This window comes from Rhinichthys klamathensis, unplaced genomic scaffold (genome assembly GCF_029890125.1).
Source record: "Rhinichthys klamathensis goyatoka isolate OS25496 unplaced genomic scaffold, OSU_Roscu_1.1 h1tg000578l_1, whole genome shotgun sequence".
NCBI classification, from domain to species: domain Eukaryota; kingdom Metazoa; phylum Chordata; class Actinopteri; order Cypriniformes; family Leuciscidae; genus Rhinichthys; species Rhinichthys klamathensis.
Window position 1 is genome coordinate 1,673,399 of NW_026607042.1, and position 72,089 is coordinate 1,745,487.

The following is a 72,089-nucleotide window of genomic DNA, read 5'->3' on the forward strand; positions in this document are numbered from 1 at the left end:
CTTCACCTGGAACAGAAGCAACTTGTCCACCACTTAAAGCCTTATGGTTTAGCCTGATAACTGAAGAGCCACATTAGAAAGAATGGCATCTGGCTAGCATGCTAACCAATTAGTATGCTAAGCTAACTAAGATAAGGCAACAAACACAGGCTAGATCAACTGCAGAGAGGAAGATCTTTGGTATGGGGGCTACTATCAAAAACCTGTTCATCATTTCTGTGCAGCTCGGTCCAAAGATCATCTGATCACACGTTGGACTACTCACTACAAGTGTTTCATAATCAATTAATTTCATAATACACAATTTTAAAGTTGTCCCACACGGGACTCGAACCCACTATCTATGGGTTAGATGCCTGTCACTCATCTCGTTGAGCCACTTGCCAGACATGCATCCACACAGCTGCCGAAATTCAATATTTTCAAGAGAGAATCAAGTCAAAATTAAGAATTTTGAAGTAAATGGAGAACATTTTGTATTTAAAAAGTTTAGATTAAATCATCCAAAATTGGTCAGATTACTACTCATTACCATCACTACAAGTGTGCCAATTTTCTAACTTGTGGTTCATAGGGCTGCCATTGACTACCCTTCTGGAAGAAGAACAACAATGAATTGGACGTAAAAGCACTGCATGTTGTGTGTGGCAGCTTCAGATGAGATCATTCTTATGCACAATGCCTGGAACAGATGCAACTTCTGCATCTTTTCCTGCCACAGTACCTCATGCGGTCTGGGCACATGTCACACTGAGTGGCGAACCCACGACGCTGAACATCGGGATCCGTGGTGTAACACGTTGAGCTAATCACTCATGCACGTTCACCAGCCTGCTGAGTAGAGGTTTCAGTGTGAGAATGAGTTCACAAAAAGTTCCATGACATGTTAACCAGATAAGCATGCTAAGCTAGCTTAATGCTAATTTAGCTTATAACGTGGTACATCCAATCCTGGCAAAATAGATATCGTCGGATTCGACATGATGCAAGGAATCGATAGACACCAATTTTATGATTTTGTGACAAACTGTTCACAAGTTACAGCCTCTTAGCCAATTTTGGGTTGACCTTGTTAAATTTGTGACATCATAACTTTTTTATTACAGTATAGCAAAAAAATCGGGAACAGTACTTTTATGCGGCTCGGTCCGAAGATCATTTGAGCAAATTTTGGAAAATTTTGGACAAATTTTGAAGGAGGAGTAGCGAAAAAACTGTTTTACATTCGCTCCAATATGGCGGCCAGTCACATTGTTGGAAAATGACAAATGAGATATCGTCTAAATCGGCATAAACCAAGGAACATAATGTCATAAAGAACTCAAAATTTGAACAATATTTTCAAATGTTATAAGCGTTTTTTCAAAAAACAATGATATATCTGGAACACTAGGTGGCGCTGTGATCAAACTTCTCATGTCGCTTTAGGACATGGTGTCGGTCATCCCTACCAAATTGTGTGCTGATATGTCAAATAGTTTAAAAGATATTGCAATTTATGACAAAATTCAAAATGGCGGACACGTGGTACATCCCATCATGGCAAAATCGATATCCACGGATTCGGCATGACGCAAGGAATCCATAGATACCACAATTATGATTTTCTGACAAACTGTTCAAAAGTTATTGGCCAAAATAGCAATTTGTCATATCTCATGACCCGTAGGTGGCGCTATTCCCAACTTTGGCATGGGACCTCAGAACATGCTTCCGATGAAGTGTACCAATTTTCGTTTCGATTGATCAAACTTTGGCCGAGATACAGCCTCTTAGCCAATTTTGGGTGGACCTCGTTAAGTTTGCGACATTATAACTTTTTTTTTCCAGTATAACAAAAAAATCGGGAACAGTACTTTTATGCGGCTCAGTCTGAAGATCATTTGAGTGCATGTTTGGAGAAAATTGGACAAAATTTGAAGGAGGAGTAGCGAAATAACTGAATACTGTACATTTCAAAATGGCCACTACTGTAATGGGCGGGGTCTTAATGTAAGGTATTGGTTGTGATCAGCATGATGAGTGCAATCAGGTGTACTAAGTTTCATGTCTCTAGATCAAAGGGTTCAAAAGTTATAACCATTTCAATGTTGAATTTTTGAACTGGTGGTGGCGCTATAGAGTTGGTCCTAGAGGGTCAAAAATTGGTCCAATTACTATTCATTAGCATCACTACAAGTGTGCCAAATTTCATCATTTTCCTACTTACGGTTCATAGGGCTGCCATAGACTCCCATTCACGGAATAATAATAATAATAATAATAATAAGAAAACCAACAGATACAATAGGTGCCTCTGCACCTTCGGTGCTTGGCCCCTAAAAACCAACAGATACAATAGGTGCCTCTGCACCTTCGGTGCTTGGCCCCTAATTAAAGCTGCAAGCAGCCTTACGGGGCCAAGCCTTCAATGGTTCCATGGGTTCAAAAAGTACTTAAAAATACTTTGCTTTCAAAACTTTAAAAGAAACTTTAATAACCAAAGTATTCTTACTCATTAACTTCTTACCTCACAAAAGAAATGAGATCATCCAGCTGCCGAGGTTCAGTAGTAAAAAAGAGAATGAACTCAAAATAAAGACTTTGCATATAAATGAAACACACGTTGTATTTAATAGGAAGAAAGAATAGTACAATGCGTTTCAGGATGATAAAGAAATTGAAATGACACAACTTTATAAAGTTGTAAGACAAAGGACTTGAACCCACAATCTCTGGGTCATATGCCTGTCACTCATTGAGCCCCTGGAAAGTCATGTGTTTCCATAGATGTAGAAGTTCCATAGTTCAAATGAGAATCAACTCAAAATGAAGATTTAGTATTTAAATGGACAGCATGTTACGTTTAATGAGTTTAGTTGATATTATTGTGATTCACTGTTAGGTGGTTGTCCTGCACCTTTAACAAATAAAGTTAGTCCAAGATGCAGTATATAGATCGATAAAATATTATTTTACAACATTAAGATTAACAGGTTCTTGTAAGAATCTTACAATTCTGGACTTTTGGTACTACTAAGAATATTGAACTGCACTAAAGGAGAGAATGTTTTGTTTTTGCATGTGGGTCCTAAAGTCTGGAGCAGGTTTCCTGATAATATTCACTATTCTGTCAAACATTCCTAGTTTAATTGTAGATTAAACACTTCTCTTTAAACAAGAATTCACGCAATGCATTTTATAATCTTGTAATTTTGTTATATTAGATCTAATACATATTTTTATGTTCTATTTTCAGTTTCTAAATTGTCATGGGCATATTAGATATTAGGTCATTAAGTTAATATTCAGAAAAAATACAAGTACTCCACAGCGACTCTAGGGGTCACTGTTTGACAAATGGAAATTTTGCATGGTGTGTCTTTGATGTAATACAACACTATTAACTAAAGCTTAAAACAATTATTGAACCTGGTCTTTAAACTGTAGAAGTTTGTCAGTTTATAAATCCATTAACACCATATACCTAGCCTCCCTTTGTTCTACTAATGGTCACAATTGTGACCTGACGAATAATCAAGTTTTTTGTATGGATTTTGATATATATTTTTGACGTAATTGTTAAAGATTGTTTAATATCCTTATGTATTCATACATGTTATCTCAGGGAAAAAGAAATTGGAATTACATGGGTTAACTGCCATATGCAACTGTAACCTATATTTTTGCTACAAGTACATTACTTTGACAGTCATCTTTGATAATGTCTTGTACAATTAAGTTTTTTTTTTTATGCTGCCTAGAAACAATATTGTGAGAGGTGATAAAAATGTGAATTAAAAATAACGATTATTTTTAGTTTAAATACCATTTAGCACATTGGATAAAGTAAGCAAATTAGAGGGGGCCTTTGAAGTGATTTTAAAGCACCATTGTTGCATATTTAAATCTTTACAGAAAATAATACCAACCGTTTATTTAGTTATTCACAATGACACTTATGGTTACACTACTTGCTTTTCCCAGTATGGTTTGTGAAACTAAACTTAGTGCCTAGTTAAGAATGGCTAGAAGAATGCACGCAACTTTCCAAATGTAAGATAAGCCCATGCAATAAAGGTCACATATTCCAAGAATTGACACACATTTGTTTTAATAAAATAAAAAAATACATTAAACAACATTTAACAAAGCTTTGCCATAAAAATGAAATAAAAATCAATCAGTAGCATTTCAGAACATAATGGACAAAATTAACCTAATTTCAATAGAAAACATGACTTAAATCAATATTTGCCATTCATTAAAAAAACACAAAAAAAAAAAACACCAATACCATCATTTCAATATATATACACACACACACAACCATCTTAGTTGTGCATTTCAATACAAAGTCATTTTTGTATTATTTTTACAGCACTCTTCTTAGTCAAAGGTTTTTTAGCTGGTGTAATAGGAGGCGTTGTTGGCTCAGATGGTCTTTTAACTGGAGACTTGGGTTCTGGAGTGCTTTGTGTCTCTGTGACACAGAGGACAGGGTTGATTTCATCGATATTAACTTCAAATAAATCCTCATCACTGGGATGAGCGGATGAAGCGTTTTCAATATTGGTGACTTCCAAACAGTTATTATATGTTAAAGTCAGTTCATCGGAGGATAGAAAGAGTTCTTCTATATCTTGTGAATCACAAGTTGACAGTTCAAGTTCTGGTGCTATGAATTTTGACAAAGTTGAGTTCGAAACCGTAAGAGAAGTTATTTGACTGTCTTGATTTATCTCAATTATTCCATTGCATTTTGTTATATAGCTTTTTGTGTTCCGTAGAATTTTGCAAGTCGGGCAACGGTGAAATTGCTGTTTGATGTTGAATTGTTCTTGTGATTTGTGGCATTTTGGACATTGTTTTTTAATGTTTATTTGCACCCCTATTGGCTTTTGTTTCACCACTGTATTAGGTAGAGAGGGTTCTTTACTGATTTTAGGGCCTTGACCAGGTGGGAAAACTTGGTCCTGTGCAATAGGTTCCATGGTTGTTTTCAGGGTTGTTGTGAGGCTCTTAAGGCTGTTGTACAGTCTAGTTTTAAGATTGGTAAAGGTGTAGGAGTTACCTAGTTGCAGTTTTGAAACTTGGTTTTCCCAAAGAGTAAGTTGAATTTCTCCAGATGGATCTTGCAAGGAACATTCTTGGATCTCACAGTCTGTACCCCAGGCCTTTACAGTAGTTGCGTTGTTTAGCTTGCATACTGTTGCAGATATTTTAGTGATCTGAAAATTTAAAGAAAATCGTACATGTACAATCAAAAATATACATCAATAAACATGATTACAAGGGAAATGTATACAACTGCTGTTGTGGTCATAAGAAGAGGAAATAGCCAAACTTTTCCACACATTAACCAATTTGAAACGCATTAATCATGTTTGTAAAGCATCTAGCAAAGATAACTGAGAAGCAGAGTAATCTTTGCCTGTGCATCTGAAAAATCTTTCACATTTTAGCATTTTTTTGAACGTCAGGCTACTTTAAAATGTTTTTCTCCCCATAAAAACGATTTTGCACAATCTACAGAGGGCTAATATATGTGATTGTACTACTCTCCAGAGCATTACTACAACAAGTAAACAACCCTGTAGGCTATTTACACAGTGAGAAGGTTGAAAAAAAACAGCTTACCAATTGTCGTGATCCCAGAGTTTTTGCTTCTTCTACAGTGAGTTTTTCTATCTCTTTTGGTGGTTTGTGGGGAAATGTAGACGTTGCGACTTCCACAGCAGTACTCCGATCACACTGAATGAAATATTCAGAATTATTGAGGCCTAAAGAATGAAAAAAGTGAGAATTGATATGGGCTTGTTTGTACAATGAATTTGAAAGGAATACGATTACTGAAAGTTTATCAGATAGAAAACAGGATTAAATAGCTAGACTACCACTTACTTGGCTTTTTTGTTATGTTTGACAGTTTAACCGCTGTCCGATTTAATGCTAATGTTGTCCAAGTTTGATGTTTTTCGTGCGCAAAGATGACAGCTTGGTGATATTCACTGCGACCTGTTTGCAAAGTTGCATTAAAAAACTTTGAGTTTGTTCTAGACAGTTGCACTCTGGAAACTGCATGAATGTAAACATAAATGCAGTTGTCAGATTCACTGGTCTCTGGTCTATTTAAATATTTGTTCATTTTTGCTGTTGCATGAAAAAAGAGGTTTGCAAGTGGTGTGATTTATAGTAGATTAGGCCTACTAGAACAGAAATTGACAATGCTTGGTATGCAATTAACAAACGATTCAATTAGGGTGATTGCAGGAATTAGTAATACATTCATCAAATTGCTGAGTTAATCATTTTAGAATTGGGAAGCTTGGTTTAGTGGAGGCAAGAAATGGATCTGAAAGTCTGCTGGAAATAATTGAAAGGTAAATTTACTTGTATAATGCCTTTTAGGGATGGAGAAATGAAGCCTCTTGAACTTAATTAAGCTTTACTCTGATTGTTTTGGGAAAATATTCAAAGCATCAGGAGCAGCAATAAACCTGGAGTGCAGCTCTGTGTATAATGATAGTGTATTGTTTGATGTGTAATGATATTTTGTTGCTTATTTGAGAATAAATAATTGTATACATTATGTAAATTCTTTAGGTTAGCTTTTACTAGTCTTTTTGGCAATATACCTCAACTAATTGATGTTGATCCAAATAATGTACTGTTAGAATAGTAACTATTTGTAATTTAACATTCATGTAGTAACTAATTAACTTCTATTTACAATTACAATTTATTTTTTAAAACAATTCTTAATGTTAGATAATACAAAAATGTTCATGTATTTTAATGTGATTTTATGGTTTACTATTATGATAAAATTACTTTTATTTATTGTCCACATGACGAGAAGGAAAAACTGATATTCAAGTCACTAAGTAAGTCTAATGTTTATGGGACTTAAAATAATTAAAAGATATGCATATGTACACATTCAAATGTTTAATGTCAGATCAGTTAATATTGTGGAGTTGGTCAAACCATTTCTTGTATGGAATTGAAAGTATTCTTTACTATATACTTTGCAATAAAATGTTGCCAGTGGTTGATCAATTGAATAGGCATTTGTGTTCTGTTTGAAGCTTTATGTATTTAACTTGAAATGTAAAAAAGGCAGCACAATTAAAAAAAATAGAGGTTTACCTAGACCACCACAAACATCTTATCATACCCTTCTGCTCTCCAGTTCACTACTTTACACACAATGCACAAACACATATATGAAGTTGAGAATTAACACATGGAGGCAAAAAAAAAAGAGGATACGACTATACATAGGAAGAAAACAACCAATTTATGTAACTGCTTACAATGCAATTAGAATAGTTGAAAGTCAATGACTGCTCATTTGTTCACAAACCTTTCTGGATATTTAAGACTTCAGGTAAGAATCAACATAGAATGAACAAAAACACATTTCTAATCCCAAAAGAAAGATTACAACAATGCTTATCTGGATAATAAAGGAATTGAAATGACAACTTAACACATTTTTTTTTTAAATTAAAGTTGTCCCACATGGGGCTTGAACCCACTATCTCTGGGTCAGATATCTGTCACTCATCTCATTGCACCACTTGGAAGTTGTGTTTTGGCCAAGATGCAGAAGATCCATAGTTCAAGTGAGAAGCAACTCAAAATGAAGAATTTTTAAATAAATTATCTGTGTGTTCTATTCTACTAGCTCCTTCACCTGGAACAGAAGCAACTTGTCCACCACTTAAAGCCTTATGGTTTAGCCTGATAACTGAAGAGCCACATTAGAAAGAATGGCATCTGGCTAGCATGCTAACCAATTAGTATGCTAAGCTAACTAAGATAAGGCAACAAACACAGGCTAGATCAACTGCAGAGAGGAAGATCTTTGGTATGGGGGCTACTATCAAAAACCTGTTCATCATTTCTGTGCAGCTCGGTCCAAAGATCATCTGATCACACGTTGGACTACTCACTACAAGTGTTTCATAATCAATTAATTTCATAATACACAATTTTAAAGTTGTCCCACACGGGACTCGAACCCACTATCTATGGGTTAGATGCCTGTCACTCATCTCGTTGAGCCACTTGCCAGACATGCATCCACACAGCTGCCGAAATTCAATATTTTCAAGAGAGAATCAAGTCAAAATTAAGAATTTTGAAGTAAATGGAGAACATTTTGTATTTAAAAAGTTTAGATTAAATCATCCAAAATTGGTCAGATTACTACTCATTACCATCACTACAAGTGTGCCAATTTTCTAACTTGTGGTTCATACGGCTGCCATTGACTACCCTTCTGGAAGAAGAACAACAATGAATTGGACGTAAAAGCACTGCATGTTGTGTGTGGCAGCTTCAGATGAGATCATTCTTATGCACAATGCCTGGAACAGATGCAACTTCTGCATCTTTTCCTGCCACAGTACCTCATGCGGTCTGGGCACATGTCACACTGAGTGGCGAACCCACGACGCTGAACATCGGGATCCGTGGTGTAACACGTTGAGCTAATCACTCATGCACGTTCACCAGCCTGCTGAGTAGAGGTTTCAGTGTGAGAATGAGTTCACAAAAAGTTCCATGACATGTTAACCAGATAAGCATGCTAAGCTAGCTTAATGCTAATTTAGCTTATAACGTGGTACATCCAATCCTGGCAAAATAGATATCGTCGGATTTGACATGATGCAAGGAATCGATAGACACCAATTTTATGATTTTTTGACAAACTGTTCACAAGTTACAGCCTCTGAACCAATGTTGGGTCGACCTTGTTAAATTTGCGACATCATAACTTTTTTTATTACAGTATAGCAAAAAAATCGGGAACAGTACTTCTGTGCGGCTCGGTCCGAAGATCATTTGAGCAAATTTTGGACAATTTTGGACAAATTTTGAAGGAGGAGTAGCGAAAAAACTGTTTTACATTCGCTCCAATATGGCGGCCAGTCACATTGTTGGAAAATGACAAATGAGATATCGTCTAAATCGGCATAAACCAAGGAACATAATGTCATAAAGAACTCAAAATTTGAACAATGTTTTCAAATGTTATAAGCGTTTTTTCAAAAAACAATGATATATCTGGAACACTAGGTGGCGCTGTGATCAAACTTCTCATGTCGCTTTAGGACATGGTGTCGGTCATCCCTACCAAATTGTGTGCTGATATGTCAAATAGTTTAAAAGATATTGCAATTTATGACAAAATTCAAAATGGCGGACACGTGGTACATCCCATCATGGCAAAATCGATATCCACGGATTCGGCATGATGCAAGGAATCCATAGATACCACAATTATGATTTTCTGACAAACTGTTCAAAAGTTATTGGCCAAAATAGCAATTTGTCATATCTCATGACCCGTAGGTGGCGCTATTCCCAACTTTGGCATGGGACCTCAGAACATGCTTCCGATGAAGTGTACCAATTTTCGTTTCGATTGATCAAACTTTGGCCGAGATACAGCCTCTTAGCCAATTTTGGGTGGACCTCGTTAAGTTTGCGACATTATAACTTTTTTTTTCCAGTATAACAAAAAAATCGGGAACAGTACTTTTATGCGGCTCAGTCTGAAGATCATTTGAGTGCATGTTTGGAGAAAATTGGACAAAATTTGAAGGAGGAGTAGCGAAATAACTGAATACTGTACATTTCAAAATGGCCACTACTGTAATGGGCGGGGTCTTAATGTAAGGTATTGGTTGTGATCAGCATGATGAGTGGAATCAGGTGTACTAAGTTTCATGTCTCTAGATCAAAGGGTTCAAAAGTTATAACCATTTCAATGTTGAATTTTTGAACTGGTGGTGGCGCTATAGAGATGGTCCTAGAGGGTCAAAAATTGGTCCAATTACTATTCATTAGCATCACTACAAGTGTGCCAAATTTCATCATTTTCCTATGTACGGTTCATAGGGCTGCCATAGACTTCCATTTGCGGAAGAAGAAGAAGAATAATAATAATTAAAGCTGCAAGCAGCCTTACGGGGCCAAGCCTTCAATGGTTCCATGGGTTCAAAAAGTACTTAAAAATACTTTGCTTTCAAAACTTTAAAAGAAACTTTAATAACCAAAGTATTCTTACTCATTAACTTCTTACCTCACAAAAGAAATGAGATCATCCAGCTGCCGAGGTTCAGTAGTAAAAAAGAGAATGAACTCAAAATAAAGACTTTGCATATAAATGAAACACACGTTGTATTTAATAGGAAGAAAGAATAGTACAATGCTTTTCAGTATGATAAAGAAATTGAAATGACACAACTTTATAAAGTTGTAAGACAAAGGACTTGAACCCACAATCTCTGGGTCATATGCCTGTCACTCATTGAGCCCCTGGGAAGTCATGTGTTTCCATAGATGTAGAAGTTCCATAGTTCAAATGAGAAATAACTCAAAATGAAGATTTAGTATTTAAATGGACAGCATGTTACGTTTAATGAGTTTAGTTGATATTATTGTGATTCACTGTTAGGTGGTTGTCCTGCACCTTTAACAAATAAAGTTAGTCCAAGATGCAGTATATAGATCAATAAAATATTATTTTACAACATTAAGATTAACAGGTTCTTGTAAGAATCTTACAATTCTGGACTTTTGGTACTACTTAGGATATTGAACTGCACTAAAGGAGAGAATGTTTTGTTTTTGCATGTGGGTCCTAAAGTCTGGAGCAGGTTTCCTGATAATATTCACTATTCTGTCAAACATTCCTAGTTTAATTGTAGATTAAACACTTCTCTTTAAACAAGAATTCACGCAATGCATTTTATAATCTTGTAATTTTGTTATATTAGATCTAATACATATATTTTTATGTTCTATTTTCAGTTTCTAAATTGTCATGGGCATATTAGATATTAGGTCATTAAGTTAATATTCAGAAAAAATACAAGTACTCCACAGCGACTCTAGGGGTCACTGTTTGACAAATGGAAATTTTGCATGGTGTGTCTTGATGTAATACAACACTATTAACTAAAGCTTAAAACAATTATTGAACCTGGTCTTTAAACTGTAGAAGTTTGTCAGTTTATAAATCCATTAACACCATATACCTAGCCTCCCTTTGTTCTACTAATGGTCACAATTGTGACCTGACGAATAATCAAGTTTTTTGTATGGATTTTGATATATATTTTTGACGTAATTGTTAAAGATTGTTTAATATCCTTATGTATTCATACATGTTATCTCAGGGAAAAGAAATTGGAATTACATGGGTTAACTGCCATATGCAACTGTAACCTATATTTTTGCTACAAGTACATTACTTTGACAGTCATCTTTGATAATGTCTTGTACAATTAAGTTTTTTTTTTTTATGCTGCCTAGAAACAATATTGTGAGAGGTGATAAAAATGTGAATTAAAAATAACGATTATTTTTAGTTTAAATACCATTTAGCACATTGGATAAAGTAAGCAAATTAGAGGGGGCCTTTGAAGTGATTTTAAAGCACCATTGTTGCATATTTAAATCTTTACAGAACAGAATACCAACCGTTTCTTTAGTTATTCACAATGACACTTATGGTTACACTACTTGCTTTTCCCAGTATGGTTTGTGAAACTAAACTTAGTGCCTAGTTAAGAATGGCTAGAAGAATGCACGCAACTTTCCAAATGTAAGATAAGCCCATGCAATAAAGGTCACATATTCCAAGAATTGACACACATTTGTTTTAATAAAAAAAAAAAATACATTAAACAACATTTAACAAAGCTTTGCCATAAAAATGAAATAAATCAATCAGTAGCATTTCAGAACATAATGGACAAAATTAACCTAATTTCAATAGAAAACATGACTTAAATCAATATTTGCCATTCATTAAAAAAAAAATAAAAAAAAAACACCAATACCATCATTTCAATATATATACACACACACACAACCATCTTAGTTGTGCATTGCAATACAAAGTCATTTTTGTATTATTTTTACAGCACTCTTCTTAGTCAAAGGTTTTTTAGCTGGTGTAATAGGAGGCGTTGTTGGCTCAGATGGTCTTTTAACTGGAGACTTGGGTTCTGGAGTGCTTTGTGTCTCTGTGACACAGAGGACAGGGTTGATTTCATCGATATTAACTTCAAATAAATCCTCATCACTGGGATGAGCGGATGAAGCGTTTTCAATATTGGTGACTTCCAAACAGTTATTATATGTTAAAGTCAGTTCATCGGAGGATAGAAAGAGTTCTTCTATATCTTGTGAATCACAAGTTGACAGTTCAAGTTCTGGTGCTATGAATTTTGACAAAGTTGAGTTCGAAACCGTAAGAGAAGTTATTTGACTGTCTTGATTTATCTCAATTATTCCATTGCATTTTGTTATATAGCTTTTTGTGTTCCGTAGAATTTTGCAAGTCGGGCAACGGTGAAATTGCTGTTTGATGTTGAATTGTTCTTGTGATTTGTGGCATTTTGGACATTGTTTTTTAATGTTTATTTGCACCCCTATTGGCTTTTGTTTCACCACTGTATTAGGTAGAGAGGGTTCTTTACTGATTTTAGGGCCTTGACCAGGTGGGAAAACTTGGTCCTGTGCAATAGGTTCCATGGTTGTTTTCAGGGTTGTTGTGAGGCTCTTAAGGCTGTTGTACAGTCTAGTTTTAAGATTGGTAAAGGTGTAGGAGTTACCTAGTTGCAGTTTTGAAACTTGGTTTTCCCAAAGAGTAAGTTGAATTTCTCCAGATGGATCTTGCAAGGAACATTCTTGGATCTCACAGTCTGCACCCCAGGCCTTTACAGTAGTTGCGTTGTTTAGCTTGCATACTGTTGCAGATATTTTAGTGATCTGAAAATTTAAAGAAAATCGTACATGTACAATCAAAAATATACATCAATAAACATGATTACAAGGGAAATGTATACAACTGCTGTTGTGGTCATAAGAAGAGGAAATAGCCAAACTTTTCCACACATTAACCAATTTGAAACGCATTAATCATGTTTGTAAAGCATCTAGCAAAGATAACTGAGAAGCAGAGTAATCTTTGCCTGTGCATCTGAAAAATCTTTCACATTTTAGCATTTTTTTGAACGTCAGGCTACTTTAAAATGTTTTTCTCCCCATAAAAACGATTTTGCACAATCAACAGAGGGCTAATATATGTGATTGTACTACTCTCCAGAGCATTACTACAACAAGTAAACAACCCTGTAGGCTATTTACACAGTGAGAAGGTTGAAAAAAAAACAGCTTACCAATTGTCGTGATCCCAGAGTTTTTGCTTCTTCTACAGTGAGTTTTTCTATCTCTTTTGGTGGTTTGTGGGGAAATGTAGATGTTGCGACTTCCACAGCAGTACTCCGATCACACTGAATGAAATATTCAGAATTATTGAGGCCTAAAGAATGAAAAAAGTGAGAATTGATATGTGCTTGTTTGTACAATGAATTTGAAAGGAATACGATTACTGAAAGTTTATCAGATAGAAAACAGGATTAAATAGCTAGACTACCACTTACTTGGCTTTTTTGTTATGTTTGACAGTTTAACCGCTGTCCGATTTAATGCTAATGTTGTCCAAGTTTGATGTTTTTCGTGCGCAAAGATGACAGCTTGGTGATATTCACTGCGACCTGTTTGCAAAGTTGCATTAAAAAACTTTGAGTTTGTTCTAGACAGTTGCACTCTGGAAACTGCATGAATGTAAACATAAATGCAGTTGTCAGATTCACTGGTCTCTGGTCTATTTAAATATTTGTTCATTTTTGCTGTTGCATGAAAAAAGAGGTTTGCAAGTGGTGTGATTTATAGTAGATTAGGCCTACTAGAACAGAAATTGACAATGCTTGGTATGCAATTAACAAACGATTCAATTAGGGTGATTGCAGGAATTAGTAATACATTCATCAAATTGCTGAGTTAATCATTTTAGAATTGGGAAGCTTGGTTTAGTGGAGGCAAGAAATGGATCTGAAAGTCTGCTGGAAATAATTGAAAGGTAAATTTACTTGTATAATGCCTTTTAGGGATGGAGAAATGAAGCCTCTTGAACTTAATTAAGCTTTACTCTGATTGTTTTGGGAAAATATTCAAAGCATCAGGAGCAGCAATAAACCTGGAGTGCAGCTCTGTGTATAATGATAGTGTATTGTTTGATGTGTAATGATATTTTGTTGCTTATTTGAGAATAAATAATTGTATACATTATGTAAATTCTTTAGGTTAGCTTTTACTAGTCTTTTTGGCAATATACCTCAACTAATTGATGTTGATCCAAATAATGTACTGTTAGAATAGTAACTATTTGTAATTTAACATTCATGTAGTAACTAATTAACTTCTATTTACAATTACAATTTATTTTTTAAAACAATTCTTAATGTTAGATAATACAAAAATGTTCATGTATTTTAATGTGATTTTATGGTTTACTATTATGATAAAATTACTTTTATTTATTGTCCACATGACGAGAAGGAAAAACTGATATTCAAGTCACTAAGTAAGTCTAATGTTTATGGGACTTAAAATAATTAAAAGATATGCATATGTACACATTCAAATGTTTAATGTCAGATCAGTTAATATTGTGGAGTTGGTCAAACCATTTCTTGTATGGAATTGAAAGTATTCTTTACTATATACTTTGCAATAAAATGTTGCCAGTGGTTGATCAATTGAATAGGCATTTGTGTTCTGTTTGAAGCTTTATGTATTTAACTTGAAATGTAAAAAAGGCAGCACAATTTAAAAAAATAGAGGTTTACCTAGACCACCACAAACATCTTATCATACCCTTCTGCTCTCCAGTTCACTACTTTACACACAATGCACAAACACATATATGAAGTTGAGAATTAACACATGGAGGCAAAAAAAAAAAAGAGGATACGACTATACATAGGAAGAAAACAACCAATTTATGTAACTGCTTACAATGCAATTAGAATAGTTGAAAGTCAATGACTGCTCATTTGTTCACAAACCTTTCTGGATATTTAAGACTTCAGGTAAGAATCAACATAGAATGAACAAAAACACATTTCTAATCCCAAAAGAAAGATTACAACAATGCTTATCTGGATAATAAAGGAATTGAAATGACAACTTAACACATTTTTTTTTTAAATTAAAGTTGTCCCACATGGGGCTTGAACCCACTATCTCTGGGTCAGATATCTGTCACTCATCTCATTGCACCACTTGGAAGTTGTGTTTTGGCCAAGATGCAGAAGATCCATAGTTCAAGTGAGAAGCAACTCAAAATGAAGAATTTTTAAATAAATTATCTGTGTGTTCTATTCTACTAGCTCCTTCACCTGGAACAGAAGCAACTTGTCCACCACTTAAAGCCTTATGGTTTAGCCTGATAACTGAAGAGCCACATTAGAAAGAATGGCATCTGGCTAGCATGCTAACCAATTAGTATGCTAAGCTAACTAAGATAAGGCAACAAACACAGGCTAGATCAACTGCAGAGAGGAAGATCTTTGGTATGGGGGCTACTATCAAAAACCTGTTCATCATTTCTGTGCAGCTCGGTCCAAAGATCATCTGATCACACGTTGGACTACTCACTACAAGTGTTTCATAATCAATTAATTTCATAATACACAATTTTAAAGTTGTCCCACACGGGACTCGAACCCACTATCTATGGGTTAGATGCCTGTCACTCATCTCGTTGAGCCACTTGCCAGACATGCATCCACACAGCTGCCGAAATTCAATATTTTCAAGAGAGAATCAAGTCAAAATTAAGAATTTTGAAGTAAATGGAGAACATTTTGTATTTAAAAAGTTTAGATTAAATCATCCAAAATTGGTCAGATTACTACTCATTACCATCACTACAAGTGTGCCAATTTTCTAACTTGTGGTTCATAGGGCTGCCATTGACTACCCTTCTGGAAGAAGAACAACAATGAATTGGACGTAAAAGCACTGCATGTTGTGTGTGGCAGCTTCAGATGAGATCATTCTTATGCACAATGCCTGGAACAGATGCAACTTCTGCATCTTTTCCTGCCACAGTACCTCATGCGGTCTGGGCACATGTCACACTGAGTGGCGAACCCACGACGCTGAACATCGGGATCCGTGGTGTAACACGTTGAGCTAATCACTCATGCACGTTCACCAGCCTGCTGAGTAGAGGTTTCAGTGTGAGAATGAGTTCACAAAAAGTTCCATGACATGTTAACCAGATAAGCATGCTAAGCTAGCTTAATGCTAATTTAGCTTATAACGTGGTACATCCAATCCTGGCAAAATAGATATCGTCGGATTTGACATGATGCAAGGAATCGATAGACACCAATTTTATGATTTTGTGACAAACTGTTCACAAGTTACAGCCTCTGAACCAATGTTGGGTCGACCTTGTTAAATTTGCGACATCATAACTTTTTTTTTTCCAGTATAGCAAAAAAATCGGGAACAGTACTTCTGTGCGGCTCGGTCCGAAGATCATTTGAGCAAATTTTGGACAATTTTGGACAAATTTTGAAGGAGAAGTAGCGAAAAAACTGTTTTACATTTGCTCCAATATGGCGGCCAGTCACATTGTTGGAAAATAGCATATGAGATATCGTTGAAATCGGCATAAGCCAAGGAATATATTGACATAAAGAAATCAAATTTCAAGCAATGATAGCAAAAGTTATAAGCGTTTTTTTAAAAAAACAATGATATATCTGGAACACTAGGTGGCGCTGTGATCAAACTTCTCAGGTACCTCCGGGCCATGCTAATGGTGATCCATACCAAATTTGGTGAAGAAATTTCAAATAGTTTAAAAGATATTGCAAATTATGACAAAATTCAAAATGGCGGACACGGGGTACATCCCATCATGGCAAAATCGATATCCATGGATTCGGCATGATGCAAGGAATCCATAGATACCACAATTATGATTTTCTGACAAAGTGTTCAAAAGTTATTGGCCAAAATAGCATTTTTCCATATCTCATGACCCGTAGGTGGCGCTGTTCCTGACTTTGGCAGGGTCCCTCAGATCATGCTTACGATTAAGCGTACCAATTTTCGTATCGATTGATCAAACTTTGGCCAAGATACAGCCTCTTAGCCAATTTTGGGTGGACCTCGTTAAGTTTGCGACAGTACAACTTTTTTTTTCCAGTATAACAAAAAAATCGGGAACAGTACTTTTATGCGGCTCAGTCCGAAGATCATTTGAGCACATGGTTGGAGAAAATTGGACAAAATTTGAAGGAGGAGTAGCGAAATAACTGAATACTGTACATTTCAAAATGGCCACTACTGTAATGGGCGGGGTCTTAATGTAAGGTATTGGTTGTGATCAGCATGATGAGTGGAATCAGGTGTACTAAGTTTCATGTCTCTAGATCAAAGGGTTCAAAAGTTATAACCATTTCAATGTTGAATTTTTGAACTGGTGGTGGCGCTATAGAGTTGGTCCTAGAGGGTCAAAAATTGGTCCAATTACTATTCATTAGCATCACTACAAGTGTGCCAAATTTCATCATTTTCCTACTTACGGTTCATAGGGCTGCCATAGACTCCCATTCACGGAATAATAATAATAAGAAAACCAACAGATACAATAGGTGCCTCTGCACCTTCGGTGCTTGGCCCCTAATAAGAAAACCAACAGATACAATAGGTGCCTCTGCACCTTCGGTGCTTGGCCCCTAATAAGAAAACCAACAGATACAATAGGTGCCTCTGCACCTTCGGTGCTTGGCCCCTAAAAACTAACAGATACAATAGGTGCCTCTGCACCTTCGGTGCTTGGCCCCTAAAAACTAACAGATACAATAGGTGCCTCTGCACCTTCGGTGCTTGGCCCCTAATAAGAAAACTAACAGATACAATAGGTGCCTCTGCACCTTCGGTGCTTGGCCCCTAATAAATAGCTGCAAGCAGCAACACGGGGCCAAGCCCTGCAAGGCACCGCAATTAGAACAATTACAGCAAAGTTCAAAGGCTTGGCACCGCAATTAGAACAAGTACAGCAAAGTTCAAAGGCTTGGCACCGCAAGCAGAACAAGTACTGCAAACTGCAAGTACAGCAAGCACAGCAAGCATAGCAAATACAGCAAGTACAACAAGTACAGCAAGTACAGCAAGTACAGCAAGCACAGCAAGTACAGCAAGTACAGCAGCGCATCAAGCATTTAAGCACCAACAGCAGAGCAGAGCCAGAAGGAATTGAAATGACAACTTTATACAGAATTTTAAAGTCATCCCACATGGGACTCGAACCCACGACCAGAATGGTTCGGGATTCGAGATGCATGGTTTAGCTGATTGCGCCACTCAGAGGACATGAATTTCAAAACAGCAGAGGAGAGGGTTCAGTGTGAGAATGAGTTCACAAAAAAGTTCCATGACATGTTATCCAGATTTGCATGCTAAGCTAGCGCAATGCTAATATATCTTATGGTTAGCCTGATATGTAAAGAGCCACAATGTATTGTTCAACTATAATGTTCTGCTGTAACGTCACTGTGATTTTTTGAAAAAAAAAAACTGCTCAAATGTAGCTCAAAACTAATATAGTTATTTAAATATCTCATGACCTGTACGGGGTGCTATTCCTTAATTTAGAATGGTCCCTCATATCATTTTGCAATGAAGGGCAAGGGTTAGTCTCTGAAGCAATTTTGGGTTGACCTTGTTAAAGTTGTGACATCATAATTATTGAATGAAGATAAACATAAATATACGTTTCTGTGTTGCTCAGATGGAAGATAATCTGCTCTATTTTTTGTAGGAATTTATCTAACGTTGAATGAGAAGTAGCAAAGAACTGAAAACTGTACTTTTTCTAAATGTGCAGTAATGTAAAGGGTTAAGTCTTAATGCTTTTTACTGTTTGCAATCACCTTAATGAGAGGAATACTTTTTGTAGTGTGGTCATGTGCCACACGGGATTTGAACCCATGATCAAGAAGGGCTCAGGGTTTGTAGCATGTGGGTCAACAGCTCACACCACTCAGAGGATGCTGAAATGGAACGCTGCAGAGGAGAGGCTTCAGTGTAAAAATAATAATTATTAATGATTGGTTAAGTGGTGTAATTAGTGTAATGCAATTAGTGTAATTAAGTGGAGTAATTAGTGAGGTTTATAAGGCTGGCAAACAAGGAGACTTGTTTCTGTGTTTCTTGACAAGGTGAGTTTAAGCAGGTCATAGATTAAGCAATCTCATTTGAAATTATATCAGTGTGCTGTTCCAATTCTTCTGTATGAAACTAAGAGTTAGGTTGTTGAAAGTATTTTAGACATCTTAATTGTGTGTGTTTTGAATGAATGTTGACAAAATGGCTGCTCTCATGAAGGGCTGCCACATGCTTTCTACAAACATTTAATATTAATAGCCCTGTTCATGCTAAAAAGTATGCAATGGTGATAGTGCTTTAAATAAGTTTGGTTAAAAAGTTTAGCACAATTTTAATGTAAATTTTTTACATTACTTTGTTAAAGTATGTTGAATTTTGAAATTGAATAGGCACGTGATGTTGATTTTGGACAAACTATTTATTTAATGTTTGTGCAGGTGCACTGCACATGTCTGCTACAATTAATACTTGGTTAATAAGACAATCTGAATGTTTGTTTAATAATATAACTTAATGTCTGTTTTATAATAATGATAATAATAAACTAGACAAAGTTCGTCGAGACAAATTTTAAGTTGGCTTGTGAAAGTTTGGAACAGAAAGTTTTAAGTTAAAGTTAGTTTATAGTTTAAAGTAGTTTATAGTGTAAATTAGTTTATAGTTTAAAATAGTCTAAATTTTAAATTAGTTTGAATTTTAAAGTAGTTTAAAGTTAAATTAGTTTAAATTAGTCTAAAGTTTAAATTAGTTTGAAATTTAACAGTTTAAAGTGTAAAAGTATAGTTTCAAGTAATTTAAAGTTGCTACAGTGTTTCTAGTGGGTTGCTAAGGTGTTCTGGATGGTTGCTAGGGTGTTGCTAGGGTGTTGCTAGGGTGTTGCTAGGGTGTTGCTAGGGTGTTGCTAGGGTGTTGCTAGGGTGTTGCTAGGGTGTTGCTAGGGTGTTGCTAGGGTGTTGCTAGGGTGTTGCTAGGGTGTTGCTAGGGTGTTGCTAGGGTGTTGCTAGGGTGTTGCTAGGGTGTTGCTAGGTGGTTGCTAGGTGGTTGCTAGGTGGTTGCTAGGAGGTTTTGGGTGGTTTCTAGGGTATTGCTAGGCGGTTGCTAGGGTGTTCTGGGTTGTTGCTATGGTGTTAAGCGGTTGGTAGGGTATTCTGTGTGGTTGCTATGGTGTTGCTAGGGGGTTGATAGGGTGTTCTGGGTGGTTGCTATGGTGTTACTAGGCAGTTGCATGTCATGGGCTGTCCTACACCATAGTAAGTCAACTTTGGGCTGCTCCTGCCCCCCAGGGGTGCAACTTTTACTCCACTGTGAGGTATTTTCTTACAGAGCCTGTCAGCCTTTTCAAATGTGGTATATTACAAGTTTCTGAGAAATCATCGCTATTTAGTATGGCCTACGGCCTACAGTTGCTAGGGTGCTGTAACTGGTTGCTATGGTGTGTGAATTTAGAGTTTATGAGTTTAAATGAGTAAGTGTCCAGAGTTTATTAATTTATGAGTTTAATAGTTTTATGAGAGTTTATAAGAGTATGAGTTTATGAATTTAGAGTTTATGAGCTAGAGTTTATAAGTTTAAATGAGTCTAAGAGTTCGGGTTTAGAGTTTATTAATTTATTATGAGTTTAAGAGTTTAAGATTAGATAGATAAGTGTCATATATAGACAGGGGCGTAGAATTTAGTTGGGACGCTAGGGACGTGTCCCTACCAATATCCAGTGACACTGATATATCCCTAGCAATAATTTCGATCAAAACTTAAAATATATTTATAAATTGATTAGGGCAGGGCAAAAAAAATAGATTTTTCGATTAATCGTTTTTTAAAATGTGGTCGATTCAAAATCGATTCTTTCTATTTTTTTCCATATTAAGGACTCGCGGTGGTGCTGCGTCTTCTCTCTCTGCACTAGGCAAGCGCTGAATATTCACTTGCACAATCGGGCCAGCATTGCACCGTAACTAAAGTTTATCATTGATTTTACCAGTTTAAACATTCAAGCAATGTTAAACCATGCTGTGCTCGCGCACTCTCAGATGTCTTTCACTGCGTGCACGTTAATAAAGCCTAAATCCGCCTCACAAACAGCTCGCCAGAAACAAAAGTTTTATCACTGGATTATATCGCTTTACTGTAACAGTTAAAAACACGCAAAATTATGTCAATACTGTCTTGGTTAGTAACCTCGTAAAGACAGTCGGTTATGTCTTAAATTAGCATCAAAATCCTGTCCATTCATTGTATGCATTTAGTGTATAAGCTAGTGTACCTAAAATAAAGAGTTTTACTGTGTATACAGGTTTGTGGCTCTTAATTTATTTGTATTAATTAACCACTAGTAAACTTGTCCACTGTTCTTTTTTTTTTTTTTTATAAATATAGGATTTGTATTACATCTATATTCATTATAGTCAAAGAATATAATCAAGAATGAAATCAGGAATCAAGAATCGAAATTGAAAATCGAATCGAGAATCAAAATTGAATCAATCTGAGAGCTTTCGAATCGAAATTGAACATGTGAATCGATACCCAGCCCTAAAATTGATGTCCCCGTCCCCACCAATTTCAAAATCAAACCTACGCCTCTGTATATAGATGAGTGTATTAGTTTAAATGAGTCTCAATAGCTCATATAGTGTATAGAATGGCAGTTTGATTGAGTCTAGGGCTTCAAAGTATTTAGATTTGAATTTTTGACAGTTGGGCAGTTTGAAAATCTGAAGATTCCACAATGTTAAGTCAATGGGTTTTAGGAAAACCGTAAGTCCGATCAGTCTGAAAAACTCGAGTCAGAACAGTTTGAGTGTCCGTGCCGAGTTTGGAGTATGTGAAGTTAAAGCTCTAGGAGGAGTAGTAGTAAGAAATTTAAGTCTCAGAAAAAGAATACTAATAATATTAAGTTTAAATAGCATTTCAGTAAGTTGACTTTCACAAGCCAAATTAAATATATATTTATATGTATATTCACATACGTGCATATCAAATATTTTAATTATCTTAATTAAATGCTTATTGATTTCAGAATTGTTATATTTCTATGTGAAAATGGCTAGAAAATCATTATAGTGTAATGCAGTGAAATATTTTTGGGTGTTTTGTAAAACTGGCAACTTGAGTTACGCAAGTATACATAAAAATATTTTTGTTTATATTTACAGATGCCACGACCTAAGAAAAGGGCCCGCATAGCCAAGAGGCTTGCACAACGGTGTGCAAATACAGAGGTTCCGCCGCTTCCTCTTGAAAAAAAGGCAGAGGCTGCACCGCTTCCTCTTAAAACAAGTGAAGCAGAGGTTCGGCCGCTTCCTCTTAAAAAAATGGCAGAGGCTGCACCACTTCCTCTTAAAAAAGGGCAAACAGAGGCTGCACCGCTTCCTCTTAAAACAAGTCAGGCAGAGGCTGCACAGCTCCCTCTTAAAACAAGTCGAGCCGAGGTTTTGCGGCTTCCTCGTAAAAAAATGGCTGAAAACAAAAATTCTGACAAATATTCTGACAAAAATTCTGACAAAAACTCTGCTTCAAGCTCTGCTTCAAACTCTGTCAAAAACCCAGTCAAAAACCCATCAAAAACCCAGTTACCTCCACAGAACTCTGAACAAAACTTTAAAATGTACAGAACTTTACATGAAAATGCTTTGAATACTTTACCTGCATGTGTTGAATTTCTACAGAAACCATTACTGAAAGGTTCCTTTCATCAAGGTGATGCCCGCTTTGGAAATTCACGTGGCAGACAGTGTGGTGCCATCAGTCTGATAGCAGTGTTGATGAGCAAGATGAAGAACGTGTTGACCTGGACAACACAAGATCTCAATGGTGTATTGGTTGCAGGAACACGCCTTTATGAATCTTTACGAAACCAGGGTAACATAAATGACCGGGAAGTCATGGGTAGGCATTACATTGCTGTCCATGAATTACCAAGGAGACATGTGCTGGGTAATACTGTCTTTTCCATAGAATATGCAGAGTCTCTCACTGGATTTGTTAATGTTGATGACTATGATGAATCCTTAAGGAATGTGGCCATGCCAGTTGATGTAGCTCTTCAGCGAGCTCTATTGAGTGCTGATGCTTTCCTTTTATGTATTTGTGCCAACACATGTGCAGTTATTAAGGAGGGCTCATGGTATGCCTTTGTTGATTCTCATGCTAACATGACCGAGACAAGTTGTGTTGCTTATCACAGCACCATAGAATCTTTGTATAACTACATTAATGAGATGGCACAGTCATTTGGGGTAATTGCGCCACGATTTGAGATAACTGGAGTTTTTGCCCATGCAGATGCTGAAGTTTCTCACTTGCTGGAGGCAGACCGCAGCAGTTTTCCAGGATCTTCTGGTAAAGCACTTTACAGTGAAGTTCTAAAACGCAAACCTAAGGTATGTAAATCTGTGATGACTGAGGTAAGGTCATCTGTCTTTCAATCACCTGAGGCTGAAGTTCAAAATACATGCACTGATGTTCCCGTGCCACAACCAGTGTGTAATGTTTTGCCGAGTAAAGGAAAAAGGGGGAGAAGTAAAAATCAGGATGAACTATCAGAGAAATGGGTTACGAAGTCCCACTCGCTGGAGGCAGACCACAGCAGTTGTCCATGGTCCTCTGGTAAAGCACTTTACAGCGAAGTCTTAAAACGCACACCCAAGGTATGCAAATTTGTGACCACTGAGGTAAGATCATCTGACTGTCAATTACCTAAGGTTGAAGTTCAAAATACAAGCAGCACAAACCTTTCAATGTCGCAACCAGTGTGTAATGTGTTGCCAAGTAAAGGAAAAAGGGGGAGAAGAAAAAAGCAAGATGAGCAGGTCTCTGAGAAACGGGTTAAAAAATCTCATGTTGAAAATGTTGTAGTAGAAGACATAATTATTACTGATGTTTCAATTCCAGAAGTATTTTTTTCTCCATTGACTCATAGAGATCAGCAAGCTTTATGTGAACTCTTGCTTCTGACAAATGATAACAGTGACTGTGATGTTACAACAAACTTTGGTCCCATTGCAGGTCCGTGTCAGACAAAGAGTATCAAACCAGATGGTAACTGCTTTTTCAGATCACTGGCATATGCAATTTGTGGAAGTGAGGACAAGCATTTGAAGATTCGCCGTGCAGTTGTCAAACACCTGAAAATGAACGCTTCAGAATTTGAGAGGTATGTGAGAAGTGAGTATACTTCAGTAGAGGACTACTTGAGACAATCTAGAGTCTATTATTCTGGGTCATGGGTCACTGAAATTGACATATTTGCTTCTGCTGATCTATTTAAAACAACCATAATGACTTTTAATGATGGCCAGTGGAATGCACACAAACCTACTGGAGAGGTAATTGCAAACAATGCAATATATTTGAAAAACTGTAATGGTAATCATTATGAAGTTGTGACATGTGTCAAGCACAGAGGTCAAGACATTTGCGCAGGAAAGTGTGGGAATGCTATTTCAAATGAGGTGAGAATGCCATGTCTGCGTAAAAGGAAGGTAAGCGACGCTGCAGAATGTGACCAAGAGACCAAGAGACAGAAAAAATGGAAGTATGAGAAGTCCAAGTATGATAATGACATTGATTTCAGACAGAATAAAATTGACTATGCCAAAACAAAATACTGTGATGACATTGATTACAGGGAGAATAAAATTGACTATGCCAAAACAAAATATTGTGATGACACTGATTACAGGGAGAATAAAATTGACTATGCCAAAACAAAATATTGTGATGACACTGATTACAGGGAGAATAAAATTGACTATGCCAAAACAAAATATTGTGATGACACTGATTACAGGGAGAATAAAATTGACTATGCCAAAACAAAATACTCTAGTGATAAAGATTATAGACAGAAAAAAATGAAAGTTCTTCGTGATAAATATTTAAAAGATTGTCATGTTTGTTTGTTTAAGCGTGAACGTTCTAAGGCCAAGTATTCAAGCAATATTCAGTTTCAGAAGCGTGTTTGCCAGTATTCTCGAATGAAATATAAAAATAATGTCTCATTTCAGGCAACTGTACGCGAGTATTCCAAGAAGAAATATCTTCAAAACCTGGACTTTAACGCAAGAGTACGTGAGTATTCCAAGAAGAAATATCTTCAAAACCTGGACTTTAACGCAAGAGTACGTAAGTATTCCAAGAAGAAATATCTTCAAAACCTGGACTTTAAAGTAAGAGTGCGTGAGTATTCTAAGACAAAATATCACAAAGATGTAAACTTTCATTTCAGTAAAATACAAAAAGGCTGTGAGGTATATGCAAAAAAAAGGGAAAAACAGAAAGACATTGGTGTTGCCATTGCTGGTTTTCGTCAAGAAGTGAGTAGAGGTCCAGAGTTTGTGTGCTGTGTTTGTCACCGTTTACTTTTCAGAAAGCAGGTTACTGAATGCAAACCAGAATGCTATGAAGACAAAGGAGACAAAATTGCTGCTTTGGCAAGAAGATGCATCACCCTGAGGTATGTGCATGTTTGTGATGAAAAATGTCATAATACTTCTGGTTTTTCTCCAAGGTGCAAATTGTGGATTTGTCCAACCTGTCATCGAAAAATCATCAGTGGAAAACTGCCTGAAGAGAGTGTTGCTAACAATATGCATTTGGTGGACATTCCAAATCAACTAAAGTGTCTTAACTCTTTGGAACAACATCTTGTGGCACGTAATATTCCTTTTTTGAAATTACTCTGTCTTCCCCGTGGAAAACAAAATGGCTGCCATGGACCGGTGGTGTGTGTTCCTGTAAATACTGCAGATGTGTCAAATATTCTTCCACGAAATGAATGTGATGACAAGATGATAAGGATAAAACTGAAGCGCAAGTTAACCTACAAAGGGCATTATGAGTACAAGCATGTTCACACTGATCGTGTTAGAAATGCTCTGCGACGTTTGATCAGGTGCAATAAATGGTACAAGGATGTGGAGATTAATGAACAATGGATCAACTCTTTGAATGAACCAGAAGAGAATGTTGCTGAAGAAATGGAGGAACAAGCTGAAGTTGAAAAGAGTGAAGAGGAAAATGATACTGAAGAACAGCCAGAGGAAGACTTGACTTACATCAAAGAGCAGAGTGGTCTTTTGTCAGACACATGTTTACAACCTGTCGATCTTGGTTCAGAAGTAATTGATCAGCACTTTCAAGATGTATTAAATGTGGCACCAGCTGAAGGTAACAGTCCTGTTAAATTACTGTCTGATAAAAGCAATGAAGCAAAATGTTTTCCTGTTCTCTTTCCAACTGGTGGTCCAACATTCCATGATGAGAGAGAAAGAAAGATCACACTGTCACGATACTTGAATGCAAGAATCCTCAACGCAGATGGACGTTTTGCACGGAGTACAGACTTTATTTTCTATGCACAATACATGTCGGAGTTGGATCAAATTGTATCTAATGTTTCTATTGCTTTGCGAAAAGGGTCGGACAAGAGGTTGTTGCAAGGAGTAACCTCAGATATGCTGACAAACCCAGAGTCGTTAGCTAAAATATTGAATTATGATGAAGGATACAAATTTTTGAGACCAGTCCGTGGAACGCCACCCTATTGGCAATCGACTCAAAAAGACCTTTTTGCTCTCATAAGACAACTAGGTATTCCAACTTTCTTTGCATCCTTTAGCTCTGCTGATCTCAGATGGCCTGAAATGATCAACACCATCCTGGAGCAAGAACAGAAAAATGTCAGTGTTGATGAGCTTGACTGGTCTGAGAAATGTGGACTAATTCGACGAAACCCAGTCACTGCTGCAAGGATGTTTGATTATAGATGGCATTGTTTTTTGAAGGATGTCATTATGTCACCTGCTCAACCTATTGGAAAGATCAAAGACTACTTCTATCGTGTAGAGTTTCAACAGCGTGGATCTCCTCATGTTCATTGTCTGTTTTGGGTTGAAAATGCTCCAAAGTTAAATGAAGACAACGAAGACAGTGATGCTTTGGTTGCTGCTTTCATAGATCATTATATCACTTGTGAGACACCAGGAGATGATGACGCAGAACTTTATGAGACTGTGAACAGTGTTCAAAAGCACAGCAGAAGACATTCCAAGACATGCCGGAAGAAAAACACAGTGTGTAGATTTAATTTTCCACGGCCTCCATCTAGCCGCACCTTTATAACAAGAGCTGTACGAGATGACTTGAAAGGCAATGATGGAAATGAGACTGCAAGTGCAATTCTGAAGAAAATCAAAACTGCGTTAACAGAATCTGAAGTCAATTTTGATTCAACAGATGCCTTTTTCCAATCCATTGGAATTAATCAAGCTGTGTTTGAGAAGGCGTACAAGAAATGTTCTAAAAAGAAAAGTGTCGTCTTGAAACGAAGTCCAAAAGATGTTTGGGTAAATCAATATAACCCTCATTTATTGCGTGCATGGCAAGGCAACATGGATATCCAGTATGTCACAGATGCTTACTCTGTAGTGGTTTATATTATTAGTTACATCACAAAAGCAGAACAAGAAATGGGACTGTTGTTGCAACGTGCACAAAATGAAGCTATGAATGGAAATCTTGAAGCAAGATCATCATTAAAAATGTTGGGAAGTGTATATCTACACAACAGAGAAGTTTCAGCACAAGAGGCAGTATATCGCCTAACAGGCATGCACTTGAAAGAATGCTCTCGCAAAGTCCAATTTATTCCAATTGGAACTGATCCTGTGAAGATGAGTTTGCCTTTGCGTGTTCTCCAAAACAAAGATGACCATTCTGGTGAAGAGAATTTTTGGATGAATAGTTTGGTTGACCGATACAAGAGTAGACCAAAAACAGAACATTTTGAGATTCTGTGTCTGGGCAGTTTTTGTTCAGAATACAGGATATTGTCAACATCTGAGCTATCTTCACAAAACAAAGAAAATGTGATCAAGCTTGACAACAATTGTGGTTATATGATAAGAAGAACTCGAACTGAACCTGCAGTAATAAGGTATCCAAGATTTTCACCAACAAAAGATCCTGAGAAGTACTATCATTCACTGCTACAACTTTTTTTACCACATTATGAAGATTACCAGCTGAAGCCTGAGAAGTTCCACACTTATGAGGATTTCTACAACAATGGTGCTGTGAAATGTGGAAGTAATGTGACTGAAGTAAAATCTATTGTTGATTCTAATCGAGCACTGTTTGAAAAGGACAGCGATGAAATAGACCGAGCTCAACAGGTTTTGGAGCTGGGTGTTGATTTGGAAGATGCTTGGGCTGCATTGTGTCCTGAAACAGAGAAGGAGCGCCATGAATGTATCGAGCTAAAGAAGAATAACGTACTTCCTGAAGAAGATGATTCTGACACACTTATTCCAGATCTTGTAGCGAACCCTCGAACTGCATTCACAATTGAGAACAGTAATGCTACAATGTCTCGAGATGAAGCATTGGGTTTACTAAGATCATTAAATGCTAAACAGTCTGCAATATTTTACAAAGTTCGCGACTGGTGTTTACAAAAACTGCATGGAGAAAATCCTGAACCGTTTCGCTTGTTTGTTACTGGTGGAGCAGGCACAGGAAAAAGCCATTTAATCAAAGCAATATGCTATGAATCTTCTAGACTCTTGTCTCAGCTGTCTGACAACCCTGATGAGCGGAGTGTGATTTTATGTGCATCAACTGGAGTAGCTGCATACAACATTGGCGCTGCTACCATACACCACACTTTTTCAATTGGTGCTAATGTCAAACTGCCATATCAACCACTAAGTGATGACAAAATCAATTCTCTGCGTTCCAAACTTGGATGTTTGCAGATTTTGATTATTGATGAAGTATCCATGGTTGACCATCACCTTTTGTCATATGTTCATGGGAGATTGAGACAAATCAAACAAACTGGTGATTACTCCCTCTTTGGAAAAGTAAGTCTTGTAGCTGTAGGAGATTTTTATCAGCTGCCGCCTGTCAAAGGAACTCCACTCTATGCTGATACAAAAGGAGTGAACCTTTGGGAAAACCACTTTGAAATTGCTGAATTAACTGAAGTTGTTCGGCAACAAGATGTAACTTTTGCTGAAACCTTAAATCGTCTGAGAGTTCGTAAAAAGAATGAACCTCTGAGCTCAGGTGACATCAACATGTTGAAGCAACGTGAAACAGGAGAAGAATGCGGTGCTGTTCATATATTTCCTACAAATAAAGAGGTTGATGAATACAATATTCAGAGACTAAATGAGGTTTGTCCTGAGGCAATCAGTATTCGAGCTCAAGACTTTGAGAGAAATCCAAAAACTGGAAGGATTGAAAAAAAAGTTGGATTTCATTTAACCGTTTTCAACTCCTGTTTGGCTAAATGTGTTTCCTTGGGTGTTGGAGCAAGAGTTATGTTAAAGAAAAATATTAATGTTTCGGATGGACTTGTGAATGGAGCCTTTGGTACAGTTGTCCATATTAGCAGAAGTCAAAAACAGGACGATGATTATGATGATGACTTTCCATCAGCCATTCATGTGGAATTTGATGATCCAAATGTGGGAAAAATTCAGAGATCAAACCAACAACATAGATTTTCCCAAAATTCTACAGTAATTGAAGTTCAAGAAGATCAAGTCACAACCAACGGTGGATTAAGGCGCCAATTTCCACTTAGACTGGCATGGGCATGCACTGTTCACAAAGTCCAAGGGCTCACAGTAGATAAAGCTGTCGTATCCCTTGACAAGATCTTTACTTCAGGACAAGCATATGTTGCATTGAGTCGTGTGAGAACTCTCAATGGACTAATTATTCAAAACTTCAAGGAGTCTGTAATATACTGTAATGATCAAATTGACTTGGCAATGAAAAATATACCAAAATTTCCATTAGAAAGTCACACTTTCTCAAAGACACCTGGTATATTTACAATTGCTCTTCAGAATGTGCAAAGTCTTCAAGCTCATGTTCAAGATATTCAAGCTCACAGACAACTTATGAATGCAGATTGTATTTGTTTAACTGAAACATGGCTACAAGTTGAAGACCAAGTACAAATACCAGGATTTATTTTCAAGCATAATCCAAGAGCTAAGTGCTATGACAACAGCACTCCCCTTTTTAGTAATTTAAAACAACAGCGAGGAGGTGGGGTTGCTATCTACTGTTGTGAAAACATGTTTTTTAAAGTCATCATTCCAGAACCTTGCAATTTGGAATGTTTGTACTTCTCAGTTCCACATATCAGTTTGAATGCTGCTCTGCTGTACAGGCCTAATTCATATCAAATTGATGTGTTTCGACAAAATCTGTTACATGTCATTACTGAGCTGGAAAAACATCCAGGAAAGAAAGTAATTATGGGAGACTTCAATGAGGACATCTTAACATCATCTTCAATTGGGACACTAATGGAAGTCCATGGATACAGTCAACATGTGCAATGTCCTACAACTGAAAAGGGTACGTTAATAGACCATGTCTATATTAAAGATGCAGAAAATGTTACAATTGAAATTGTTTCAACTTACTATAGTTACCATGAAGCAATACTAGTTTCAGTAAGGTAATTGACATTTCTGACACATAATGAAGACTGTATAACTGCATTTTTCTTTTCTGTGCCCCTACCCTGCTACAATTAATCTGAGATTGAGGTCCATGAAGGTCTGTTCAAGTTCACAAGTGAAAACGGTATGTTATTAGACCATTTATTTCAAATCATTTCAATAAGAAACTGATTCATTTGTTGTAATTTCTGCAAGTCCACTAGTATGCTATCAAGAAAGGTTTACTCATGTAAGGTAATATGTCTGATTTATGCAGCACGCTGAACTAAGAAATGTATATAATTACACTGTCTATTCTGTTTTTGTTCGTACAATGTGACGCACATCTTGAGATTCCAAGGTCTATACAGTCCTGACCATTCCATACCAAGTTCTATCCATTGTTCATCGGGCACAAACCAGCACCTCCCATAATTGCTCTTCTTTCTGGAGCTCCAAAGCTACATCCAATCAAGGTTTTTGTAGTTTTTATGCATTCAATTTGTGTTTGATTTTTCTTCATTTTAGACAATGGTTTTGGTTTTTAGCTGAATTTGTTTTTGATCTAATTCCTGCCAGTCTAAGCCATCCAAACAACACTGGATGCTTCCAATCAGCTTAGGAAGCATCCACAAAGACTGCCTGCATTCCTACAGTTGTCTTATAAAATGCAATTAAGTTAATAGGATTACAAGAAAACATCTAAAAATGATCTAGAAAACTTCACATAGAAAGGTAAGTTGACATGATTGTGTACATTTTAATAGTTTAAAAAGAAAATATTTAAGGCAATATCAACTAACAATATAATTTCAGATTTATAAACTGTATGTTATCTTACCTTTTTGTCAGTAAATTTTTTTTTTTTTGATTTCTGAAACACTGAAGTCATAATTCCTCCATATACCCATCACAAGATTTTCTGCTCCATGAACTCCTCTATAGAAGCACACAAAATAAAAATAATATCTTTTTTGATCAGCTATGTCTGCAAAGCTTGAATGAAAGCATGTCAATTTCAGTTAACAGATTATCTACATTAATGGCAATATGTTTTTGTGTAAACTGCTTCACTTTCATCAAGCAGTTTGTTATATGTATGTAATCTCTGCAGATTTCTGAATGAACTGAAGTTATAATTTCCTCCATATGTCATCACAAGATTATCTGCACCATGAACTTTTATAAAGAATCGCACAACTATTAAGATAGTAAGTTTTATTGCAGTAAATTTAAGTTGTGGACATTTATACAAGCACTGATAATCTACTAATGGTACACTTTCAGATTTGTGCAGCAACTCTAACTACTGTTGATATTTTGAAGTCCACATATCCCTATACAAATGTCCACAAAAGGTAAGCTATCAGACCATGTCTATATTAGTTGTGAAATGTTTAATGTGAAGACTTCACTTATAGCACTTGTTGAATGAATGTAATATTTTCAGATTTCTGAAATTCACCAAAGTCCTAACTTCCTCCATACATCAATCACAAGATTATCTGCACCATGAACTTTTATAAAGAAGCGCACAACTGATAAAACAGTACGTTTTATTAAAGTAAATTTAAGTTGTGGACATTTATAAATGCACTGATTAATCTAATGGTACACTTTCAGGTTTGTGCAGCAACTCAATAACTACTGTTGATATTTTGAAGTCCACATATCCCTATACAAATGTCCACAAAAGGTAAGCTAACAGACCATGTCCATGTTAGTTATGAAATGTTTAATGTTAAGATTTCACTTATAGCACTTTGTTGAATGAATGTAATATTTTCAGATTTCTGAAATTCACCAAAGTCCTAACTTCCTCCATACATCCATCACAAGATTATCTGCACCATGAACTTTTATAAAGAATCACACAACTATTAAGACCGTAAGTTTTATTGAAGTAAATTAAGTTGTAGACATTTATACAAGCACTGATTAATCTACCAATGGTACACTTTCAGATTTGTGCAGCAACGCTAACTACTGTTGATATTTTGAAGTCCACATATCCCTATACAAATGTCCACAAAAGGTAAGCTAACAGACCATGTCCATGTTAGTTATGAAATGTTTAATGTTAAGATTTCACTTATAGCACTTTGTTGAATGAATGTAATATTTTCAGATTTCTGAAATTCACCGAAGTCATAATTTCCTCCATATACCCATCACAAGATTCTCTGCTCCTGAACTTTTATAAAGAAGCGCACAACTGATAAAACGGTAAGTTTTATTATTAAAGTAAATTTAAGTTGTGGACATTTATAAATGCACTGATTAATCTAATGGTACACTTTCAGGTTTGTGCAGCAACTCAATAACTACTGTTGATATTTTGAAGTCCACATATCCCTATACAAATGTCCACAAAAGGTAAGCTAACAGACCATGTCCATGTTAGTTATGACCATGTCCATGTTAGTTATGAAATGTTTAATGTTAAGATTTCACTTATAGCACTTTGTTGAATGAATGTAATATTTTCAGATTACTAAAATTCACCCAAGTCATAATTTCCTCCATATACCCATCACAAGATCCTCTGCTCCATGAACTTTTATAAAGAAGCGCACAACTGATAAAATGGTAAGTTTTATTATTAAAGTAAATTTAAGTTGTGGACATTTATACAAGCACTGATTAATCTAATGGTACACTTTCAGATTTGTGCAGAAACTCGATAACTACTATTGATATTTTGAAGTCCACATATCCCTAAACAAATGTCCACAAACAGAAAGGTAACAGACCATGGCTATGTTAGTTGTGAAATGTTTAATGTGAAGACTTTACTTATAGCACTTTGTTCAATGAATGTAATATTTTCAGATATCTGAAATGCACTGAAGTCAAAACTTCCTCACATATACCAATCAAAAGATTGTATGCGGCATTAACTTCTCTAAAGTGTACAACTGATTAAAAAAGGTAATGTATAATGCATATATTCAAACTAGTTACTGAAAACATATCATTTTTGTGATTTGGTTTATTTCTTTTCCCCTTCTAGAAATAGTGACAACAACATTCTTCTGAACTATCAATTCAAAAAATGTTCTGAAAAAACTTTAAACCTATGCAGGCAGTCAATAGTCAATTGTTATTTTACAACTGAATACATAATCTCCACAGTAACAATGTTGAATGGATGGCTTGTATTACATTTGGCCTATGTATAGTTACTTTAATATGTGCCAGCCAAAAGAGGATGGCCTGCCCCTGCTGAGTCTGGTTCCTCTCAAGGTTTCTTCCTTTGCCACTACGCTGATTATGCTCCAGCCCTTGGTCCATGATGTTCCACACTGCTATCTATGGGAGTTTTTCCTTGCCACTGTCGCCTTTTTGGCTTGCTCACTGGGGTATTAAGGCACAACATGTTAAAGTAATAAAGATTTTTTTTTAATAAAATGAGTGAAATATACTTTGTCTCTGTAGCCATATACTTCATTTTAATGTCTTTGATTTTCTACTTGTATTAAATGGATGTAGACACTATATTTAGTATATGAATTGATTCTACAAACTTGGTGTCTTTTACAAAAAGTGCATCATAAAACAGCTTAGTGGATCGAGCATTTACATAATTTTCATTTAATTTGTAGTATGTTATAATTTAACAGTTGTTTTTATTTTGAAATATTAAAATTAGTAAGTGACTGTCTTCAGGACAACAGTTAAAATGTTGTCAAACTTGAATGTTTTAACTTTAAGTATTGTCAGTGGGCAAAGTTAAACTATTATATATGCATTTGTTTGGTTTAAAGCTTTATGTAGTTAACTTGAAATTTATAAAAGCCAGCCTAATTAAAAAAAAAATAAGTTTACTTAGACCATGACAAACATCCAATCACACCCTTCTACTCTCTAGCTCACTACACACAATACACAAAAGGAAATTGACATGACCATGAACACACAAAGGCAAAAAGTATTAATATGAAGAAAACTGCTTACATTGCAAGAATAGTAGATTGTCAAGGACCGCTATAGCAATCCTTTTTTTCACAAAACTTTCTGGATACTCGAGAATGAAAGAATGAACAATGTTTCTAAAACCAAAAGAAAGATTAAAACAATGCTTACCTGGATAATAAAGGAACAATTTTATAAAGTTGGACAGGACTCTACCTCACAATCTCTGGGTGATGTGACTGTTACTCATCTAGTAGGACCATTGGGGAATTTTTTTTTTTATATATATATGTTTTTTACCAAGATGCCAAAGTTCCATTAATCAAGTCAAGCATGAATCTTTATATGAATGTGCCACATCATATTCTAATGATTACTTTTCAGAAAGACACTATGTCTGTAACACAATGGTTTTGGCTCATGGCACATGGTTAAGCTTACGCTTAAGCTGCAGAGGATATGCTTCAGTGTAAGAATGAGCACACAATAAGCACACAAAAGAATTACTTGGCATCTCAACCAGTTAAGCATGCTAAGATCTCTTAATGCTAATGTAACTTATGGTTAGCTAATGTGGAGCCAGAAGAGAAAAAAGAGCAGAAATAGAATGTACATGAAGAAGAGATAGGTTCAGAAATACTTATGGATGAAATGAAAACAAGCTGCTGCAGCGCAATAGATTAGAACAATGCAGGAATCAACACAATTTTTATACTCATCCAACACGAGGTTCGAACCCACAATCGGAACGGCTCAGGATTTGTAACACATGGTTTAGCCGATTGCACCACTCAGAGGACGTGAATTTGAATGCAGCAGAGGAGAGGGTTCAGTGTGAGAATGAGTTCACAAAAAAGTTCCATAAGCATGCTAAGCTAGCTTATTGCTAATTTAGCTTATGACGTGGTACATCCAATCCTGGCAAAATAGATATCATCGGATTCGACATGATGCAAGGAATCGATAGACACCAATTTTATGATTTTGTGACAAACTGTTCACAAGTTACAGCCTCTTAGCCAATTTTGGGTTGACCTTGTTAAATTTGTGACATCATAACTTTTTTATTACAGTATAGCAAAAAAATCGGGAACAGTACTTTTATGCGGCTCGGTCCGAAGATCATTTGAGCAAATTTTGGACAATTTTGGACAAATTTTGAAGGAGGAGTAGCGAAAAAACTGTTTTACATTCGCTCCAATATGGCGGCCAGTCACATTGTTGGAAAATGACAAATGAGATATCGTCTAAATCGGCATAAACCAAGGAACATAATGTCATAAAGAACTCAAAATTTGAACAATATTTTCAAATGTTATAAGCGTTTTTTCAAAAAACAATGATATATCTGGAACACTAGGTGGCGCTGTGATCAAACTTCTCATGTCGCTTTAGGACATGGTGTCGGTCATCCCTACCAAATTGTGTGCTGATATGTCAAATAGTTTAAAAGATATTGCAATTTATGACAAAATTCAAAATGGCGGACACGTGGTACATCCCATCATGGCAAAATCGATATCCACGGATTCGGCATGATGCAAGGAATCCATAGATACCACAATTATGATTTTCTGACAAACTGTTCAAAAGTTATTGGTCAAAATAGCAATTGTTCATATCTCATGACCCATAGGTGGCGCTATTCCCAACTTTGCATTGGAACCTCAACACATGCTTCTGATGAAGTGTACCAATTTTCGTTTTGATTGATCAAACTTTGGCCGAGATACAGCCTCTTAGCCTATTTTGGGTGGACCTCGTTAAGTTTGCGACATTATAACTTTTTTTTTCCAGTATAACAAAAAAATCGGGAACAGTACTTTTATGCGGCTCAGTCTTAAGATCATTTGAGTGCATGTTTGGAGAAAATTGGACAAAATTTGAAGGAGGAGTAGCGAAAAAACTGAATACTGTACATTTCAAAATGGCCACTACTGTAATGGGCGGGGTCTTAATGTAAGGTATTGGTTGTGATCAGCATGATGAGTGGAATCAGGTGTACTAAGTTTCATGTCTCTAGATCAAAGGGTTCAAAAGTTATAACCATTTCAATGTTGAATTTTTGAACTGGTGGTGGCGCTATAGAGTTGGTCCTAGAGGGTCAAAAATTGGTCCAATTACTATTCATTAGAATCACTACAAGTGTGCCAAATTTCATCATTTTCCTATGTACGGTTCATAGGGCTGCCATAGACTTCCATTTGCGGAAGAAGAAGAAGAATAATAATAATAATAAATATAGCTGCAAGCAGCAACACGGGGCCAAGCCCTGCAAGGCACCGCAATTAGAACAATTACAGCAAAGTTCAAAGGCTTGGCACCGCAATTAGAACAAGTACAGCAAAGTTCAAAGGCTTGGCACCGCAAGCAGAACAAGTACTGCAAACTGCAAGTACAGCAAGCTGCAAGTACAGCAAGCACAGCAAGTACAGCAAGCACAGCAAGTTCAGCAAGCACAGCAAGTACAGCAAGTACAACAAGTACAGCAAGTACAGCAAGCACAGCAAGTACAGCAAGTACTGCAAGTACAGCAGCGCATCAAGCATTTAAGCACCAATAGCAGTGCAGAGCCGCAAGAACAAAAACAGCACAAATTGAATATACATGTAAATGAAGCACAGCTAGCATTTAAGCACCAACAGCAGAGCAGAGCCGGAAGGAATTGAAATGACAACTTTATACACAATTTTAAAGTCGTCCCACATGGGACTCGAACCCACGACCAGAATGGTTCGGGATTCGAGATGCATGGTTTAGCTGATTGCGCCACTCAGAGGACGTGAATTTCAAAACAGCAGAGGAGAGGGTTCAGTGTGAGAATGAGTTCACAAAAAAGTTCCATGACATGTTAACCAGATTAGCATGCTAAGCTAGCTTAATGCTAATTTAGCTTATGACGTGGTACATCCAATCCTGGCAAAATAGATATCATCGGATTCGACATGATGCAAGGAATCGATAGACACCAATTTTATGATTTTGTGACAAACTGTTCACAAGTTACAGCCTCTGAACCAATGTTGGGTCGACCTTGTTAAATTTGCGACATCATAACTTTTTTTTTCCAGTATAGCAAAAAAATCGGGAACAGTACTTTTGTGCGGCTCGGTCCGAAGATCATTTGAGCAAATTTTGGACAATTTTGGACAAATTTTGAAGGAGGAGTAGCGAAAAAACTGTTTTACATTCGCTTCAATATGGCGGCCAGTCACATTGTTGGAAAATAGCATATGAGATATCGTTGAAATCGGCATAAGCCAAGGAATATATTGACATAAAGAAATCAAATTTCAAGCAATGATAGCAAAAGTTATAAGCGTTTTTTCAAAAAACAATGATATCTCTGGAACACTAGGTGGCGCTGTGATCAAACTTCTCATGTACCTTCGGGCCATGCTAATGATGATCCATACCAAATGTGGTGAGGAAATTTCAAATAGTTTAAAAGATATTGCAAATTATGACAAAATTCAAAATGGCGGACACGTGGTACATCCCATCATGGCAAAATCGATATCTACGGATTCGGCATGATGCAAGGAATCCATAGATACCACAATTATGATTTTCTGACAAACTGTTCAAAAGTTATTGGTCAAAATAGCAATTGTTCATATCTCATGACCCATAGGTGGCGCTATTCCCAACTTTGCATTGGAACCTCAACACATGCTTCCGATGAAGTGTACCAATTTTCGTTTCGATTGATCAAACTTTGGCCGAGATACAGCCTCTTAGCCAATTTTGGGTGGACCTTGTTAAGTTTGCGACATTATAACTTTTTTTTTCCAGTATAACAAAAAAATTGGGAACAGTACTTTTATGCGGCTCAGTCTGAAGATCATTTGAGTGCATGTTTGGAGAAAATTGGACAAAATTTGAAGGAGGAGTAGCGAAATAACTGAATACTGTACATTTCAAAATGGCCACTACTGTAATGGGCGGGGTCTTAATGTAAGGTATTGGTTGTGATCAGCATGATGAGTGGAATCAGGTGTACTAAGTTTCATGTCTCTAGATCAAAGGGTTCAAAAGTTATAACCATTTCAATGTTGAATTTTTGAACTGGTGGTGGCGCTATAGAGTTGGTTCTAGAGACTCAATATTTGGCTCAGTTACTTTTCATGACCATCACTATAAGTGTGCCAAATTTCATCATTTTCCTATGTACGGTTCATAGGGCTGCCATAGACTTCCATTTGCGGAAGAAGAAGAAAACTATTATTCTGACAATAACAATTGCTATTAAAGCTGCAAGCAGCCTTACGGGGCCAAGCCTTCAATGGTTCCATGGGTTCAAAAGGTACTTAAAAATACTTTGCTTTCAAAACTTTAAAAGAAACTTTAATAACCAAAGTGTTCTTACTCATTAACTTCTTACCTCACAAAAGAAATGAGATCATCCAGCTGCCGAGGTTCAGTAGTAAAAAAGAGAATGAACTCAAAATAAAGACTTTGCATATAAATGAAACACACGTTGTATTTACAGTTTTTCTCAAATGCTAAAACACATTTCACAAACGTTTCCTCCATGTTCCCCAATGTCTAAACACAACACCCTTTTCTAAAGCTACATAAACACAACCACACCTTCTCACTTCAAAACTCAAACTTTCACACCAAAAGAGCAGCTCGAAGCTTTCAAAAATGTAAACACTATACACATCATTACACACTACAGCAAAACAATTGAAAACACAATGCTCAATTTGTGAGAAGGTTCTTTGTTTCATAACTGCCAATGCATATTTTTAGAAACTTTACAGTAATGGATCTTCTTAGATCTCTGCAGAGGATTAGGCATTTAGATTTGTGAGTTTCATATGAAGAGTATAAATTCTGCATGTACACTACTGTAACACAACTCAATGCAAAAACAGAATCTATTGCACACAACAGTACTCTTGAAAACATGATCAGGGTGTGAAGTTTTTTATTTACTTTATTCACACCACACACACACCACAATCACTGTGCGGCATCGGGCCACATCACAGGCTATATTGTCTCTTGCCAGGCACCGTGGGAAAAACGCCCTGGAATGACGAATCCATCCTTCGAAGGCCTCCACTGGGATGTCAACACAGGCCAGCTCCATTGCCCTTAGGAGGTTCTCTCTAGTGTATGGTTGTCTGTCATAAACCTTCCATCTCCACGATGAGAAGAACTCCTCTATAGGGTTCAGGAAAGGGGAGTAGGGTGGCAGACAGACGTTTAAAAAGTGGTTACTGTTGGTGGTGAACCACTCTCTGATTTGGTTTGTTCTGTGAAAGCGTACATTGTCCCAAATGATCACATAAATGCTCCTCTAGGAAGGTGAGGAGACGTTGGGTGTTGTAAGACCCAAGGACAGCATGCCGGTGGACAAGCCCCTCCAAACCCATGGCCGCACAAAGAGTAATATTACCCCCCCCCGTTGGCCAGGAACCTCAGTGATGGCTCTTTGGCCAATGATGTTACGGCCTCTTTGCCTTCGTTTCTGCAGGTTGAAGCCAGCCTAATCCAGGAAGAGGTACTCATGAGGTCTAGCCATCGCGTCCAACTGTAATATCCTCTGTGAAAATGTGAAAGTGCACAGGTGTTCAGAACAACAGTCAATCAGGTAGCACAGAATTGTCCAGAAGTACTGTAGGCCACTGAGCAACACAGTATGTCCACTAACTGTACTGTGAACATGGATGTATACTTACTTGCACATACTTGTAACGTAGGTCTTTGTGTCGCGCAGAGTTGCGCTCAAAGGGAACCCTATAGACCTGTTTCATCCGCATCTTTTGGCGCCGGAGAACTCGGTCTATTGTGGCCAAGCTGACATCATCAATGCTCTCAAAGTTGACATTATCGGCAATGACTTTGTCTCTGATCTCCCGGAGTCTAATGAGGTTGTTCTCACGAACCATATCCACAATGAGGGTTTCTTGTGCCACTGTAAATATGGCAACCCTCCCACCTCTATGTGGCATTCTTTCAACTCTAAAGAAAGAAACATGTGTTGACAATACCTGTTGTGTTGTCTGAATGCCCTGATAATGGTGGCCACGGTGAACCTACTCAGGTTTGGACGGACTCTTAGTCCTGCTTCAGCCATTGTCATGCCATGGACAATGACATGGTCAATGACTGTTGCTCGCATCTCGTCCGTAATGATGGTGCGAGGTTGTCTTGCTCTCCCTCCTGGACCTTCTCCTCTTCCTCGTTGGCCTGCTCCTCTTCTTCCATGGCCAGCTCTTCTCCCTCCTCTGACTCGAATTCCTCTTCCCCTGACTCTGCCTTCATCCATTGTGTTTGTTTGTAATCTTCAGCAAACTGTGCACTCTGAACTTGCTTTTATACATGTGGTCACAGCATTAGCAACAAGTGTCTTCAATTTTGAGTCGTTGTGTGTAATGAATGACGCCAGGTGTGTTCATTGTGTTCAAATATTGCTGACTGTGGCAAGCATTTTGCATCACATGAGCTTTCATTTGAGAATATGAGCAGAGTTCTTTTGCAACTTGTGTTTTAGCAAGGAAAAATGTGTTAAGATTTATGAGAACGGAGGATTGTGTTTTGTGAATTGTGTCTTCATGTGAAATGTGTTTATGATATTGGAAAATGATGGCTAGATTTAGTAAATGTGTTTAGACAACTGGTCATTTGATTTAGAGGATTGGCTTTTGTGTTTTAGCATTTGAGAAAAACTGTAATAGGAAGAAAGAATAGTACAATGCTTTTCAGTATGATAAAGAAATTGAAATGACACAACTTTATAAAGTTGTAAGACAAAGGACTTGAACCCACAATCTCTGGGTCATATGCCTGTCACTCATTGAGCCCCTGGGAAGTCATGTGTTTCCATAGATGTAGAAGTTCCATAGTTCAAATGAGAATCAACTCAAAATGAAGATTTAGTATTTAAATGGACAGCATGTTATGTTTAATGAGTTTAGTTGATATTATTGTGATTCACTGTTAGGTGGTTGTCCTGCACCTTTAACAAATAAAGTTAGTCCAAGATGCAGTATATAGATCAATAAAATATTATTTTACAACATTAAGATTAACAGGTTCTTGTAAGAATCTTACAATTCTGGACTTTTGGTACTACTTAGGATATTGAACTGCACTAAAGGAGAGAATGTTTTGTTTTTGCATGTGGGTCCTAAAGTCTGGAGCAGGTTTCCTGATAATATTCACTATTCTGTCAAACATTCCTAGTTTAATTGTAGATTAAACACTTCTCTTTAAACAAGAATTCACGCAATGCATTTTATAATCTTGTAATTTTGTTATATTAGATCTAATACATATTTTTATGTTCTATTTTCAGTTTCTAAATTGTCATGGGCATATTAGATATTAGTTCATTAAGTTAATATTCAGAAAAAATACAAGTACTCCACAGCAACTCTAGGGGTCACTGTTTGACAAATGGAAATTTTGCATGGTGTGTCTTTGATGTAATACAACACTATTAACTAAAGCTTAAAACAATTATTGAACCTGGTCTTTAAACTGTAGAAGTTTGTCAGTTTATAAATCCATTAACACCATATACCTAGCCTCCCTTTGTTCTACTAATGGTCACAATTGTGACCTGACGAATAATCAAGTTTTTTGTATGGATTTTGAGATATATTTTTGACGTAATTGTTAAAGATTGTTTAATATCCTTATGTATTCATACATGTTATCTCAGGGAAAAGAAATTGGAATTACATGGGTTAACTGCCATATGCAACTGTAACCTATATTTTTGCTACAAGTACATTACTTTGACAGTCATCTTTGATAATGTCTTGTACAATTAAGTTTTTTTTTTTATGCTGCCTAGAAACAATATTGTGAGAGGTGATAAAAATGTGAATTAAAAATAACGATTATTTTTAGTTTAAATACCATTTAGCACATTGGATAAAGTAAGCAAATTAGAGGGGGCCTTTGAAGTGATTTTAAAGCACCATTGTTGCATATTTAAATCTTTACAGAACAGAATACCAACCGTTTCTTTAGTTATTCACAATGACACTTATGGTTACACTACTTGCTTTTCCCAGTATGGTTTGTGAAACTAAACTTAATGCCTAGTTAAGAATGGCTAGAAGAATGCACGCAACTTTCCAAATGCAAGATAAGCCCATGCAATAAAGGTCACATATTCCAAGAATTGACACACATTTGTTTTAATAAAAAAAAAACACATTAAACAACATTTAACAAAGCTTTGCCATAAAAATGAAATAAAAATCAATCAGTAGCATTTCAGAACATAATGGACAAAATTAACCTAATTTCAATAGAAAACATGACTTAAATCAATATTTGCCATTCATTAAAAAAAACACAAAAAAAAAAAAACACCAATACCATCATTTCAATATATATACACACACACACACAACCATCTTAGTTGTGCATTTCAATACAAAGTCATTTTTGTATTATTTTTACAGCACTCTTCTTAGTCAAAGGTTTTTTAGCTGGTGTAATAGGAGGCGTTGTTGGCTCAGATGGTCTTTTAACTGGAGACTTGGGTTCTGGAGTGCTTTGTGTCTCTGTGACACAGAGGACAGGGTTGATTTCATCGATATTCACTTCAAATAAATCCTCATCACTGGGATGAGCGGATGAAGCGTTTTCAATATTGGTGACTTCCAAACAGTTATTATATGTTAAAGTCAGTTCATCGGAGGATAGAAAGAGTTCTTCTATATCTTGTGAATCACAAGTTGACAGTTCAAGTTCTGGTGCTATGAATTTTGACAAAGTTGAGTTCGAAACCGTAAGAGAAGTTATTTGACTGTCTTGATTTATCTCAATTATTCCATTGCATTTTGTTATATAGCTTTTTGTGTTCCGTAGAATTTTGCAAGTCGGGCAACGGTGAAATTGCTGTTTGATGTTGAATTGTTCTTGTGATTTGTGGCATTTTGGACATTGTTTTTTAATGTTTATTTGCACCCCTATTGGCTTTTGTTTCACCACTGTATTAGGTAGAGAGGGTTCTTTACTGATTTTAGGGCCTTGACCAGGTGGGAAAACTTGGTCCTGTGCAATAGGTTCCATGGTTGTTTTCAGGGTTGTTGTGAGGCTCTTAAGGCTGTTGTACAGTCTAGTTTTAAGATTGGTAAAGGTGTAGGAGTTACCTAGTTGCAGTTTTGAAACTTGGTTTTCCCAAAGAGTAAGTTGAATTTCTCCAGATGGATCTTGCAAGGAACATTCTTGGATCTCACAGTCTGTACCCCAGGCCTTTACAGTAGTTGCGTTGTTTAGATTGCATACTGTTGCAGATATTTTAGTGATCTGAAAATTTAAAGAAAATCGTACATGTACAATCAAAAATATACATCAATAAACATGATTACAAGGGAAATGTATACAACTGCTGTTGTGGTCATAAGAAGAGGAAATAGCCAAACTTTTCCACACATTAACCAATTTGAAACGCATTAATCATGTTTGTAAAGCATCTAGCAAAGATAACTGAGAAGCAGAGTAATCTTTGCCTGTGCATCTGAAAAATCTTTCACATTTTAGCATTTTTTTGAACGTCAGGCTACTTTAAAATGTTTTTCTCCCCATAAAAACGATTTTGCACAATCTACAGAGGGCTAATATATGTGATTGTACTACTCTCCAGAGCATTACTACAACAAGTAAACAACCCTGTAGGCTATTTACACAGTGAGAAGGTTGAAAAAAAAACAGCTTACCAATTGTCGTGATCCCAGAGTTTTTGCTTCTTCTACAGTGAGTTTTTCTATCTCTTTTGGTGGTTTGTGGGGAAATGTAGATGTTGCGACTTCCACAGCAGTACTCCGATCACACTGAATGAAATATTCAGAATTATTGAGGCCTAAAGAATGAAAAAAGTGAGAATTGATATGGGCTTGTTTGTACAATGAATTTGAAAGGAATACGATTACTGAAAGTTTATCAGATAGAAAACAGGATTAAATAGCTAGACTACCACTTACTTGGCTTTTTTGTTATGTTTGACAGTTTAACCGCTGTCCGATTTAATGCTAATGTTGTCCAAGTTTGATGTTTTTCGTGCGCAAAGATGACAGCTTGGTGATATTCACTGCGACCTGTTTGCAAAGTTGCATTAAAAAACTTTGAGTTTGTTCTAGACAGTTGCACTCTGGAAACTGCATGAATGTAAACATAAATGCAGTTGTCAGATTCACTGGTCTCTGGTCTATTTAAATATTTGTTCATTTTTGCTGTTGCATGAAAAAAGAGGTTTGCAAGTGGTGTGATTTATAGTAGATTAGGCCTACTAGAACAGAAATTGACAATGCTTGGTATGCAATTAACAAACGATTCAATTAGGGTGATTGCAGGAATTAGTAATACATTCATCAAATTGCTGAGTTAATCATTTTAGAATTGGGAAGCTTGGTTTAGTGGAGGCAAGAAATGGATCTGAAAGTCTGCTGGAAATAATTGAAAGGTAAATTTACTTGTATAATGCCTTTTAGGGATGGAGAAATGAAGCCTCTTGAACTTAATTAAGCTTTACTCTGATTGTTTTGGGAAAATATTCAAAGCATCAGGAGCAGCAATAAACCTGGAGTGCAGCTCTGTGTATAATGATAGTGTATTGTTTGATGTGTAATGATATTTTGTTGCTTATTTGAGAATAAATAATTGTATACATTATGTAAATTCTTTAGGTTAGCTTTTACTAGTCTTTTTGGCAATATACCTCAACTAATTGATGTTGATCCAAATAATGTACTGTTAGAATAGTAACTATTTGTAATTTAACATTCATGTAGTAACTAATTAACTTCTATTTACAATTACAATTTATTTTTTAAAACAATTCTTAATGTTAGATAATACAAAAATGTTCATGTATTTTAATGTGATTTTATGGTTTACTATTATGATAAAATTACTTTTATTTATTGTCCACATGACGAGAAGGAAAAACTGATATTCAAGTCACTAAGTAAGTCTAATGTTTATGGGACTTAAAATAATTAAAAGATATGCATATGTACACATTCAAATGTTTAATGTCAGATCAGTTAATATTGTGGAGTTGGTCAAACCATTTCTTGTATGGAATTGAAAGTATTCTTTACTATATACTTTGCAATAAAATGTTGCCAGTGGTTGATCAATTGAATAGGCATTTGTGTTCTGTTTGAAGCTTTATGTATTTAACTTGAAATGTAAAAAAGGCAGCACAATTTAAAAAAATAGAGGTTTACCTAGACCACCACAAACATCTTATCATACCCTTCTGCTCTCCAGTTCACTACTTTACACACAATGCACAAACACATATATGAAGTTGAGAATTAACACATGGAGGCAAAAAAAAAAAGAGGATACGACTATACATAGGAAGAAAACAACCAATTTATGTAACTGCTTACAATGCAATTAGAATAGTTGAAAGTCAATGACTGCTCATTTGTTCACAAACCTTTCTGGATATTTAAGACTTCAGGTAAGAATCAACATAGAATGAACAAAAACACATTTCTAATCCCAAAAGAAAGATTACAACAATGCTTATCTGGATAATAAAGGAATTGAAATGACAACTTAACACATTTTTTTTTTAAATTAAAGTTGTCCCACATGGGGCTTGAACCCACTATCTCTGGGTCAGATATCTGTCACTCATCTCATTGCACCACTTGGAAGTTGTGTTTTGGCCAAGATGCAGAAGATCCATAGTTCAAGTGAGAAGCAACTCAAAATGAAGAATTTTTAAATAAATTATCTGTGTGTTCTATTCTACTAGCTCCTTCACCTGGAACAGAAGCAACTTGTCCACCACTTAAAGCCTTATGGTTTAGCCTGATAACTGAAGAGCCACATTAGAAAGAATGGCATCTGGCTAGCATGCTAACCAATTAGTATGCTAAGCTAACTAAGATAAGGCAACAAACACAGGCTAGATCAACTGCAGAGAGGAAGATCTTTGGTATGGGGGCTACTATCAAAAACCTGTTCATCATTTCTGTGCAGCTCGGTCCAAAGATCATCTGATCACACGTTGGACTACTCACTACAAGTGTTTCATAATCAATTAATTTCATAATACACAATTTTAAAGTTGTCCCACACGGGACTCGAACCCACTATCTATGGGTTAGATGCCTGTCACTCATCTCGTTGAGCCACTTGCCAGACATGCATCCACACAGCTGCCGAAATTCAATATTTTCAAGAGAGAATCAAGTCAAAATTAAGAATTTTGAAGTAAATGGAGAACATTTTGTATTTAAAAAGTTTAGATTAAATCATCCAAAATTGGTCAGATTACTACTCATTACCATCACTACAAGTGTGCCAATTTTCTAACTTGTGGTTCATAGGGCTGCCATTGACTACCCTTCTGGAAGAAGAACAACAATGAATTGGACGTAAAAGCACTGCATGTTGTGTGTGGCAGCTTCAGATGAGATCATTCTTATGCACAATGCCTGGAACAGATGCAACTTCTGCATCTTTTCCTGCCACAGTACCTCATGCGGTCTGGGCACATGTCACACTGAGTGGCGAACCCACGACGCTGAACATCGGGATCCGTGGTGTAACACGTTGAGCTAATCACTCATGCACGTTCACCAGCCTGCTGAGTAGAGGTTTCAGTGTGAGAATGAGTTCACAAAAAGTTCCATGACATGTTAACCAGATAAGCATGCTAAGCTAGCTTAATGCTAATTTAGCTTATAACGTGGTACATCCAATCCTGGCAAAATAGATATCGTCGGATTTGACATGATGCAAGGAATCGATAGACACCAATTTTATGATTTTTTGACAAACTGTTCACAAGTTACAGCCTCTGAACCAATGTTGGGTCGACCTTGTTAAATTTGCGACATCATAACTTTTTTTATTACAGTATAGCAAAAAAATCGGGAACAGTACTTCTGTGCGGCTCGGTCCGAAGATCATTTGAGCAAATTTTGGACAATTTTGGACAAATTTTGAAGGAGGAGTAGCGAAAAAACTGTTTTACATTCGCTCCAATATGGCGGCCAGTCACATTGTTGGAAAATGACAAATGAGATATCGTCTAAATCGGCATAAACCAAGGAACATAATGTCATAAAGAACTCAAAATTTGAACAATATTTTCAAATGTTATAAGCGTTTTTTCAAAAAACAATGATATATCTGGAACACTAGGTGGCGCTGTGATCAAACTTCTCATGTCGCTTTAGGACATGGTGTCGGTCATCCCTACCAAATTGTGTGCTGATATGTCAAATAGTTTAAAAGATATTGCAATTTATGACAAAATTCAAAATGGCGGACACGTGGTACATCCCATCATGGCAAAATCGATATCCACGGATTCGGCATGACGCAAGGAATCCATAGATACCACAATTATGAATTTCTGACAAACTGTTCAAAAGTTATTGGCCAAAATAGCAATTTGTCATATCTCATGACCCGTAGGTGGCGCTATTCCCAACTTTGGCATGGGACCTCAGAACATGCTTCCGATGAAGTGTACCAATTTTCGTTTCCATTGATCAAACTTTGGCCGAGATACAGCCTCTTAGCCAATTTTGGGTGGACCTCGTTAAGTTTGCGACATTATAACTTTTTTTTTTCCAGTATAACAAAAAAATCGGGAACAGTACTTTTATGCGGCTCAGTCTGAAGATCATTTGAGTGCATGTTTGGAGAAAATTGGACAAAATTTGAAGGAGGAGTAGCGAAATAACTGAATACTGTACATTTCAAAATGGCCACTACTGTAATGGGCGGGGTCTTAATGTAAGGTATTGGTTGTGATCAGCATGATGAGTGGAATCAGGTGTACTAAGTTTCATGTCTCTAGATCAAAGGGTTCAAAAGTTATAACCATTTCAATGTTGAATTTTTGAACTGGTGGTGGCGCTATAGAGTTGGTCCTAGAGGGTCAAAAATTGGTCCAATTACTATTCATTAGCATCACTACAAGTCTGCCAAATTTCATCATTTTCCTATGTACGGTTCATAGGGCTGCCATAGACTTCCATTTGCGGAAGAAGAATAATAATAATAAATATAGCTGCAAGCAGCAACACGGGGCCAAGCCCTGCAAGGCACCGCAATTAGAACAATTACAGCAAAGTTCAAAGGCTTGGCACCGCAATTAGAACAAGTACAGCAAAGTTCAAAGGCTTAGCAGAACAAGTACTGCAAACTGCAAGTACAGCAAGCTGCAAGTACAGCAAGTATTGCAAGTACAGCAAACACAGCAAGTACTGCAAGTACTGCAAACACAGCAAGTACAGCAAGTACTGCAAGCACAGCAAGTACTGCAAGTACAGCAGCGCATCAAGCATTTAAGCACCAATAGCAGTGCAGAGCCGCAAGAACAAAAAGAGAACAAATTGAATATACATGTAAATGAAGCACAGCGAGCATTTAAGCACCAACAGCAGAGCAGAGCCGGAAGGAATTGAAATGACAACTTTATACACAATTTTAAAGTCGTCTCACATGGGACTCGAACCCACGACCACAATGGTTCGGGATTCGAGATGCATGGTTTAGCCGATTGCGCCACTCAGAGGACGTGAATTTCAAAACAGCAGAGGAGAGGGTTCAGTGTGAGAATGAGTTCACAAAAAAGTTCCATAAGCATGCTAAGCTAGCTTATTGCTAATTTAGCTTATGACGTGGTACATCCAATCCTGGCAAAATAGATATCATCGGATTCGACATGATGCAAGGAATCGATAGACACGAATTTTATGATTTTGTGACAAACTGTTCACAAGTTACAGCCTCTTAGCCAATTTTGGGTTGACCTTGTTAAATTTGTGACATCATAACTTTTTTATTACAGTATAGCAAAAAAATCGGGAACAGTACTTTTATGCGGCTCGGTCCGAAGATCATTTGAGCAAATTTTGGACAATTTTGGACAAATTTTGAAGGAGGAGTAGCGAAAAAACTGTTTTACATTCGCTCCAATATGGCGGCCAGTCACATTGTTGGAAAATGACAAATGAGATATCGTCTAAATCGGCATAAACCAAGGAACATAATGTCATAAAGAACTCAAAATTTGAACAATATTTTCAAATGTTATAAGCGTTTTTTCAAAAAACAATGATATATCTGGAACACTAGGTGGCGCTGTGATCAAACTTCTCATGTCGCTTTAGGACATGGTGTCTGTCATCCCTACCAAATTGTGTGCTGATATGTCAAATAGTTTAAAAGATATTGCAATTTATGACAAAATTCAAAATGGCGGACACGTGGTACATCCCATCATGGCAAAATCGATATCCACGGATTCGGCATGATGCAAGGAATCCATAGATACCACAATTATGATTTTCTGACAAACTGTTCAAAAGTTATTGGTCAAAATAGCAATTGTTCATATCTCATGACCCATAGGTGGCGCTATTCCTAACTTTGCATTGGAACCTCAACACATGCTTCCGATGAAGTGTACCAATTTTCGTTTCAATTGATCAAACTTTGGCCGAGATACAGCCTCTTAGCCAATTTTGGGTGGACCTTGTTAAGTTTGCGACATTATAACTTTTTTTTTCCAGTATAACAAAAAAATCGGGAACAGTACTTTTATGCGGCTCAGTCTGAAGATCATTTGAGTGCATGTTTGGAGAAAATTGGACAAAATTTAAAGGAGGAGTAGCGAAATAACTGAATACTGTACATTTCAAAATGGCCACTACTGTAATGGGCGGGGTCTTAATGTAAGGTATTGGTTGTGATCAGCATGATGAGTGGAATCAGGTGTACTAAGTTTCATGTCTCTAGATCAAAGGGTTCAAAAGTTATAACCATTTCAATGTTGAATTTTTGAACTGGTGGTGGCGCTATAGAGTTGGTCCTAGAGGGTCAAAAATTGGTCCAATTACTATTCATTAGCATCACTACAAGTGTGCCAAATTTCATCATTTTCCTATGTACGGTTCATAGGGCTGCCATAGACTTCCATTTGCGGAAGAAGAAGAAGAAGAATAATAATAAGAAAACCAACAGATACAATAGGTGCCTCTGCACCTTCGGTGCTTGGCCCCTAATTAAAGCTGCAAGCAGCCTTACGGGGCCAAGCCTTCAATGGTTCCATGGGTTCAAAAAGTACTTAAAAATACTTTGCTTTCCAAACTTTAAAAGAAACTTTAATAACCAAAGTATTCTTACTTATTAACTTCTTACCTCACAAAAGAAATGAGATCATCCAGCTGCCGAGGTTCAGTAGTAAAAAAGAGAATGGACTCAAAATAAAGACTTTGCATATAAATGAAACACACGTTGTATTTAATAGGAAGAAAGAATAGTACAATGCTTTTCAGTATGATAAAGAAATTGAAATGACACAACTTTATAAAGTTGTAAGACAAAGGACTTGAACCCACAATCTCTGGGTCATATGCCTGTCACTCATTGAGCCCCTGGGAAGTCATGTGTTTCCATAGATGTAGAAGTTCCATAGTTCAAATGAGAAATAACTCAAAATGAAGATTTAGTATTTAAATGGACAGCATGTTACGTTTAATGAGTTTAGTTGATATTATTGTGATTCACTGTTAGGTGGTTGTCCTGCACCTTTAACAAATAAAGTTAGTCCAAGATGCAGTATATAGATCAATAAAATATTATTTTACAACATTAAGATTAACAGGTTCTTGTAAGAATCTTACAATTCTGGACTTTTGGTACTACTTAGGATATTGAACTGCACTAAAGGAGAGAATGTTTTGTTTTTGCATGTGGGTCCTAAAGTCTGGAGCAGGTTTCCTGATAATATTCACTATTCTGTCAAACATTCCTAGTTTAATTGTAGATTAAACACTTCTCTTTAAACAAGAATTCACGCAATGCATTTTATAATCTTGTAATTTTGTTATATTAGATCTAATACATATTTTTATGTTCTATTTTCAGTTTCTAAATTGTCATGGGCATATTAGATATTAGTTCATTAAGTTAATATTCAGAAAAAATACAAGTACTCCACAGCGACTCTAGGGGTCACTGTTTGACAAATGGAAATTTTGCATGGTGTGTCTTTGATGTAATACAACACTATTAACTAAAGCTTAAAACAATTATTGAACCTGGTCTTTAAACTGTAGAAGTTTGTCAGTTTATAAATCCATTAACACCATATACCTAGCCTCCCTTTGTTCTACTAATGGTCACAATTGTGACCTGACGAATAATCAAGTTTTTTGTATGGATTTTGATATATATTTTTGACGTAATTGTTAAAGATTGTTTAATATCCTTATGTATTCATACATGTTATCTCAGGGAAAAGAAATTGGAATTACATGGGTTAACTGCCATATGCAACTGTAACCTATATTTTTGCTACAAGTACATTACTTTGACAGTCATCTTTGATAATGTCTTGTACAATTAAGTTTTTTTTTTTATGCTGCCTAGAAACAATATTGTGAGAGGTGATAAAAATGTGAATTAAAAATAACGATTATTTTTAGTTTAAATACCATTTAGCACATTGGATAAAGTAAGCAAATTAGAGGGGGCCTTTGAAGTGATTTTAAAGCACCATTGTTGCATATTTAAATCTTTACAGAACAGAATACCAACCGTTTCTTTAGTTATTCACAATGACACTTATGGTTACACTACTTGCTTTTCCCAGTATGGTTTGTGAAACTAAACTTAGTGCCTAGTTAAGAATGGCTAGAAGAATGCACGCAACTTTCCAAATGCAAGATAAGCCCATGCAATAAAGGTCACATATTCCAAGAATTGACACACATTTGTTTTAATAAAAAAAAAAATACATTAAACAACATTTAACAAAGCTTTGCCATAAAAATGAAATAAAAATCAATCAGTAGCATTTCAGAACATAATGGACAAAATTAACCTAATTTCAATAGAAAACATGACTTAAATCAATATTTGCCATTCATTAAAAAAAAAAAAAAAAAAAAAAAACACCAATACCATCATTTCAATATATATACACACACACACACAACCATCTTAGTTGTGCATTTCAATACAAAGTCATTTTTGTATTATTTTTACAGCACTCTTCTTAGTCAAAGGTTTTTTAGCTGGTGTAATAGGAGGCGTTGTTGGCTCAGATGGTCTTTTAACTGGAGACTTGGGTTCTGGAGTGCTTTGTGTCTCTGTGACACAGAGGACAGGGTTGATTTCATCGATATTCACTTCAAATACATCCTCATCACTGGGATGAGCGGATGAAGCGTTTTCAATATTGGTGACTTCCAAACAGTTATTATATGTTAAAGTCAGTTCATCGGAGGATAGAAAGAGTTCTTCTATATCTTGTGAATCACAAGTTGACAGTTCAAGTTCTGGTGCTATGAATTTTGACAAAGTTGAGTTCGAAACCGTAAGAGAAGTTATTTGACTGTCTTGATTTATCTCAATTATTCCATTGCATTTTGTTATATAGCTTTTTGTGTTCCGTAGAATTTTGCAAGTCGGGCAACGGTGAAATTGCTGTTTGATGTTGAATTGTTCTTGTGATTTGTGGCATTTTGGACATTGTTTTTTAATGTTTATTTGCACCCCTATTGGCTTTTGTTTCACCACTGTATTAGGTAGAGAGGGTTCTTTACTGATTTTAGGGCCTTGACCAGGTGGGAAAACTTGGTCCTGTGCAATAGGTTCCATGGTTGTTTTCAGGGTTGTTGTGAGGCTCTTAAGGCTGTTGTACAGTCTAGTTTTAAGATTGGTAAAGGTGTAGGAGTTACCTAGTTGCAGTTTTGAAACTTGGTTTTCCCAAAGAGTAAGTTGAATTTCTCCAGATGGATCTTGCAAGGAACATTCTTGGATCTCACAGTCTGTACCCCAGGCCTTTACAGTAGTTGCGTTGTTTAGCTTGCATACTGTTGCAGATATTTTAGTGATCTGAAAATTTAAAGAAAATCGTACATGTACAATCAAAAATATACATCAATAAACATGATTACAAGGGAAATGTATACAACTGCTGTTGTGGTCATAAGAAGAGGAAATAGCCAAACTTTTCCACACATTAACCAATTTGAAACGCATTAATCATGTTTGTAAAGCATCTAGCAAAGATAACTGAGAAGCAGAGTAATCTTTGCCTGTGCATCTGAAAAATCTTTCACATTTTAGCATTTTTTTGAACGTCAGGCTACTTTAAAATGTTTTTCTCCCCATAAAAACGATTTTGCACAATCTACAGAGGGCTAATATATGTGATTGTACTACTCTCCAGAGCATTACTACAACAAGTAAACAACCCTGTAGGCTATTTACACAGTGAGAAGGTTGAAAAAAAAACAGCTTACCAATTGTCGTGATCCCAGAGTTTTTGCTTCTTCTACAGTGAGTTTTTCTATCTCTTTTGGTGGTTTGTGGGGAAATGTAGATGTTGCGACTTCCACAGCAGTACTCCGATCACACTGAATGAAATATTCAGAATTATTGAGGCCTAAAGAATGAAAAAAGTGAGAATTGATATGGGCTTGTTTGTACAATGAATTTGAAAGGAATACGATTACTGAAAGTTTATCAGATAGAAAACAGGATTAAATAGCTAGACTACCACTTACTTGGCTTTTTTGTTATGTTTGACAGTTTAACCGCTGTCCGATTTAATGCTAATGTTGTCCAAGTTTGATGTTTTTCGTGCGCAAAGATGACAGCTTGGTGATATTCACTGCGACCTGTTTGCAAAGTTGCATTAAAAAACTTTGAGTTTGTTCTAGACAGTTGCACTCTGGAAACTGCATGAATGTAAACATAAATGCAGTTGTCAGATTCACTGGTCTCTGGTCCATTTAAATATTTGTTCATTTTTGCTGTTGCATGAAAAAAGAGGTTTGCAAGTGGTGTGATTTATAGTAGATTAGGCCTACTAGAACAGAAATTGACAATGCTTGGTATGCAATTAACAAACGATTCAATTAGGGTGATTGCAGGAATTAGTAATACATTCATCAAATTGCTGAGTTAATCATTTTAGAATTGGGAAGCTTGGTTTAGTGGAGGCAAGAAATGGATCTGAAAGTCTGCTGGAAATAATTGAAAGGTAAATTTACTTGTATAATGCCTTTTAGGGATGGAGAAATGAAGCCTCTTGAACTTAATTAAGCTTTACTCTGATTGTTTTGGGAAAATATTCAAAGCATCAGGAGCAGCAATAAACCTGGAGTGCAGCTTTGTGTATAATGATAGTGTATTGTTTGATGTGTAATGATATTTTGTTGCTTATTTGAGAATAAATAATTGTATACATTATGTAAATTCTTTAGGTTAGCTTTTACTAGTCTTTTTGGCAATATACCTCAACTAATTGATGTTGATCCAAATAATGTACTGTTAGAATAGTAACTATTTGTAATTTAACATTCATGTAGTAACTAATTAACTTCTATTTACAATTACAATTTATTTTTTAAAACAATTCTTAATGTTAGATAATACAAAAATGTTCATGTATTTTAATGTGATTTTATGGTTTACTATTATGATAAAATTACTTTTATTTATTGTCCACATGACGAGAAGGAAAAACTGATATTCAAGTCACTAAGTAAGTCTAATGTTTATGGGACTTAAAATAATTAAAAGATATGCATATGTACACATTCAAATGTTTAATGTCAGATCAGTTAATATTGTGGAGTTGGTCAAACCATTTCTTGTATGGAATTGAAAGTATTCTTTACTATATACTTTGCAATAAAATGTTGCCAGTGGTTGATCAATTGAATAGGCATTTGTGTTCTGTTTGAAGCTTTATGTATTTAACTTGAAATGTAAAAAAGGCAGCACAATTTAAAAAAATAGAGGTTTACCTAGACCACCACAAACATCTTATCATACCCTTCTGCTCTCCAGTTCACTACTTTACACACAATGCACAAACACATATATGAAGTTGAGAATTAACACATGGAGGCAAAAAAAAAAAGAGGATACGACTATACATAGGAAGAAAACAACCAATTTATGTAACTGCTTACAATGCAATTAGAATAGTTGAAAGTCAATGACTGCTCATTTGTTCACAAACCTTTCTGGATATTTAAGACTTCAGGTAAGAATCAACATAGAATGAACAAAAACACATTTCTAATCCCAAAAGAAAGATTACAACAATGCTTATCTGGATAATAAAGGAATTGAAATGACAACTTAACAAATTTTTTTTTTAAATTAAAGTTGTCCCATATGGGGCTTGAACCCACTATCTCTGGGTCAGATTTCTGTCACTCATCTCATTGCACCACTTGGAAGTTGTGTTTTGGCCAAGATGCAGAAGATCCATAGTTCAAGTGAGAAGCAACTCAAAATGAAGAATTTTTAAATAAATTATCTGTGTGTTCTATTCTACTAGCTCCTTCACCTGGAACAGAAGCAACTTGTCCACCACTTAAAGCCTTATGGTTTAGCCTGATAACTGAAGAGCCACATTAGAAAGAATGGCATCTGGCTAGCATGCTAACCAATTAGTATGCTAAGCTAACTAAGATAAGGCAACAAACACAGGCTAGGTCAACTGCAGAGAGGAAGATCTTTGGTATGGGGGCTACTATCAAAAACCTGTTCATCATTTCTGTGCAGCTCGGTCCAAAGATCATCTGATCACACGTTGGACTACTCACTACAAGTGTTTCATAATCAATTAATTTCATAATACACAATTTTAAAGTTGTCCCACACGGGACTCGAACCCACTATCTATGGGTTAGATGCCTGTCACTCATCTCGTTGAGCCACTTGCCAGACATGCATTTACACAGCTGCCGAAATTCAATATTTTCAAGAGAGAATCAAGTCAAAATTAAGAATTTTGAAGTAAATGGAGAACATTTTGTATTTAAAAAGTTTAGATTAAATCATCCAAAATTGGTCAGATTACTACTCATTACCATCACTACAAGTGTGCCAATTTTCTAACTTGTGGTTCATAGGGCTGCCATTGACTACCCTTCTGGAAGAAGAACAACAATGAATTGGACGTAAAAGCACTGCATGTTGTGTGTGGCAGCTTCAGATGAGATCATTCTTATGCACAATGCCTGGAACAGATGCAACTTCTGCATCTTTTCCTGCCACAGTACCTCATGCGGTCTGGGCACATGTCACACTGAGTGGCGAACCCACGACGCTGAACATCGGGATCCGTGGTGTAACACGTTGAGCTAATCACTCATGCACGTTCACCAGCCTGCTGAGTAGAGGTTTCAGTGTGAGAATGAGTTCACAAAAAGTTCCATGACATGTTAACCAGATAAGCATGCTAAGCTAGCTTAATGCTAATTTAGCTTATAACGTGGTACATCCAATCCTGGCAAAATAGATATCGTCGGATTCGACATGATGCAAGGAATCGATAGACACCAATTTTATGATTTTGTGACAAATTGTTCACAAGTTACAGCCTCTTAGCCAATTTTGGGTTGACCTTGTTAAATTTGTGACATCATAACTTTTTTATTACAGTATAGCAAAAAAATCGGGAACAGTACTTTTATGCGGCTCGGTCCGAAGATCATTTGAGCAAATTTTGGACAATTTTGGACAAATTTTGAAGGAGGAGTAGCGAAAAAACTGTTTTACATTCGCTCCAATATGGCGGCCAGTCACATTGTTGGAAAATGACAAATGAGATATCGTCTAAATCGGCATAAACCAAGGAACATAATGTCATAAAGAACTCAAAATTTGAACAATATTTTCAAATGTTATAAGCGTTTTTTCAAAAAACAATGATATATCTGGAACACTAGGTGGCGCTGTGATCAAACTTCTCATGTCGCTTTAGGACATGGTGTCGGTCATCCCTACCAAATTGTGTGCTGATATGTCAAATAGTTTAAAAGATATTGCAATTTATGACAAAATTCAAAATGGCGGACACGTGGTACATCCCATCATGGCAAAATCGATATCCACGGATTCGGCATGACGCAAGGAATCCATAGATACCACAATTATGAATTTCTGACAAACTGTTGAAAAGTTATTGGCCAAAATAGCAATTTGTCATATCTCATGACCCGTAGGTGGCGCTATTCCCAACTTTGGCATGGGACCTCAGAACATGCTTCCGATGAAGTGTACCAATTTTCGTTTCCATTGATCAAACTTTGGCCGAGATACAGCCTCTTAGCCAATTTTGGGTGGACCTCGTTAAGTTTGTGACATTATAACTTTTTTTTTCTAGTATAACAAAAAAATCGGGAACAGTACTTTTATGCGGCTCAGTCTGAAGATCATTTGAGTGCATGTTTGGAGAAAATTGGACAAAATTTGAAGGAGGAGTAGCGAAATAACTGAATACTGTACATTTCAAAATGGCCACTACTGTAATGGGCGGGGTCTTAATGTAAGGTATTGGTTGTGATCAGCATGATGAGTGGAATCAGGTGTACTAAGTTTCATGTCTCTAGATCAAAGGGTTCAAAAGTTATAACCATTTCAATGTTGAATTTTTGAACTGGTGGTGGCGCTATAGAGTTGGTCCTAGAGGGTCAAAAATTGGTCCAATTACTATTCATTAGCATCACTACAAGTGTGCCAAATTTCATCATTTTCCTATGTACGGTTCATAGGGCTGCCATAGACTTCCATTTGCGGAAGAAGAAGAATAATAATAATAATTAAAGCTGCAAGCAGCCTTACGGGGCCAAGCCTTCAATGGTTCCATGGGTTCAAAAGGTACTTAAAAATACTTTGCTTTCAAAACTTTAAAAGAAACTTTAATAACCAAAGTGTTCTTACTCATTAACTTCTTACCTCACAAAAGAAATGAGATCATCCAGCTGCCGAGGTTCAGTAGTAAAAAAGAGAATGAACTCAAAATAAAGACTTTGCATATAAATGAAACACACGTTGTATTTAATAGGAAGAAAGAATAGTACAATGCTTTTCAGTATGATAAAGAAATTGAAATGACACAACTTTATAAAGTTGTAAGACAAAGGACTTGAACCCACAATCTCTGGGTCATATGCCTGTCACTCATTGAGCCCCTGGGAAGTCATGTGTTTCCATAGATGTAGAAGTTCCATAGTTCAAATGAGAATCAACTCAAAATGAAGATTTAGTATTTAAATGGACAGCATGTTACGTTTAATGAGTTTAGTTGATATTATTGTGATTCACTGTTAGGTGGTTGTCCTGCACCTTTAACAAATAAAGTTAGTCCAAGATGCAGTATATAGATCAATAAAATATTATTTTACAACATTAAGATTAACAGGTTCTTGTAAGAATCTTACAATTCTGGACTTTTGGTACTACTTAGGATATTGAACTGCACTAAAGGAGAGAATGTTTTGTTTTTGCATGTGGGTCCTAAAGTCTGGAGCAGGTTTCCTGATAATATTCACTATTCTGTCAAACATTCCTAGTTTAATTGTAGATTAAACACTTCTCTTTAAACAAGAATTCACGCAATGCATTTTATAATCTTGTAATTTTGTTATATTAGATCTAATACATATTTTTATGTTCTATTTTCAGTTTCTAAATTGTCATGGGCATATTAGATATTAGTTCATTAAGTTAATATTCAGAAAAAATACAAGTACTCCACAGCAACTCTAGGGGTCACTGTTTGACAAATGGAAATTTTGCATGGTGTGTCTTTGATGTAATACAACACTATTAACTAAAGCTTAAAACAATTATTGAACCTGGTCTTTAAACTGTAGAAGTTTGTCAGTTTATAAATCCATTAACACCATATACCTAGCCTCCCTTTGTTCTACTAATGGTCACAATTGTGACCTGACGAATAATCAAGTTTTTTGTATGGATTTTGAGATATATTTTTGACGTAATTGTTAAAGATTGTTTAATATCCTTATGTATTCATACATGTTGTTATCTCAGGGAAAAGAAATTGGAATTACATGGGTTAACTGCCATATGCAACTGTAACCTATATTTTTGCTACAAGTACATTACTTTGACAGTCATCTTTGATAATGTCTTGTACAATTAAGTTTTTTTTTTATGCTGCCTAGAAACAATATTGTGAGAGGTGATAAAAATGTGAATTAAAAATAACTATTATTTTTAGTTTAAATACCATTTAGCACATTGGATAAAGTAAGCAAATTAGAGGGGGCCTTTGAAGTGATTTTAAAGCACCATTGTTGCATATTTAAATCTTTACAGAACAGAATACCAACCGTTTCTTTAGTTATTCACAATGACACTTATGGTTACACTACTTGCTTTTCCCAGTATGGTTTGTGAAACTAAACTTAGTGCCTAGTTAAGAATGGCTAGAAGAATGCACGCAACTTTCCAAATGTAAGATAAGCCCATGCAATAAAGGTCACATATTCCAAGAATTGACACACATTTGTTTTAATAAAAAAAAAAAATACATTAAACAACATTTAACAAAGCTTTGCCATAAAAATGAAATAAAAATCAATCAGTAGCATTTCAGAACATAATGGACAAAATTAACCTAATTTCAATAGAAAACATGACTTAAATCAATATTTGCCATTCATTAAAAAAAAAAAAAAAAAAAAAAAAAACACCAATACCATCATTTCAATATATATACACACACACACACAACCATCTTAGTTGTGCATTTCAATACAAAGTCATTTTTGTATTATTTTTACAGCACTCTTCTTAGTCAAAGGTTTTTTAGCTGGTGTAATAGGAGGCGTTGTTGGCTCAGATGGTCTTTTAACTGGAGACTTGGGTTCTGGAGTGCTTTGTGTCTCTGTGACACAGAGGACAGGGTTGATTTCATCGATATTCACTTCAAATAAATCCTCATCACTGGGATGAGCGGATGAAGCGTTTTCAATATTGGTGACTTCCAAACAGTTATTATATGTTAAAGTCAGTTCATCGGAGGATAGAAAGAGTTCTTCTATATCTTGTGAATCACAAGTTGACAGTTCAAGTTCTGGTGCTATGAATTTTGACAAAGTTGAGTTCGAAACCGTAAGAGAAGTTATTTGACTGTCTTGATTTATCTCAATTATTCCATTGCATTTTGTTATATAGCTTTTTGTGTTCCGTAGAATTTTGCAAGTCGGGCAACGGTGAAATTGCTGTTTGATGTTGAATTGTTCTTGTGATTTGTGGCATTTTGGACATTGTTTTTTAATGTTTATTTGCACCCCTATTGGCTTTTGTTTCACCACTGTATTAGGTAGAGAGGGTTCTTTACTGATTTTAGGGCCTTGACCAGGTGGGAAAACTTGGTCCTGTGCAATAGGTTCCATGGTTGTTTTCAGGGTTGTTGTGAGGCTCTTAAGGCTGTTGTACAGTCTAGTTTTAAGATTGGTAAAGGTGTAGGAGTTACCTAGTTGCAGTTTTGAAACTTGGTTTTCCCAAAGAGTAAGTTGAATTTCTCCAGATGGATCTTGCAAGGAACATTCTTGGATCTCACAGTCTGTACCCCAGGCCTTTACAGTAGTTGCGTTGTTTAGCTTGCATACTGTTGCAGATATTTTAGTGATCTGAAAATTTAAAGAAAATCGTACATGTACAATCAAAAATATACATCAATAAACATGATTACAAGGGAAATGTATACAACTGCTATTGTGGTCATAAGAAGAGGAAATAGCCAAACTTTTCCACACATTAACCAATTTGAAACGCATTAATCATGTTTGTAAAGCATCTAGCAAAGATAACTGAGAAGCAGAGTAATCTTTGCCTGTGCATCTGAAAAATCTTTCACATTTTAGCATTTTTTTGAACGTCAGGCTACTTTAAAATGTTTTTCTCCCCATAAAAACGATTTTGCACAATCTACAGAGGGCTAATATATGTGATTGTACTACTCTCCAGAGCATTACTACAACAAGTAAACAACCCTGTAGGCTATTTACACAGTGAGAAGGTTGAAAAAAAAACAGCTTACCAATTGTCGTGATCCCAGAGTTTTTGCTTCTTCTACAGTGAGTTTTTCTATCTCTTTTGGTGGTTTGTGGGGAAATGTAGATGTTGCGACTTCCACAGCAGTACTCCGATCACACTGAATGAAATATTCAGAATTATTGAGGCCTAAAGAATGAAAAAAGTGAGAATTGATATGGGCTTGTTTGTACAATGAATTTGAAAGGAATACGATTACTGAAAGTTTATCAGATAGAAAACAGGATTAAATAGCTAGACTACCACTTACTTGGCTTTTTTGTTATGTTTGACAGTTTAACCGCTGTCCGATTTAATGCTAATGTTGTCCAAGTTTGATGTTTTTCGTGCGCAAAGATGACAGCTTGGTGATATTCACTGCGACCTGTTTGCAAAGTTGCATTAAAAAACTTTGAGTTTGTTCTAGACAGTTGCACTCTGGAAACTGCATGAATGTAAACATAAATGCAGTTGTCAGATTCACTGGTCTCTGGTCTATTTAAATATTTGTTTATTTTTGCTGTTGCATGAAAAAAGAGGTTTGCAAGTGGTGTGATTTATAGTAGATTAGGCCTACTAGAACAGAAATTGACAATGCTTGGTATGCAATTAACAAACGATTCAATTAGGGTGATTGCAGGAATTAGTAATACATTCATCAAATTGCTGAGTTAATCATTTTAGAATTGGGAAGCTTGGTTTAGTGGAGGCAAGAAATGGATCTGAAAGTCTGCTGGAAATAATTGAAAGGTAAATTTACTTGTATAATGCCTTTTAGGGATGGAGAAATGAAGCCTCTTGAACTTAATTAAGCTTTACTCTGATTGTTTTGGGAAAATATTCAAAGCATCAGGAGCAGCAATAAACCTGGAGTGCAGCTCTGTGTATAATGATAGTGTATTGTTTGATGTGTAATGATATTTTGTTGCTTATTTGAGAATAAATAATTGTATACATTATGTAAATTCTTTAGGTTAGCTTTTACTAGTCTTTTTGGCAATATACCTCAACTAATTGATGTTGATCCAAATAATGTACTGTTAGAATAGTAACTATTTGTAATTTAACATTCATGTAGTAACTAATTAACTTCTATTTACAATTACAATTTATTTTTTAAAACAATTCTTAATGTTAGATAATACAAAAATGTTCATGTATTTTAATGTGATTTTATGGTTTACTATTATGATAAAATTACTTTTATTTATTGTCCACATGACGAGAAGGAAAAACTGATATTCAAGTCACTAAGTAAGTCTAATGTTTATGGGACTTAAAATAATTAAAAGATATGCATATGTACACATTCAAATGTTTAATGTCAGATCAGTTAATATTGTGGAGTTGGTCAAACCATTTCTTGTATGGAATTGAAAGTATTCTTTACTATATACTTTGCAATAAAATGTTGCCAGTGGTTGATCAATTGAATAGGCATTTGTGTTCTGTTTGAAGCTTTATGTATTTAACTTGAAATGTAAAAAAGGCAGCACAATTTAAAAAAATAGAGGTTTACCTAGACCACCACAAACATCTTATCATACCCTTCTGCTCTCCAGTTCACTACTTTACACACAATGCACAAACACATATATGAAGTTGAGAATTAACACATGGAGGCAAAAAAAAAAAGAGGATACGACTATACATAGGAAGAAAACAACCAATTTATGTAACTGCTTACAATGCAATTAGAATAGTTGAAAGTCAATGACTGCTCATTTGTTCACAAACCTTTCTGGATATTTAAGACTTCAGGTAAGAATCAACATAGAATGAACAAAAACACATTTCTAATCCCAAAAGAAAGATTACAACAATGCTTATCTGGATAATAAAGGAATTGAAATGACAACTTAACACATTTTTTTTTTAAATTAAAGTTGTCCCACATGGGGCTTGAACCCACTATCTCTGGGTCAGATATCTGTCACTCATCTCATTGCACCACTTGGAAGTTGTGTTTTGGCCAAGATGCAGAAGATCCATAGTTCAAGTGAGAAGCAACTCAAAATGAAGAATTTTTAAATAAATTATCTGTGTGTTCTATTCTACTAGCTCCTTCACCTGGAACAGAAGCAACTTGTCCACCACTTAAAGCCTTATGGTTTAGCCTGATAACTGAAGAGCCACATTAGAAAGAATGGCATCTGGCTAGCATGCTAACCAATTAGTATGCTAAGCTAACTAAGATAAGGCAACAAACACAGGCTAGGTCAACTGCAGAGAGGAAGATCTTTGGTATGGGGGCTACTATCAAAAACCTGTTCATCATTTCTGTGCAGCTCGGTCCAAAGATCATCTGATCACACGTTGGACTACTCACTACAAGTGTTTCATAATCAATTAATTTCATAATACACAATTTTAAAGTTGTCCCACACGGGACTCGAACCCACTATCTATGGGTTAGATGCCTGTCACTCATCTCGTTGAGCCACTTGCCAGACATGCATCTACACAGCTGCCGAAATTCAATATTTTCAAGAGAGAATCAAGTCAAAATTAAGAATTTTGAAGTAAATGGAGAACATTTTGTATTTAAAAAGTTTAGATTAAATCATCCAAAATTGGTCAGATTACTACTCATTACCATCACTACAAGTGTGCCAATTTTCTAACTTGTGGTTCATAGGGCTGCCATTGACTACCCTTCTGGAAGAAGAACAACAATGAATTGGACGTAAAAGCACTGCATGTTGTGTGTGGCAGCTTCAGATGAGATCATTCTTATGCACAATGCCTGGAACAGATGCAACTTCTGCATCTTTTCCTGCCACAGTACCTCATGCGGTCTGGGCACATGTCACACTGAGTGGCGAACCCACGACGCTGAACATCGGGATCCGTGGTGTAACACGTTGAGCTAATCACTCATGCACGTTCACCAGCCTGCTGAGTAGAGGTTTCAGTGTGAGAATGAGTTCACAAAAAGTTCCATGACATGTTAACCAGATAAGCATGCTAAGCTAGCTTAATGCTAATTTAGCTTATAACGTGGTACATCCAATCCTGGCAAAATAGATATCGTCGGATTCGACATGATGCAAGGAATCGATAGACACCAATTTTATGATTTTGTGACAAACTGTTCACAAGTTACAGCCTCTTAGCCAATTTTGGGTTGACCTTGTTAAATTTGTGACATCATAACTTTTTTATTACAGTATAGCAAAAAAATCGGGAACAGTACTTTTATGCGGCTCGGTCCGAAGATCATTTGAGCAAATTTTGGACAATTTTGGACAAATTTTGAAGGAGGAGTAGCGAAAAAACTGTTTTACATTCGCTCCAATATGGCGGCCAGTCACATTGTTGGAAAATGACAAATGAGATATCGTCTAAATCGGCATAAACCAAGGAACATAATGTCATAAAGAACTCAAAATTTGAACAATGTTTTCAAATGTTATAAGCGTTTTTTCAAAAAACAATGATATATCTGGAACACTAGGTGGCGCTGTGATCAAACTTCTCATGTCGCTTTAGGACATGGTGTCGGTCATCCCTACCAAATTGTGTGCTGATATGTCAAATAGTTTAAAAGATATTGCAATTTATGACAAAATTCAAAATGGCGGACACGTGGTACATCCCATCATGGCAAAATCGATATCCACGGATTCGGCATGATGCAAGGAATCCATAGATACCACAATTATGATTTTCTGACAAACTGTTCAAAAGTTATTGGCCAAAATAGCAATTTGTCATATCTCATGACCCGTAGGTGGCGCTATTCCCAACTTTGGCATGGGACCTCAGAACATGCTTCCGATGAAGTGTACCAATTTTCGTTTCCATTGATCAAACTTTGGCCGAGATACAGCCTCTTAGCCAATTTTGGGTGGACCTTGTTAAGTTTGCGACATTATAACTTTTTTTTTTCTAGTATAACAAAAAAATCGGGAACAGTACTTTTATGCGGCTCAGTCTGAAGATCATTTGAGTGCATGTTTGGAGAAAATTGGACAAAATTTGAAGGAGGAGTAGCGAAAAAACTGAATACTGTACATTTCAAAATGGCCACTACTGTAATGGGCGGGGTCTTAATGTAAGGTATTGGTTGTGATCAGCATGATGAGTGGAATCAGGTGTACTAAGTTTCATGTCTCTAGATCAAAGGGTTCAAAAGTTATAACCATTTCAATGTTGAATTTTTGAACTGGTGGTGGCGCTATAGAGTTGGTACTAGAGGGTCAAAAATTGGTCCAATTACTATTCATTAGCATCACTACAAGTGTGCCAAATTTCATCATTTTCCTATGTACGGTTCATAGGGCTGCCATAGACTCCCATTCACGGAATAATAATAATAATAATAAGAAAACCAACAGATACAATAGGTGCCTCTGCACCTTCGGTGCTTGGCCCCTAATAATAAGAAAACCAACAGATACAATAGGTGCCTCTGCACCTTCGGTGCTTGGCCCCTAATTAAAGCTGCAAGCAGCCTTACGGGGCCAAGCCTTCAATGGTTCCATGGGTTCAAAAAGTACTTAAAAATACTTTGCTTTCCAAACTTTAAAAGAAACTTTAATAACCAAAGTATTCTTACTTATTAACTTCTTACCTCACAAAAGAAATGAGATCATCCAGCTGCCGAGGTTCAGTAGTAAAAAAGAGAATGCGAGCATTTAAGCACCAACAGCAGAGCAGATTCAGAAGGAATTGAAATGACAACTTTATACACAATTTTAAAGTCGTCCCACATGGGACTCGAACCCACGACCAGAATGTTCGGGATTCGAGATGCATGGTTTAGCTGATTGCGCCACTCAGAGGACGTGAATTTCAAAACAGCAGAGGAGAGGGTTCAGTGTGAGAATGAGTTCACAAAAAAGTTCCATGACATGTTAACCAGATTAGCATGCTAAGCTAGCTTAATGCTAATTTAGCTTATGACGTGGTACATCCAATCCTGGCAAAATAGATATCATCGGATTCGACATGATGCAAGGAATCGATAGACACCAATTTTATGATTTTGTGACAAACTGTTCACAAGTTACAGCCTCTGAACCAATGTTGGGTCGACCTTGTTAAATTTGCGACATCATAACTTTTTTTTTTCCAGTATAGCAAAAAAATCGGGAACAGTACTTCTGTGCGGCTCGGTCCGAAGATCATTTGAGCAAATTTTGGACAATTTTGGACAAATTTTGAAGGAGAAGTAGCGAAAAAACTGTTTTACATTTGCTCCAATATGGCGGCCAGTCACATTGTTGGAAAATAGCATATGAGATATCGTTGAAATCGGCATAAGCCAAGGAATATATTGACATAAAGAAATCAAATTTCAAGCAATGATAGCAAAAGTTATAAGCGTTTTTTCAAAAAACAATGATATCTCTGGAACACTAGGTGGCGCTGTGATCAAACTTCTCAGGTACCTCCGGGCCATGCTAATGGTGATCCATACCAAATTTGGTGAAGAAATTTCAAATAGTTTAAAAGATATTGCAAATTATGACAAAATTCAAAATGTCGGACACGGGGTACATCCCATCATGGCAAAATCGATATCCACGGATTCGGCATGATGCAAGGAATCCATAGATACCACAATTATGATTTTCTGACAAAGTGTTCAAAAGTTATTGGCCAAAATAGCATTTTTCCATATCTCATGACCCGTAGGTGGCGCTGTTCCTGACTTTGGCAGGGTCCCTCAGATCATGCTTCCGATTAAGCGTACCAATTTTCGTATCGATTGATCAAACTTTGGCCGAGATACAGCCTCTTAGCCAATTTTGGGTGGACCTCGTTAAGTTTGCGACAGTACAACTTTTTTTTTCCAGTATAACAAAAAAATCGGGAACAGTACTTTTATGCGGCTCAGTCCGAAGATCATTTGAGCACATGGTTGGAGAAAATTGGACAAAATTTGAAGGAGGAGTAGCGAAATAACTGAATACTGTACATTTCAAAATGGCCACTACTGTAATGGGCGGGGTCTTAATGTAAGGTATTGGTTGTGATCAGCATGATGAGTGGAATCAGGTGTACTAAGTTTCATGTCTCTAGATCAAAGGGTTCAAAAGTTATAACCATTTCAATGTTGAATTTTTGAACTGATGGTGGCGCTATAGAGTTGGTCCTAGAGGGTCAAAAATTGGTCCAATTACTATTCATTAGCATCACTACAAGTGTGCCAAATTTCATCATTTTCCTACTTACGGTTCATAGGGCTGCCATAGACTCCCATTCACGGAATAATAATAATAATAAGATTAAAGCTGCAAGCAGCCTTACGGGGCCAAGCCTTCAATGGTTCCATGGGTTCAAAAAGTACTTAAAAATACTTTGCTTTCAAAACTTTAAAAGAAACTTTAATAACCAAAGTATTCTTACTCATTAACTTCTTACCTCACAAAAGAAATGAGATCATCCAGCTGCCGAGGTTCAGTAGTAAAAAAGAGAATGAACTCAAAATAAAGACTTTGCATATAAATGAAACACACGTTGTATTTAATAGGAAGAAAGAATAGTACAATGCGTTTCAGGATGATAAAGAAATTGAAATGACACAACTTTATAAAGTTGTAAGACAAAGGACTTGAACCCACAATCTCTGGGTCATATGCCTGTCACTCATTGAGCCCCTGGAAAGTCATGTGTTTCCATAGATGTAGAAGTTCCATAGTTCAAATGAGAATCAACTCAAAATGAAGATTTAGTATTTAAATGGACAGCATGTTACGTTTAATGAGTTTAGTTGATATTATTGTGATTCACTGTTAGGTGGTTGTCCTGCACCTTTAACAAATAAAGTTAGTCCAAGATGCAGTATATAGATCGATAAAATATTATTTTACAACATTAAGATTAACAGGTTCTTGTAAGAATCTTACAATTCTGGACTTTTGGTACTACTAAGAATATTGAACTGCACTAAAGGAGAGAATGTTTTGTTTTTGCATGTGGGTCCTAAAGTCTGGAGCAGGTTTCCTGATAATATTCACTATTCTGTCAAACATTCCTAGTTTAATTGTAGATTAAACACTTCTATTTAAACAAGAATTCACGCAATGCATTTTATAATCTTGTAATTTTGTTATATTAGATCTAATACATATTTTTATGTTCTATTTTCAGTTTCTAAATTGTCATGGGCATATTAGATATTAGGTCATTAAGTTAATATTCAGAAAAAATACAAGTACTCCACAGCGACTCTAGGGGTCACTGTTTGACAAATGGAAATTTTGCATGGTGTGTCTTTGATGTAATACAACACTATTAACTAAAGCTTAAAACAATTATTGAACCTGGTCTTTAAACTGTAGAAGTTTGTCAGTTTATAAATCCATTAACACCATATACCTAGCCTCCCTTTGTTCTACTAATGGTCACAATTGTGACCTGACGAATAATCAAGTTTTTTGTATGGATTTTGATATATATTTTTGACGTAATTGTTAAAGATTGTTTAATATCCTTATGTATTCATACATGTTATCTCAGGGAAAAGAAATTGGAATTACATGGGTTAACTGCCATATGCAACTGTAACCTATATTTTTGCTACAAGTACATTACTTTGACAGTCATCTTTGATAATGTCTTGTACAATTAAGTTTTTTTTTTTATGCTGCCTAGAAACAATATTGTGAGAGGTGATAAAAATGTGAATTAAAAATAACGATTATTTTTAGTTTAAATACCATTTAGCACATTGGATAAAGTAAGCAAATTAGAGGGGGCCTTTGAAGTGATTTTAAAGCACCATTGTTGCATATTTAAATCTTTACAGAACAGAATACCAACCGTTTCTTTAGTTATTCACAATGACACTTATGGTTACACTACTTGCTTTTCCCAGTATGGTTTGTGAAACTAAACTTAGTGCCTAGTTAAGAATGGCTAGAAGAATGCACGCAACTTTCCAAATGCAAGATAAGCCCATGCAATAAAGGTCACATATTCCAAGAATTGACACACATTTGTTTTAATAAAAAAAAAACACATTAAACAACATTTAACAAAGCTTTGCCATAAAAATGAAATAAAAATCAATCAGTAGCATTTCAGAACATAATGGACAAAATTAACCTAATTTCAATAGAAAACATGACTTAAATCAATATTTGCCATTCATTAAAAAAAAAACAAAAAAAAAAAACACCAATACCATCATTTCAATATATATACACACACACACACAACCATCTTAGTTGTGCATTTCAATACAAAGTCATTTTTGTATTATTTTTACAGCACTCTTCTTAGTCAAAGGTTTTTTAGCTGGTGTAATAGGAGGCGTTGTTGGCTCAGATGGTCTTTTAACTGGAGACTTGGGTTCTGGAGTGCTTTGTGTCTCTGTGACACAGAGGACAGGGTTGATTTCATCGATATTCACTTCAAATAAATCCTCATCACTGGGATGAGCGGATGAAGCGTTTTCAATATTGGTGACTTCCAAACAGTTATTATATGTTAAAGTCAGTTCATCGGAGGATAGAAAGAGTTCTTCTATATCTTGTGAATCACAAGTTGACAGTTCAAGTTCTGGTGCTATGAATTTTGACAAAGTTGAGTTCGAAACCGTAAGAGAAGTTATTTGACTGTCTTGATTTATCTCAATTATTCCATTGCATTTTGTTATATAGCTTTTTGTGTTCCGTAGAATTTTGCAAGTCGGGCAACGGTGAAATTGCTGTTTGATGTTGAATTGTTCTTGTGATTTGTGGCATTTTGGACATTGTTTTTTAATGTTTATTTGCACCCCTATTGGCTTTTGTTTCACCACTGTATTAGGTAGAGAGGGTTCTTTACTGATTTTAGGGCCTTGACCAGGTGGGAAAACTTGGTCCTGTGCAATAGGTTCCATGGTTGTTTTCAGGGTTGTTGTGAGGCTCTTAAGGCTGTTGTACAGTCTAGTTTTAAGATTGGTAAAGGTGTAGGAGTTACCTAGTTGCAGTTTTGAAACTTGGTTTTCCCAAAGAGTAAGTTGAATTTCTCCAGATGGATCTTGCAAGGAACATTCTTGGATCTCACAGTCTGTACCCCAGGCCTTTACAGTAGTTGCGTTGTTTAGCTTGCATACTGTTGCAGATATTTTAGTGATCTGAAAATTTAAAGAAAATCGTACATGTACAATCAAAAATATACATCAATAAACATGATTACAAGGGAAATGTATACAACTGCTGTTGTGGTCATAAGAAGAGGAAATAGCCAAACTTTTCCACACATTAACCAATTTGAAACGCATTAATCATGTTTGTAAAGCATCTAGCAAAGATAACTGAGAAGCAGAGTAATCTTTGCCTGTGCATCTGAAAAATCTTTCACATTTTAGCATTTTTTTGAACGTCAGGCTACTTTAAAATGTTTTTCTCCCCATAAAAACGATTTTGCACAATCTACAGGGGGCTAATATATGTGATTGTACTACTCTCCAGAGCATTACTACAACAAGTAAACAACCCTGTAGGCTATTTACACAGTGAGAAGGTTGAAAAAAAAACAGCTTACCAATTGTCGTGATCCCAGAGTTTTTGCTTCTTCTACAGTGAGTTTTTCTATCTCTTTTGGTGGTTTGTGGGGAAATGTAGATGTTGCGACTTCCACAGCAGTACTCCGATCACACTGAATGAAATATTCAGAATTATTGAGGCCTAAAGAATGAAAAAAGTGAGAATTGATATGGGCTTGTTTGTACAATGAATTTGAAAGGAATACGATTACTGAAAGTTTATCAGATAGAAAACAGGATTAAATAGCTAGACTACCACTTACTTGGCTTTTTTGTTATGTTTGACAGTTTAACCGCTGTCCGATTTAATGCTAATGTTGTCCAAGTTTGATGTTTTTCGTGCGCAAAGATGACAGCTTGGTGATATTCACTGCGACCTGTTTGCAAAGTTGCATTAAAAAACTTTGAGTTTGTTCTAGACAGTTGCACTCTGGAAACTGCATGAATGTAAACATAAATGCAGTTGTCAGATTCACTGGTCTCTGGTCTATTTAAATATTTGTTCATTTTTGCTGTTGCATGAAAAAAGAGGTTTGCAAGTGGTGTGATTTATAGTAGATTAGGCCTACTAGAACAGAAATTGACAATGCTTGGTATGCAATTAACAAACGATTCAATTAGGGTGATTGCAGGAATTAGTAATACATTCATCAAATTGCTGAGTTAATCATTTTAGAATTGGGAAGCTTGGTTTAGTGGAGGCAAGAAATGGATCTGAAAGTCTGCTGGAAATAATTGAAAGGTAAATTTACTTGTATAATGCCTTTTAGGGATGGAGAAATGAAGCCTCTTGAACTTAATTAAGCTTTACTCTGATTGTTTTGGGAAAATATTCAAAGCATCAGGAGCAGCAATAAACCTGGAGTGCAGCTCTGTGTATAATGATAGTGTATTGTTTGATGTGTAATGATATTTTGTTGCTTATTTGAGAATAAATAATTGTATACATTATGTAAATTCTTTAGGTTAGCTTTTACTAGTCTTTTTGGCAATATACCTCAACTAATTGATGTTGATCCAAATAATGTACTGTTAGAATAGTAACTATTTGTAATTTAACATTCATGTAGTAACTAATTAACTTCTATTTACAATTACAATTTATTTTTTCAAACAATTCTTAATGTTAGATAATACAAAAATGTTCATGTATTTTAATGTGATTTTATGGTTTACTATTATGATAAAATTACTTTTATTTATTGTCCACATGACGAGAAGGAAAAACTGATATTCAAGTCACTAAGTAAGTCTAATGTTTATGGGACTTAAAATAATTAAAAGATATGCATATGTACACATTCAAATGTTTAATGTCAGATCAGTTAATATTGTGGAGT

The 72,089-nt window shown here is 36.0% G+C and overlaps 1 protein-coding gene and 1 long non-coding RNA gene across 2 annotated transcripts; both read left to right on the top strand.

Moving 5' to 3' along the window:
* The first annotated feature begins 22,355 nt into the window (after positions 1-22,355).
* Positions 22,356-30,972, top strand: LOC130075413 (uncharacterized). Its single transcript, XM_056240021.1, has 2 exons — positions 22,356-30,654; positions 30,863-30,972. Exon 1 carries the CDS (start codon positions 22,356-22,358, stop codon positions 30,528-30,530), a length of 8,175 nt encoding a protein of 2,724 aa, XP_056095996.1. The 3' UTR covers positions 30,531-30,654; positions 30,863-30,972.
* Positions 30,973-31,134: 162 nt separating this feature from the next.
* On the top strand, positions 31,135-33,894 carry LOC130075398 (uncharacterized). The gene is made up of 7 exons (XR_008805483.1): positions 31,135-31,244; positions 31,624-31,720; positions 32,133-32,205; positions 32,299-32,397; positions 32,813-32,885; positions 33,342-33,440; positions 33,523-33,894. It is a non-coding gene; the product is annotated as an uncharacterized LOC130075398 (long non-coding RNA).
* Positions 33,895-72,089: the final 38,195 nt, after the last annotated feature.

Bases quoted from the DNA above. Each gene is read 5' to 3' on its own strand.
- LOC130075413 (XM_056240021.1), top strand. From the start codon at position 22,356: ATGGCAGAGGCTGCACCACTTCCTCTTAAAAAAGGGCAAACAGAGGCT.